The 66,914-nt window shown below is 49.1% G+C and overlaps 1 protein-coding gene across 1 annotated transcript; it reads left to right on the forward strand.

Moving 5' to 3' along the window:
- Window positions 1-5,996: 5,996 nt before the first annotated feature.
- SLC6A17 (solute carrier family 6 member 17) lies at window positions 5,997-58,526 on the forward strand. Its single transcript, XM_053591271.1, has 12 exons — window positions 5,997-6,287; window positions 23,630-24,002; window positions 28,932-29,089; window positions 31,104-31,230; window positions 32,038-32,219; window positions 33,701-33,811; window positions 50,069-50,310; window positions 50,570-50,762; window positions 52,860-53,052; window positions 53,816-53,975; window positions 55,589-55,751; window positions 56,250-58,526. Exons 2-12 carry the CDS (start codon window positions 23,717-23,719, stop codon window positions 56,616-56,618), a joined length of 2,184 nt encoding a protein of 727 aa, XP_053447246.1. The 5' UTR covers window positions 5,997-6,287; window positions 23,630-23,716; the 3' UTR covers window positions 56,619-58,526.
- The last annotated feature ends 8,388 nt before the right edge of the window (window positions 58,527-66,914 follow it).

The following is a 66,914-nucleotide window of genomic DNA, read 5'->3' on the forward strand; positions in this document are numbered from 1 at the left end:
TTGGTGAGATGATGAGGCCAAGTAGGATCTCAATGGAAAATTTATCCCACAATTTATTAAGAATGGTGGCCATGGTCAAGGAAAGGGAATTAGAGAAACAAAAGTGTCATGGATATGGGTTAGCTCTGGAAGAACATGGAGCTCACACTCCAGGTCCCAATTTCCATTTCCCCTGGGAATGCCACTAGCATTTGCCTCTTCCCTCTGATGAAATGCCACATACTCACATTTCAAGATGACTCACCTGAAAGTGAAATGGCTGGCAAGTTGGGGACGGCTGTAGGTTGGAGCTCAGCCAGGGCTAGGAGCTGGGAATCTCAGGTCCTATCCTGTGAGCCTCTCCATGGGTTGCTGGGGCTTCCTCACAGAATGGCAGTTAAATTCTAAGAGCAACCATTCCAAGACAGAGATAATGGTATCTCTCATTTTCTTATGACCTCTGCCCAGAAATAAGACAAAGAGCCCAGATTGAAAGGGAGAGGAATAGACTTCACCTCTTGAAGATAGCATTGTCAAAAATGTTGAGATCACGTTTTAAAACATGCACATGGGGGAAGCCAATAACTGTGCCACTAAGAACAAAGGAGCAGTCATATCTTAGCATCTCTGTGTTTAAGATACTCAGAAACATAAGCACAACTTTGCTGAATTGCAACTTGAGTTGTTTCCATGCGTCCTGGGACAAGCCATGGCCAATATTCCCTCCTACCTCTTCCTACTTAACAGATCTGGAAGCAGTATCTCTTAAGTTTGTGTAGCGAGAGAGAAAACATTAGGAGCATCATTTCTGTGTCTTTCTTTTCAGGAAGGTAGGCTTGGGTAGAAGGGGGAAAACTGGAGAGGAAAAGTTAACCAGTAAAGGCATGTCCTCTCTCAAGGGGGATCAGCATGACATAAATGCATTGGGTTGTTGTGTTGGACGGGTCATGTTCAACAGGGCTGCCTGGTGTGTAAGCTTTGACTAAGCACTTATTGTATGTAAGCCACTGTGCTGGGGATGTGAGCCATGCAGATAGGAATAAGAAAAGGCCCCTTCCCTGTAAGCAGTCACCCTCTAATTTGAGAGAGAAGGCATGGACATATGAAGTTGCCCTATGTTATAAGGCCCTAAAGGTCAAGATTGAGAACAAGGATATTAGACGTAGGTTGGACCTTGCTGTATGACTTGAACACATTATTTTACCATACTAAGCCTTAATTTTCCCGTTAGTAATGTGGGAATACTAATAACACTGACCTCATAATATTATGCTGTATAGTTGCAATGTATTTCTACATGCCATGTAAAAGGAAGACTGTTTTCTAGATGCTCAGACCGAGAGCGGGAGTGCTGGGGAAGACTTCATGGTGGAGGCTTTCCTTCTCTTCTCCATCTTGGCACCTCCCTGAGAGCACTGCATTCAGGGCTTCATCCTCTTTAACTTGCTGCAGATTTCAACACTGTGGGCTGCATTTTCCTCCTTGAAATTCTCCTTTCTGTGATACACACTGTCCGCCCATTTTTTGATTTCTCCTCCCTGTCTTCTTTCCTGATCTTTCTTGCTCCTCCTACCTCTCAGAAGTAAGAACGTCCCAGCAAAATTCTATACTCTTGACCATCTACTACATTCTTCCTCTGGGGAGGGGGTCTTGCCTTTCCCCAGTCTGTGGTGTGACTTCCAAGCCAGAGTCTCCAGCCCTCTTTTCTGGATTTGATACTTCTAACCAGACTTTATTCTTTCAGCAAACATTTTTGGGTCATCTGCTATGTGTTGAAAATAGGCATGGTCTCTGTCCTCAGAAAGCCTTCACATCAACCAAAGAGACTGTCACTAAGCAGCCAGTCAGACCATTACATAATTATAATTGTGACAGGGCTATTGAGGAGAAGAAATGCCCATCTGGGCTCGGACAGTAGCACAGTGGTTACGGTAATGGTGTCAGCCACATACACTGAAGTTGGCGGGTTCAAACCCAGCCTGGACCAGCTAAAACAACAATGACAACTACAACCAAAAAATAGCTGGGCATTGTGGCAGGCACCTGTAGTCCCAGCTACTTGGGAGCCTGAGGCAAGACACTTGCTTAAGCCCAAGAGTTTGAGGTTGCTGTGAGATGGGACGCCACACCACTCTACTGAGGGTAACATAGTGGGACTCTGTCTCAAAATAAATAAATAAGAAATGCCCATCTGGGAGGTTGACTTAATTTTTCTCCATGGTCAGGAGAGACATGAAGGATTGGGTTTGAGGTGCAGTCTGCCAGGTGAATGGGAAGAGGGTGAGGGAAGAGAAGGAGGGGACTGGACGGGCCCTGGCAGGGAGGCTGAGCCTGAATCAAGGAGGAACGGTAGGACAGAGGAGCTGGGAGGAGGCTGGTATGGTTAGTGGGCTTTGTGGAAGACTGCTGGGCGAGAGTTGTGAGATGAGGCTGGAGACAGGGAAGGGCCTTGACAGACATGTTAAAGATGTAGGTACAACTCTGCAAGCTTGAAAAGGGTGCAATTATATTTGTACTTCTGAAAAATCACTCCTGCTACTGTGTGAAGAAAAGGGAGCAACATTGGAGTTGGCATCAGGAAGGGATTATGACAGTCCAGGTGAGCGATTATTATAGTTTGGAGTAGGGTGGTGGCAAAGAGAAGTGACCAGATTCTAGAGGTATTTGGTAGGTAAAATCTCCAGGATTTAGTGATAGATTTTGTGAAAGTCAACCGCAGTCTCAAGGGAGACTGGCTGGCTCAGCTATCCACAGAGCCAGGGAACACTGGAGGACAAAACAGAAGCAAAATGCTGACCGTTTGACAGGGTAGATCTTTGACTGCTGAGTTCATTTCTCCGACGTGTGTGTCAGAGGTAGTTCTGAGGGAGCTGAATGGAAAGGTGGAGTGGGAGGGTGAGTACATGGAGCTCAAAAGACTGTTTAGAAAGGAGATGAAAGTACAAAAGTCATAGGTGTAGAAGATGGTCCAGGAAAAGAGGATGAGCGAGGAAAGAGCAGGGCTCCTAGACGTCCAATATTTAAAGATCAGCAAGGGAAACTGGGCTGGCCAGAGGGGTAGAGGCAGAACCAGGGAGAATAGGGTTCCAGAGGGAGGGAAGAGAATGTCAGTGGGAGGGAGAGGGAATCCAAAACAAGCATTACGGAGAGGTCCGTCAAATGCCATAAGGATTCAGTGATACAGTGGTCATTGGTGACCATTGTGAGAGCCATCTTGGCAGTATGATGAGGGCAGAAATGTGTTAAGAAGGGGGGGGGGCATGAGGAAATGGAGGCAGAGAATGTGGAGAACATGAGGGATGAGAGCCTAGTTATGTTTTCCAAAGAAGATATTTGAACATGCTTAAAATTTGCCAAGAAGAATCCAGTAGAAAGAGAAATGTTGATGAGATAGGAGAGATGGTTGGTGGCTGGGGTTCAGGAAGGTAGGGGACCTTGGGACCCAGGGCACAGGTGAGGGCTGGTCTCAGAGAGCAGGAGAGACCTCTTGACTATATCAGAAGGAAGAAGGAGAAGAGGCCAGGTGCAAATGTACATGCAGATGGGGACAGGTCTAATTTTTCTCAGTGGAAAAAATTGGGGGCTTCCAATTGAAGTAAGGCAGCTCCTGAGAGTGCAGGAAGCTTGGGATGGGGCTAGGAGGAATGTAGGAGGAATGTCTGAGGTGAGTAGAGAAGGTTGGAGTGGTCTTGATCAGAGTGGGGAAGTAAGTTGACCAGAGAGTCATAGGGATGTCATTAGGAAGTGTGAGGAGCCCACTTACGATTGGTGACCATGAAAGCAGAAGGAGAATGATTGGTAATGTGCTTTTCTTAGATAACTTAGCACAGAGAAGCCAGGTATTGAGTTCATTCAAGGTTGGGGTTTCACTGGGTAGATGTGGTAAGAAGGCAGAGAGGCAAGGGCATCTTCTGGTTAGCACCTGGATAGCATATGGACATGTCATTTTCAATATGTCCCAAATCCATTATCTCTTTACCATCCTTCCCAAATCTGTTCCTCTTTCTAAATTCCCTGTGTGGTTAATAACAATACAATCATCTAATAATACCAGTAATAACTGTGATTCATTAAGCAAATGGTATATAAAACGTGATATCAAATATTGAAAGAATCATCTCATGTGATCATCATAACAACCTTATGGGGTATGTATTATTCATTTTACAGATGTGGAAATTGGGCCTTAGAAAGGTTCTATAACTTGCTCAAGGTCTCTAGTAAAATGTAGTCAAGAAGAAAACCTCAGATCTATGAGGCTCTATCTAGGAAACCTGGATCTATGAGGCTCCAAAATCCTTCCCCTTTCCCGTCACGGGTGACACCACCTTCAAGTTCACCATAGTCTCTGATGCTTTCCTCCCTCTCACATCCCACACCACATCAGTTGTCATGTTCTATTTTTCATCTCTGTTGCGTCTCCAGCATCACCAGCAACTTCCCACCATGCCCTTTCTCCCCTGCTCTGCTTCCCCTGGTTGGTTCCACTATTGAGTTATGTAAACTCAATTAAGGCAGGGATTGTTGTCTGTCCTGTTTTCTGCTGGATCTTCAGGGCCTAGAACAGTACAGGTAAACACTAGGCTTGCTAAATAGTTGTTGAGTGAAAGGACAAATTGTCTATTGGGAGCCATTTTTCTGTGGGTGTCTCATGTTTCCATAAGTCTTTTGAGCTGATGGACTTTTTTGTTCTCTACTGTGTTTTGGAGGGTGTTTGCATAGAGAACAGCTTTGGAAGATAGAGACAATATCTCCCACTAGTGGAGGGGAATTTTGTTTGCTGTCCAGTACAACAAAGATATGTCTGGGGCAAATGCTGGGCAGGTTTGCTGCAGCCCATTATGAAAGACTGGGGTTTCCTAAGCTTGGAGTTCCTCAGTGTGTGAACTACAGCTTGTGTAGACCAGTCCCATGTTCCTCTCATAAGACTGGACCTCATACACTGATTAAGGAAACTGATTTGAATGTGAGGCTCTTGTAGCCTGCCATGCCATGAGTAATAAGTCCTGTCTTCTGCCAGCACCCATGAAACTGTGGTGGACTAACTTGTTAGATGGTAAGGGTGTAATTAGAATTCTTCACAATGGCGCTTATTACAACTGAGTGCCAACCTCCATCTCCTATCCTTTCTAGACACCTGCCTCTGATGCCAAAGAACCCTTAGTGCTCCCTAGAGGGAAAATAAATCTTTCCAGACTCTCTGAACAACCCCCCAAGGCCCTGGCAGGATGGCTCCTCCCGCTTCCCCAACTAACCTCAACTCTTATCACCCCACTCCTGTTCCCTCAAGGTATCACCTCCTGCACACCTGTCCACTTTCTTGCATCTATGCCTTTGTCATGCTGTCCTCTCCACAGAAGTCATTCATCCCCTCTCTGTCTGCTCCTTAGGACCAGGATTCTCCAAGAGGCCTGCACAGAGCCCGCTCAGAACTTCCTTCTCCCTTGCTGTCCCCTACTTCTCATCTTGTATGATTCTCCAGGCCTTTTTCTTGTATTATGACCACCTGGGTAAAGCCACTCTGTCCCAGAGATTCCATTCCCTCACCTTTGTGATCCTCTCAGCCTCTGCAGCCCCTGGAATACAGGGGGGGAATAACCACTTGGAGTGGGATTCAGTTCATAAAGGAGGCCGCAAGACATGAGTCTGAAAAAGAGAAAGTGCCTTGACCACTGAGACTCAATTCCCCTCAAGGGCAGAAGCCCTTTTCCAGGGCTCCAGGGTCTGGGTTCCCTGACCAGGGGCCTCAAGAAGCTATGCACCCCGCAGCCCCCTCTCCAGCTCTCCGCCCACCCCTCTGCTTGCGTCGGCCATCTGAGCCTCGCTCACGGCCCCTCGCGTTGACGCGGGCCCGCGCGTGAGTCAAGCCTGCGTCACGGCGCCCCGCCGCCAGGGTGGCCTTTCGGAAAGCGAGGGAACAGTGTGCTCGGCGCTCCGCCCAGCTCCGTTCCGCTCCGCAGAGCCGGCGCGGCCAGGTCGCAGGGAGGACTGCACTTGTCCCATCCTTTCCAGCCCCACGCGCTTCTTCTGCTACGTGACCTGGGTCCTCGGGCCGCTCTCCTGAGCCCCGAGCACCAGGCAGACGGGAGCTGGATTGGCACTGGCGGTGAGGGAGGGAGTGAAAAGCGAGGCGAGTCGCGAGCGGAGTCGCGTGCGCGGGCGCGCAGCTCCGGGCCACGCCAGCCGGCCTGTCGCCGCCAGACTCGGATTGCCCGTGAGAGCGGCTTTGCGCCCGCGACCCCTCGAAGACCACAGCTGCTCAGCCGAAGTGCACCAGCGCAGTCCACGCGACAGCCCACGCGGGACAGGTGAGTTGCTGGCAACGCCCCGCCTGGCCTTACTGAGCCAGCCACCGCAACTTTCCCTGTTCCGGCCCCGCCCCAGCCAAGGAGGCCTGTGGACTCAGGTGCGAGACGACACGGCCCCCGCATCCGCCCGACCCTGCGCTGGCTTCTGGCTCCTCTCGCTGCTCCTACCGCCGTTGCTTGGCGACAGAGCCCCAGGGCCAGCGCTCCTCCGGCGCATCCGGGGTGCCCAGCAGCGCTCGCACGGGTTGGACTTTAGGCTTGAGCTTCTGTGCTTTGGAGGGCCCAAGAACTCCAGAGGTGATTGGGCTGAGCTGCCTAGGCAGGCTTCCGCAGAGAACCCAGAGAAAGCCTCCCTTGCCGGTCCCGCCGCCTGAAGCTGCGCGCCCAGGGCGCAATTCCACAGGGAGGCTCCTGTGTGGCTGGAGACCCCAGCCTCAGCTGCTCGGCCTGAGGACCGTGACCTTGACAGTAACATTGGCAAGAGAAACAGAACGCTCTTGCCCGAGATGAGTATTTAATTCCCAACACGAAGGCTGGTCCTTGCAGGATTCCAAGCTAGCGGGGAGCCCTTCCTCCCTAGAGGGAAGCGCATCTGGGAACAGAATGGCAAAGCTAGGTGACATGCGCAGGGTGTCGATCTGTAGGGGGCGCCGTCCAGGCCGAGAGGCCTCTGCCACATTTACACCTGTGTGCGCGGTGCCCTGAAGCGATGTTCCCACTATTACCGGGAGGGCCGCTCCCGCAGGGGCGCGGCAATCTTGGCAGGATGCCGGATGTTTCCTTTTAAAGCCCAAACAGCCCTGTCAGGGCTCCAGTTCAGAAATCCCTAGGCCACTCACCTTACAGGACCTAGTGGCTGTCAAGTTTGCGGTAAAAAATCGACCCCATTCTTCTTTCTTCTTTTTCAAAAATAGTTTGATGGACCTTTGGATTAGGAAATCTCTAACCAGAGCTACCTTTGGGGCAATTCAGCTGTGAACATAAGGGAGGTGAGGTTGGGTTTAGGAGGCAGGAGAGTCGTGTAGAGAAAGAAGGTTCTTTTGCGGGCACAGTCATTGTAAAAAGAAACTTCCAGGAACTAAGACAATCTCGTAATGGCTCCCAGAAAATTCAACCAAACTTTAATTAAAGCCTAAATGTGAAGGCCTCGCCAGCCATGCTGATCGATGTCTGGAGAACAAGGTCAGCGTACTTTGAGGTTAACAGTGGGGGTTCTTGTGTCTCATGCTATACTTACGTTGTTCCCTTGCTGGATGAAGCTGACCCATCACCTGGGCAGGAAGGGCTCTGAGGTCACACCAAATTGTCTTTGGCGAGTGCTCCATCTGTAGGGACCATCAAAGGCATTAGCTCCTCTGCTGGCTTTTTCTCTTTTTCTCAGAAGCAGCTGTGGCTAAGTAGGTGGTTGAGTTTCGGTGAATCCCTACAGCTCAGCTTGGAGGGTGACTCAGTGCAGGAGGCACATCGTGCCCACCAGCTCTGATTGGAGTGAGTTTGTTTGGCCTGAGTCACACATTGAGTCGTGTGTCAGCTGTTTGCCAGTTGATTGGAGTTTTTAGCAGGACTCGTGAGCAGGAATGGCTTGAGCCCCACGTGTTTGGGGTAGAGGTGGGCAAGTCCTCAGGGGGAGCTAAGCACAGCTTGGGCTCCCTGGATGCTGCCTAAGCATCCTGGAGCTCAGACTCCACAGGGAAGGTGGACAGGGCCAGGTTGGGGGTTATTGATGGGGAGGCTGGGGAAAGGCCCTGTGATTGTGGTCAGCACGGGGCCCAGTGCCCTGTCCTATGCCAGTGAGATGACCTTGGGCAAGTCACTTCTCCTCTGGAGTCTCTGTTTCCTCAGTCGTAAAACAGGGATGCCTACTGATCGTTTCCTCAGGGTATGTTGAGTGCAGTGCTGGTCACGTAGAAGGAGCTCATTACATGCTAGCTCTTTACCCTTTTACTTAAGGGCCTTGGGTAGAGGTGACTCTTTCTCTCCCTGCCCGTAATCTTGTCCTCATGGACAGGACTGTGGAGACAAATGAAAGTACAAGGCTTCCCACGTGATTAGGAAGGATCCATAACTCTGCTTCAAAAAGACGTAATTTCAACTCACGTCATCCCGAGAGATCCCATATAGGGAAGCCCCAGTAAGAGCAGGATTAGTGTTGGGTGGGGCAATCCAGCTGTGCTGGGTCTGCTGGTTGCCCTTGGCCACCTCCAGTTGAGACACCAGCACAGACCTTAACTCCTTGGCTTATGACTATGTCCCAGTCTAAGCTGTGGCACCTGCTGAATGGACTTCTAGGGTCCCTTTTCTTTGATCAGGTCTTGCCATCGCAGCCCCCATTCTATCCACAGTGGAGTTGAAAGCTGTGAGGAACTCTTCAGAAGAGGTGAGGCTGGCCTTCTCTGGAGAAGAAAGTGAGGAATGTGTCTCCTACTTTCCTGAAGGATCCTGGGCCCCTTGCTCCCTCCTTCTATAATATGCCTACACTTGGTACTGAGCTAAGATGTGTGTGCCTTAAGAAGTGAAGGAAATAAGGGGATCCCCTACACAGCAAGGAAGATGCTGACCCAGGGGACTCCGATATGCTACTGAAACTGTGCACACGTGTACATATTGCATTCACCATTCACTCTGGAATAATTTCTCTTCCCATTGGATCTGGAAGCAAATTCCAGGGATGATGGAGACAGATGAGTGGATTCTAGAGAAGCAGGTTCCTTCTGCCTGTGCACCCTCCCTTCCCTCACATTCCTTTCCTGTCCAGGTTTGCTGCAGCAGGAATTTTCATCGTTAATCCCTTTAAAGCTGTTAAGATAAGCAGCAGAATAGTTTAAAGGGAAGATGGATTTAAGCTTTTTTTCCTAGAAGCGGGTCTGAGTTATCACTGGCTCCCAGGCTGGCCTTCAAGAAGTCCTCACAGCCAACCATCTGGAGCATGAGGATGGCGAAAAAACCTGTCATCTCAGTCCTTATGCCAGCCTCCCCTGACTGCTAATGCAGGGTGCTGGAAGTCAGAAGCACAATGCCATGGGTAATCTGATTGTTAGAGCACTGTCCCAACTCAAGTGGGACAAGGCTCTATGGGGGAAAGCTTACTTTGCATGCTGTTAGGGGGGCAAGTACAGTTCTGGATTTTAGCAGTTCACACTGGGTTTAGCACCAAGTGATGATATCCTGTTTTTTACTGAGGCTTTTGTGTTGTGTTAAGAGCTTTATTCCCGGACCATCCTGTTAATCTTTATTATAATCCCAGGAGACAGGCATTGCTATCTGCAGTTTATAGATATAGAATTTTGAGGTTCAGAGGTCAAATAATTTGTTCAAGGTCATAGGTAGTAAGTGATAACCAGAGAATTGGAGCTCAGTCTGTCATCCTTCATGCTTTTAACCACTATGTGATATGTTTCTGTAGTAAGTTCTTAATAAATGTTTGCTGACAGCCTCGGCATTTATCCAGATGAGGTTGTCTAAACTTGTGGGTCCAGTTTTTTAAGGTAGTGCCCTGGGAAAGGGGGAAATGGGCCTGCACCAATGGGAAATTGATAGAAAATGAACATATCCAAATTTCTAGGGTTTGGGGAATATGGTATTTGGTTCCAAGTGGAATGAAATCCGGAAAAAGATCCCGGGCTCTATATTGGTGATTTTTGGTCTTGGCGCCTTTCTCTTCCTGACCTCTCCCTCCCCCAACCTCATCCCTTTAAGTTTACCCAAGTCAGGGGCTGGTGCCTGTGTCAGTGAGGGAAGAGTTCGAGGGGGGTGGGCGTTGCCTTGAGAGTTCCTGTATCTGCAGCATCAAAGATGGCCAGTCACTGATGGGAGCGCTGGCGTGTCAGGTTTCTCTGCTGGCCAGTGTGTGCCTGGGGATTTGTGGCACTTTCTGATGAGGCCCCTTACCCCAGAGCAAAACTGCCAGCACTGCCAGGTTATGTACAGCAGTTACTGGCAGGGGCTGCTTGGAGGGATGCTGCTTGCTTCCTGGTCTTGTCCCATTGTCCCCCCAGCAGCTCTGCCACGTGTGTCCTTGGGTGTTGTGGAAAACCTGGCATCTGATTCCTCCTGCTTCTCTTTCTCTCTCTCTCTCTCTCTCTCTCTCTCTGAGAAATTGCCATCCCCAGAGGAACAGGCCCATGCTGTCTTAGGTTGCTGGCCATCTCCAGACCACCGAGATCTCAGTGGGGAAGTTCCTGTCAGGGTGGGTAACTGCAGTGTAAGCATTTATGCCCCCTCCTCAGCAGACTTTCCAGAAACTCTTGCTTCACAGGCAGCTGTTGTGTGAAGGTTCAGGCCTTCAATACCTCTTTTTTCTCCTCTTCTTCTGTGATTATTTTTTTTAATAGAAACATTGTTCATCTGTGGGCAAATCCAGTTATTTTTTAAAATATGATTAGATTTTCACTGTGTGCAAAAAACTCACATGTGAGAACATAAGCCCATGTGAGATATGAATTACCGGACGATATTATCTGCTCTGTTTGTTCTGTGGCCTCTCAAGAAGTTGGAGAGGGGCACGTGTGGGGCCAGACAAGCAGTGCACTGGCTCTCAGCCCCTAGGGTCATCTCAGTAGCTGCATTTGGTCCACTAAGCTGCCACTCTTCCTCCCAGAGAAGTCACTTAGTGATAACTAGTTGCTTCTTGCTCTAGTCCATCATTTCTATTTACTGTTTTTTTTTAATTTATTTATTTTTATTGTTATATCATAGCTGTGCACATTAGTGCAATCAAGGGGTACAGTGTGCTGGTTTCATATACAATCTGAAATATTCTCATCAAACTGTTCAACGTAGCCTTCATGGCATTTTCTTAGTTACTGTATGTAGACATTTGTATTCTGCCTTTAGTAAGTTTCGCCTGTACCCATTCTAAGATGCACCGTAGATGTGGCCCCACCCATTATCCTCCCTCTCCCCTAACCTCCCCCCTCCCTTCCCCTTCCTTGGCCCTTTCCCCATAGTCTTGTGCTATAGTTGGGATATAGCCTTCATGTGAAAGCTATAATTTAGCTTCATAGTAGAGCTGAGTACATTAGATACTTTTTCTTCCATTCCTGAGATACTTTGCTCTATTTACTGTTTTAATTAGAATTTCTGCTAGATTCACTGATTTACCACCTGTTCTCTTACTTGCAAATTGCATTCATTGGTCCACATCCAAAACCCTACCAGTTACATTTTTCTTTAATTATAAGACTCTGGGACGACTATGATTTTAAATCCCACATCCTGTACACAGGGCAGAAGTGCTGTTTGCTAAACTACCTTGCAAGAGGTATGACAAGTCATCCAATCAGGTGGTTCCCACAGGTGCTGCCAGGTGAGTATTCAGTGAAGACACCATACCTTCCTTCTCTTCCCCAGATCTAAAGGAAGGAGGGTCCTGTGTTTAGTAATCCTAGCTGGTCCAGGATGGCCTGCTGGGCGCTGTCCACGGTCCTGCCACACCTCTGGGGCCATCAGCCTGCTAGCTATTGGGGGACTGCTCAAGAACAGTAGTCCCCCATATTACATTATGTTGTGAACTATGGGGAAGGACCTGGCTGACCTCAGGGGGACATGGGATAGATGGGCTGGTTCCGACATTCCCTTCCTGACTGAGATTTAGGTGCATCTGTTTGCAAGGTAGTACATTGTAGAATCTCCAACCTGTGCCACAGATGGGTATCATGTGGCCCAGAAATAATGACGTTGTCATCCTTTGGAGTAGCCTTGGGTAGCCTAGGGTCTTGGAACCTAACAGTGCCATTCCACTGTTATTTTGTCTGTGAGTCATGACATGTAAAAGATTGGAAAGCACCAGTGGATCAGATGCTGCGTGGGCTGCAGAGTTTAATAGACCACAGACTGAGTGTCCACTCTCCCAGTTCATGGCTGGGTAATCTTGTACATGGTCATTATCGTCTCTTAACCTACGCTTCTTCATCCGGAAAATGAGGATTATATTTTATCTCAAGTCGTTGGGAGGGTAAATAACATAAATAAATGTAGTAGGTCACTTGTGACTTGTTCCCCATAGGAGGGCATTTTTGCCCAGGCCTCCACAAGCTGCTCTGAAACCTGGCAAGGAAAGAGACACAAAACCTTCTTGTTCTCAGGAAAGAGACATCATGTTGGGACTGTAATTAAGGGTTTCTGATCACTATTCCTTCAAGTGCTCTTTAGCTGTCTGTTGGGTAACTTAGGTAATTGGACACCCTTGGTTCCCTCTGTTTCCTCTGGACAAGAGAGAACAGTGGATTTAAGAAAATTCAGGTCAGAGGATTTGGGCAGATGCTGTGAGGGCCCATCTGTCACCACCATGGGCCCCCATGAATGAGGAGAGAAGAGAGTGAGGCTGTCACTCGTTGTTCCTGGCCTTTTATTTTCACATCTGATGTTTCGTAAATTTCTTTTTTTCCAAGTGTGTGTGCTCTGATGGATCCTCCATCTCTCTGGGACTTAATGTGCCTTTCAGCACCCAGGGCCCTCTATTTCCCTCCCTCTTCAAAACCTAAACTTCCTCGTCCAAATAGCCTGCTATGTATCTCCATCACTGCTTACCTGCCCTCCTATTTCCTCATTTGTCCTCCAGGCAGCCAGTAATCCCTTCTAGAGAAGTCAGTTCACATCCCTCCTCTGCTGGAAAACCTCTAGCAGCTTCCTATTAGCCTTGAAAGAACATCCTTCCTCCTTTCCATGGCCTATGAGTCCTGCCTTCCCTGGACAGTAGCTGTCTTCCCACTCTTCCTTGCTCAGGGCACCAAGGGATGTGGACCCTCGCTCTGTTCCTTGTACTCACCATGGCCAGGCTTGGTGGTCTTGCCTCAGAGGCTTTGCCCTCCCTGTTGCCTCTGTCCTGATGCCTTCCCAGGAGGTCCTATGGCTCATCTCTCACTCCCCTCCAGTCTTTGTGACACTTTATCAGAGCATGCCTCCTTAGCCCCCTCCATCTCTTCACACTTTTGATTGTATATTACATATTTATTTGATATATTTATATATACAGTAGATACAGCATACATCTAACTATAAATTATATATTTGTCTGATTTTTTTTTTGGTTTTGTTTTTTGAGACAGAGTCTCACTCTGTTGCCCAGGCTAGAGTGCTGTGGCATCATAGCTCACAGCAACCTCAAACTCTTGGGCTTAAGCTATCCTCTTGCCTTAGCCTCCCCAGTAGCTGGGACTACAGGTGCCTACCACTACATCCAGCTAGTTTTTTCTATTTTTAGTAGAGATAGGGTCTCACTCTTGCTCAGGTTGGTCTCAAACTCTTGAGCTCAAGTAATCCACCTGCCTCAGCTTCCCAGAGTGCTAGGATTACGGGTGTGAGACACCCAGCCCAGCCTCGTATGATTTTTAATTGTCCCTCTGAACTAGAATATAAATTCCACAAGGCAGGGACATTGTTTGCTCTGTTGTCTCCTGTTCTAGAACAGGGCCAGGACTATCATAGTATACAGGAACTATTTGTTGAAAGAAGTAAGAAAAAGGCCTGGTGTGGTGGCTCATGCCAGTAATCCAAGCACTCTGGGAGACCGAGAAAGTTGGATTGCTTGAGCTCAGGATTTGAGACCAGCCTGAGCAAGAGTGAGATCCTGTCTCTACTAAAAATAGAAAAAATTAGCCATGTTTGGTGGTGGATGCCTGTAGTCCCAGGTACTGGGAAGGCCGAGGCAAGAAATCGCTTGAGCCCAAGAGTTTGAGGTTGCTGTGAGCTATGAAGATGCCATGGCACTCTAGCCTGAGCAACAGAGTAAGGGACTCTGTCTCAAAAAAAGGAAGGAAGGAAGGGAGAAAGGGAAGGAGGGAAGGAAGGAAGGAGGAAGGGGGGAGAGAGGTGAAAATAGATAAAGAAATATTTTATTTTATTTTATTTTATTTATTTTTTTTTTATAAGAGGAAGAGCTTTATTCACCGGCAGGGAGCTTACGGCATAGAAGAATTCCAAATGGCTGCACTCCCCGACTGGCTTTCCCTTTTTTTTTTTTTTATTAAATCATAGCTGTGTGCATTGATATGATCATGGGGCATCATTCACTAGCTTCACAGACTGTTTACCAAGTTTCACATATACCCTTGTAAGATGCACCGCTGGTGTAGAAATATTTTAAAATTCCATATTTCAGTACTTCTAGTTTACAGGAGTCACTGGGCTCCATTCCCCCTATAACCCAAGATGCAAGTAAGAAGTCAATCAGAGTACCGAGCCCAGGCATCTGCCACCCCTGCCAACTCCTGTGTCCTTTAGTTCCCAGGTGCTTATTCCACCAGACCCGGGAAATTGTGCCTCAAGTCCTACTTGTGCCCATTTTCCCCATTTCTCACATGAAGGGACAGCTGGAACTGGTTTATGGCATGCTTCTGAGGACCTAGCCTGTGTTACCTCCTTTTATTCTCGTGACAATCCCATGAGATAGTCATCCTCATCTTACCATATCCAGAAGCTGAAGCTAAGAAAGATTATGTACTTTCCCCAAAACTCACAGCTTGTAAATGTCAGAGCAGGACTCAGATTTAGGTTTTCCTGGCTCTAAACCCATGATTTTAGAGCCCAGGATAGCATTGAGTCAGGTCCCAGAGGCAGACTGTTGGTGGAGATCCAAAGGCCTCCACGTGTCCACATTCCCATGGATGAGTAGCTTTATTTCATTGAGTCCAAAATGCACATTTTTGCACATTACCACCTCTTAAAATCAGGACATGACGTGCAATCAAAATGGCTGTGAATTGTGCCAACAGTGACCTAGTTGGGTAAAAAACTTCCATTGACCCTTTCTGGTAATTTCAAGAAAGTCCTGGCATCAAAGGATCTTAAGTTCAATGAAATATAGGTAATTAATACTTTTGAGCCTCCATGTCTTCATTTGTGGAATGGGAGTAATGGTGGCACCTTCTGATATAATTCCTGGAAGAATTAAAGGAGATTAAGTCTGTGTGGTGCTCAGCACAGTGGTTGCTACAAGGTGGCACTCAAGGATCGGGGCCTTTATGCTTTTGTTGTCCTTGCTATTGGTACTACACCCCACTCTGCCTTCAGAAGTTCCCCTAGGAGATCCCTCAGCCCCTGGATTCTAGTAAAGAGAGAATGCGTGGGGGGCATTGCGCTGCTGTTGCTTACAAGCCCACTGAGTGTGCACTGCCCCTCCCCCTACTCCCCCAACATGAAACGGTAAGATGGAGCCAAGAGATCTGTGCGCACTGGCCCCACCCACATTTCCCAGTGCCAGTTCCTCCCGCTCTGGACCATCTGCCCCTGTTCCTGCTCCCTTCCTTCTTAACTGAGAAAACAAAATACAGACTGAAGAAAACAAGCTCAGTAAATGCAACCCCAAGGTGAGGTGGGGCTGCAGAAGCTCCCGTTGTCTCCTTGGCCTGGTTTGTTGTTTGAAACAATCCCACCAGTGCTGTGGCATGCTCTGTGTTAAGACTGTGCCCACCAAAGATTATCTCTCTGCAGTGACAAAGGATCCTTTCTACAAAGTAGGGAGAGGGCAAATACTGGCTCCTTTGAAAGAGGCAAAAGTCACTGAATGATGGCCAGGCGTCTTAGTGTGCCCTGGCTTTCAGATAGTCACTTGGGCAGCCTTGGGGCGTGATATGCTCTTGGTATCGAAAATGGGAAACACTGGCTGGTAGAAAAATACACTAGACTCTAAGAAAGGGGAGTTCAAAAGGCACCATTCATGTGCTCGTTCAGATCATTCCTGTCATATGTATTGAGCTCATAAAATAGTAAGACATCAGGATTTGGCCTTGCAGAAACAAACACGGTGTCAACTGAGATATGGAATGAAAGATCAAAAACAAATGTGGCCAATCTGTGAAACGGAGTGAAGAAATTACCATTCTGCTTACTTGAGTTCTCCATAAGATTTTCTTTCTCTTTCTCCTGTGATCCATGTAGTAACCAGATGCAGCTGGTAGGTAAGTGAGGATCCCTATTTTACAGATGAATAAAAAACAAGTCCTAGGGTCCTCCCCACATGTGCTGCAGAGCTGCACTCAGTAAAGGCCTCCCCAACCCCACCCCCCACCCCCCGCATACAGCCGTGTAGCAGTTTTAAATGTCTGTCTAGTCAGCTCGGTTAGCATTTCACCTCCACCTCTTTGTTTCAAAGGTGAGCAGTGGTTAGGATTTCAACAAGGGAAGCAGGTTGTTCTCAGAGGGTGGGAAGGCAGGGACTCTGGAACATCTGCTAAGTACCTTCTGTGGTCCACCCACAGAAATTTATAGGCTAACCTGTGTGTGCCAGGCACTGGGAGGGCAGGGAACAGTGAAGGGTGGGCAAAGAGCTGAACTCACCTTGGCTCCTGCCTTCAAGGAGCTTCCTGTTTCGAAAAGGGAGGCAGCATGTAGATCACTAGCTGCACCAGGAAGACAAATGGTGGAAGTGTAGCAGAGTACTACAAGGAGCATGCTGAGGAGAGAAAAGGAGGATGCCCATGCTCCCTCAGGGGTCACTACAGGTGTCCCAGAGGCGGGGGTGGTTCAGGAGGTGCAGGGGAGGTGAGGAGTGGTTAGTGCAGATGGGGGGCTTCGGCCTGGGGACACATGGAACTCCAGGGGGTGGAGGGGCCCAAATACCTCAGAAGGGCCACGGGCTGTCTTCAGTAGGCAGTGGGAATGGGTGACATGGAAAGCAGGCTGGCCTGGGGAAGAGTGAATTGAGAACCCGTGTAGCCGGCTAGCCAGAGAGGAGGCCTGAACTGGGGCAGGATGGAAGGAAGAAGACAGACACTTAGAGAGGGTGGGTGACATCCTCCAGAATGGTGTGGGGCTCCGGCCTGTGTGTCCTGGGCGAGAAAGTCCCAGGAGAGCAGCCACCAAGTCAAGGCCAGCCCTGTTAGGAGCAGTTTGCTCCAGGTGGTGGTCAGAGGTTTCAATAAAATAATTATAAATAATTTGGAGAACAATTTGTGTCTCTGATAACAGTTCTGACCTGCTTCAGCTCAGTGGAAGCCCAGAGGCTCTGAGGTAATTAGGAGAACAGTTTGGGTCACTACCGCCTGTCACATGGACACTAGGAAGCTGTCAAGCATCCTCTGGGGGCAGGGGACCTGGCTGTGCTTCCTTTTGAGCACCAGTTATACCTGAGCTGGTCTTGGCTTTGGGGCCTGGGAGTGGAGCACACTTCCCCAGTCTCTTCTTCAGTAGGTTTTTCAAGTGATCTGTTGTGGAAGTTTCTTTTCAAGGGGAGGCTTAGCTATACAGAGCCCTTCCTGGAGCCACGAGACTCATAGATAGTGGGGCTGGGTGGGCAGGGCACTGTGGAGTCCATGAGTTGACTGCCTGCTTCCCCAAAGATGGCAGCGGCTTCTCCTCTTGGCTTCCCTGGGGAGTCTGACTTGGAAAGTTGTCGCGGATCGCCAGTCGATGGGCCTCAGTTCGAGGGTGCTCAGGGTGAACGGCACAGGTTGATTGAAAGGTCGACGCAGGATGGAATGACAAACTGCCACACACCACGAGTGATGAAGAAAGCAGCTGTACTTTACTGAATTTTAAGATTGGTTTTTATACATTTTTGACAAAGCATTACAAATTACAAAAGGTATTTTTACAACTTGCTGAGCTTTACAAGTTAATATCTAACCTTGTAGATGTGAGTATTTGACCATCTCACTTAAACAATATCCTGTCCGCAAGGGGTTCTGTCCGCGAGGGGGAACAAAGGTTGCTGGTTATCAGTTGTGTCTTTCACTTCCCCTTATCTAAGTAAATGCTTTAAAGGTTAGAGTTTTAAAACGTGAAAATTCTTTCTTTATAACTACTAGTATTAGTAATAATTCACAAATTATTTACTTCTAATGTGATTAAAAGATTTCATATATGTGTAAATTATGTAAGTGATTATAGTACTAGGAAATATATGAAATGTAAAGGTATGTGGAAAGTTTTAAGTCGTGGGTGGCTGTGGGTGGTGTAAGTACATATCTAGATGGAGCATCTTGTTTGCTGTTCCTGCATTGTCTCAATGCATTGTCTCAATTCACTGACATTTATGGTGGGAGCGTGCTCCTGCATCGTTCCCCTGGAGACATTGAGTCTCCATCAGCTATGTGTGATTATGGATCAGTAAGTCATTATGTTTATTCTTGGTTTCTTAAAACAATCAGGTAACAATCAGGCATACAACTCAACAAACAGGTTTCAGGGTAAAGGTTTCTTAGGCTTCTATGCCGCACCTCGTGAGTCATTACGTTCATCAAAAAGTATGCTAGGCAACTTCTGCGCTGCTGTCGCATACCAGGGGGGCTGGGGGTATCGCTCCGGGGAGCACAGACCACCTAACCACGTGTCTTACAACGCGGACAGCGCCACCTCACCACGGCTAGATGCCGGGGGTGCGGCAGAAAGTAAATGATTCTGTGTGTCCTTTGAGTTTCCTGGTTCAACCTTCCTGAGTAAGAAACACCCAGGCCCAGGAGGCAGGTGCTCAGAGGGGCTGACTTCAGCGTTCTAGAAGGGCCTATCTCCCCTGGCCCTCTTCTCTGGCTGCTGTGGGGTGAAGAGGCTCCAGGTCGCAGGGTGAGAGCAGTTATCTCCCACTGAGCTATTTGCTGATACTGTGTTTAAAAAACTATTGTGGAGCCATCAGCCCTCTGACAGGAGATATTTTTACCTGTCTGCCTCCTAGCCACACTATTTTTTTCTCCTTTGAAGAAGACTCACAGTTCACTCGCTCAGCCCTGCCTCTCTCACATGATCTATTCTGAGCTGGAAGCAGCATCGGTTGCTAAGTGATGAGCTGGCACCTAGGGCATGCTCCACACTCGAGCCCCTCTGCAATGTGCTTTCAGTAATTGAGGCCTTCCTTTCAGAGTGCCAGGCAACTTCAACTTGCTTCCCAAGAAAACAATCCTACTACCCACCCCAGCTACTACCAGGGGATGATTAGAGTATGGCTGGGCTGGCTGTTAACACATCCCCAACAGTGGCCCAGCAGGCCCTTGGCCAACAAAGAGTGGCAGGAGAACCTGCTGCCCCTGGTGCCTGGAATAGGATGAACCATGAGGGAGGGACTCCTGCTGGGTGTATGCTGAGCCCAAAGCACCAGTTGGCACAGTTGTCAGGAATTGAGAACCAATGGCTTCACCTGATGCAAAGGCAGGGACAGAGAGGAATCACTCCTCACTGAGTCCTTCAATCCCACTGTTTGTCCCAGGCAATGCTTTGGGATCATTGGCTGGGAACACTCTGGCTCTCTAGGCCCTGTGCTGAAAGCTGTCCTTTCACCAGTATCTGGACTCCAGGCTTCAGGGAATTGGGGGTGAGAGAGGAAGGGTTGTTCCAAGTTGCTGCCTCTACCTTCCCTTTAAAAAACTCTTCAGCCTGGAGAATACATCAAAGACAGAGGAGGGAGACCTGAGAGCTGATAGCTGAGTGGCCTGAGCCACGCTTTGTGCCACCCTGGACCTCAGCACCCCATCTGTAACCTGGAGCTGCCAACTCACTTCCCTGGCCCCGGTGTCATTTGAATGAGCATCTGAGAGAGGCACCATCTGTGAGCACCTCCTGGGTGTGGGCTCAGTTCTGAGACCAGTACAGCCCATCGTCCTCACAACACTGTCTCAATGCTGTGAGGTGGGCTCTGTGGGCATCCTCCTTGGACAGACAAGGAAACTCACACTCAGCGAAGTTAGGAAACTTGCCCAGGCCAGCCAATTAACACATAGTGAACCCGGGCCATCTCACTCCTGAGCAGTATCACCTCCCCATACTGTAGAGTATGTAAAAAATGCTTTTGAATGGTTTCAAACTATTACAGTATGAGCTGTATTTTTAGTAATAACAACAATGTTAAACGTTTAATACAAGACCTTTTGTTGACCTTTTGAACTCAAGCTTGGAGTTTCAGGCTCTTTTTTGGCTGCCTTTGACACTGGGGTGGGTGAGGGGTGAGAGTTTTAAGGTGCTACCTTAAGGCTACCCAGCAGCCTGCAGAGGTTGCCAATTCTCACTCAATTCTTTCTCTGCTTCCCACATCCACTCCTGCTGTGAACTCACTTTGGCCCTTCCTGCGAAGAAACAGGGGATTTGTGGGACCAAATGTAAATATGGACACTGTGTAATTTAAAATGCATAAAGGTAAGTATCATGAGGCTTCCAGGCAGCAGCTACTGCTATTCAGATCCTTCCTATGTGCCAAGCTCTGTGCCAGCCAGTCCATATGTAGCCACTCATCAGATTCTCAGAGCTGCCCTCCCTGGAGATGGGGACTGTCATTAAATAGAACCCTTTCCCCCATGAAGAGACTAATGGGTACATAATTAAAGTGCCTTTTCCAAGAGCATACAGCCAGTGTGTGTCCCAAGTCCTCAGTGGCTGCCCTCACTCAGAGCCCTCCCTCCTCTCCCGAGCCCTCTCTCTACCCCACTTCCTTTGGCTACTTGGCTGTTCCTGAAATTCCCAGTGCTCCTTCCTTTTGGGGAGCTTTGTGTCCTCTCTGCTGATGGGCCGCCCTCAAATGACATTCAGAGACACCTTTCCCAACTGCCTTCTGCCCACCCACCCAGCATAAAAGAGACACCTGCCAGCTTGCTTTGTCCCTCCACTGGCCCTTATATGGTACTTCTGTTTCTTTAGTATTGGGCCCCTCCATACAATGTGTAAGTTTCATAGGAGGCCCTTTGCCTGTTTGGCTTCCTGCTGTAGTCCTCGCACCTAGAACAGACCCTGGTATGTGTGAAGCACTCAGGAAATGTATGTCAGCGAGTGAATGAGTGAATAAACCCAGGCCTGTCTGACTTCAAGGCTCATTCCCCCACGCCCATGCCCAGCTGACTTTTCCCTGTGTCCCCCAGTCTTCCCAGATGAGACTCTGGTCAGGATGTCAGGAGAGTCTGAGCACCTCTGAGCACTTCAGTTCCATTCTCTGGGCCTCAATTTCTTTGACTATAAAATGGGAATGCTGAGTAGGGCAATTGCTAGGATCCTTTATGCTTTAATTTCTGAGAGTCTGACTTTGCTGTCACCTGAGCATATGCATTGGGCACAGCTTCCAGTCGTGATTGCAGTTCAGCCCAGTGCCTCAGCTTGCAGGTTTGTACTAGCACTCTGCAAACTCAATGGCATGGCAGGTCCTCAAGTCCCCAGGTCGCCACCCTAGGATGCAGGAGGCTCAGATGCATCAGAGACATCTTGGGAAGGAAGAGGAAGCTTATATTGAGCTGATGCCCTGTGGTTGCTGTGATGCTGCTGTGGTCATCCTTCTCCGGCTTTACCAGAATGTGCTAACTTTGTCCTTGGGTCCTCCTAGTTTAAAATGATGCTGTTTTTTCTCCCAGCCCTTGGTGGGAGCTGCCACTCACTAGGCTATTTATGGAGAGGCCTGGGCTCTAGTTGGTCAGCATCAAGATCAATTCTGCAGACTTACAGGAGTCCCCCTTGGTTTTCTCCACTTGTAGCTTGATGACCAGTAAATCATACCTAATGCATTGCAGATTGTTCTGATTAAATTCCACTGCAGGCAGAGTAGCTGGAGGGAGGCTCTGAGCCAAGGCACCCTAGTGATTGCAGTTCCCAGAGGGCCCCCTACCTTCCCCCCAGCTCTAATCTTCAATAAAAGCTCTTGATATAAGCTGTAGGGGAGGAGAAGATCCTGAACAAGCAGCCATTCCTTTACTTGAACCCACTGGGAATGGGACCTGCTGGGTGGGGGAGGGGGCTCATCTGTCAGCTCAGGCAAGGACACAGGCCCCGCATTTTATAACGCCCTGGGGCTCCCCTTGTACTTGCATAGTGTGAGCAACATGGTAGCCTCGGGGGAGATTGAGGGCTGAAAGTTCCACAGACACACAAGGACCACCCTTGGGCACGCTTCAGGACACAGTGAGTCCTGACAGAGAGCTTCTTGTAGGGAATTCTGTAGGCTCTTATAGTCAGGCTAGTTTTATCCCAGTTACTCAGAAGCCCAAGGCTCTGACTGTTTCTGGAGTGGGAGGGGAAAATCATTAAAGACTCACTATCTCCCTTGAATGAGGAGGGAACAGAGGTGTCACCCATGAATGTGGTCGGAGGCCTGGTCGAGGGAGGGCTAGCTAACTCCACAAACCTGTGTGGACAGTCGTCCCCATCTGCTAGGCTTCCCAGCTTCATTAAGGGGGTAACACCATCTGGCTGGCCAGGTCCCCTTGAAGGTTGGGCCTTTGCTGGAGTCAGCCAGAGTGTCTGGGTCAAGGACAGCAGGAAGGGCAGCCTGTGTGCCATTCAGGTGGAACATGCATAGGAGGAGGACAGACTTCCAGAGACAGCCATTCCCTTAATAAAGGAATGACAGAGTCGGTAACTTAACATCCCTAGAAAGATGCAGGGCAACTGTGAGCAGGGGTGTCCATGTTTAATTTTAAATCCTTCAACCTCTCCTTAATGAGGAAGTGCTTTGAAATGCAACTGAATGTTGGGATTCTTCAAAGGATGCATTTTCTTGGTGCTTTCTTTCTTTCTTTCTTTCTTTTTTTTTTTTTTTGGTGCTTTATTTCTTTAAGAGAAAGCATGAAAGACAAATGAGGGCTGGCGGTGCGGAGGAGGTTTCACCTCCCCGCCTGTGTTGTGCAGACATTATCTGCTGTAAAACTGTCACTGAAGGATGGGAGAATCAGCTCTTGGCTGCAGTGGCCCTCAGATAATGTCAATGCTGAGGGATGACTGAGGATTTGTTGGCAATGAGCAAACGCCTTGCAGGCTCTGGTTCCAGAATCCTTAGCTGAGCCTAGTGAGTCGCTCCTGCCAGGGGATTGAGGGGCCAGAGGCACTGGCATCCAGTGGCCCACAGTTAGGACCCTAGAGGCTATTTTTTTCTTTCAAACATCAACGTCCTTTGAATTGCTTGGAGATCCTGTAAAAATGCAGAGAATGATTCAGTAGCTCTGGCATGGGCCTGAGAGTTTGCATTTCTACTAGTATAAGAACCGACTGCATTTTGAATAAAAAGACCCTCAAGGAGGTAGACACTGGTTTCTCTGGCTCCCACCCAGGGGCTTTGGCTAAATAATATACACGATGGCTAGGTCTTGGTCATAACCTTGGCTACCATGGAAGAAATAGGCTGTGGGTACCTCCAAAGGGTCTTGAACACTCCAGGCTCTGTAATATAAAAGGGAGAAATGTCATCATGGAATCAAGCATAACACTGTGTTTGGTGTGTGATTTTGCCTATTTTGTCTTATTTGGTTTATCTTTTTGAGGATGCTCAGGAAAGGCCTGTGGGAAGCTGAGTCTATGCTCCTCCACCATCACCCCCTGATGGGGAGAGAAGGCACACTCAGTATTTAAGGCTCCTGACCAGTGTAAAAGTGTGTGATGGGAAGTTGATTTGGGTGTGTCCACCTGTTGTGTTCAGCTAATCCTCCCCTACTCCCCTGCATTCGCAGGTCCCTGGATGAGAAGGAGCTGACAGCAGCCGAGTCCCACCTTCTCTGCGTGCTGGGGAGCGGGGCCTCACAACCCAAGTGGCAGGCATGCCTAAGAACAGCAAGGTGACCCAGCGTGAGCACAGCGGTGAGCATGTCACCGAGTCGGTGGCCGACCTTCTGGCCCTCGAGGAGCCCGTGGACTATAAGCAGAGTGTGCTGAATGTGGCCGGGGAGGCAGGTAGCAAGCAGAAGGCTGTGGAGGAGGAACTGGATGCAGAGGACCGGCCAGCCTGGAACAGCAAGCTGCAGTACATCCTGGCCCAGATCGGCTTCTCCGTGGGCCTCGGCAACATCTGGAGGTTCCCCTACCTGTGCCAGAAAAATGGAGGAGGTGAGAGGCGGCCCCACTCACACAGGGGTGCCCTGCAAGTGGGCTGCACTGAGGCAGGGAAAAGAATACCCCTGTGCTGAGGCAGAACAGAGCCCTCGTGGGTGGGAGCTCAGGGTTCCAGAGTGAGACTCCCCAGCACTAACTGCCGTAGCGCTAATCGCTATCGAGCATGCTGGTGAGGAGGTGGGCTCTGGCCCTAGGCTGCCTGGGTTCTGACCCAGCCCTTCGCAGGACCTGCTCAAGTTGCTTGACTTCTAAATGCCACTTCTGCAAAATGGCAATCACATAGCTCCTGCCTCACAGGGTAATTGGGCGGGTTATATGAATCTTCCATGCAGCACACGTAACACATGCCCAATACACTATTACTACACACTTGCCAGGTCTTAGGCACTGTTCTAAGGGCTTAACGAACATTAGGCTTCAGTGCCTGAAACTGCTGATATTTGAGCATTTTGGAACAACCAGAGTACCTCTTTCATACGGTTGAGCCATTGAATCCTCCCAAAACCCTTGTTGAGGAAGGAGTTATTATCATCCTGATTTTAGAGACTGCAAAACTGAGGTACGGACTAGTTAGGTAACTTGTTACACCTGATGATAAAGTCAGGGTTCAAATCGCCCCAGAGCCTGGGCACCTAACCACCGCTCTTCCTGCCTCCCAGGTAGTAGGCCCTTGAGCTGCCCCCTGTGTCTAAATCCCTCTTTAATCCCTGGTATTAAACCACCACTTTCAGAGCCAGGCTGGGGAGAAACCCCCTGACATTGTCTCTCTAGCACCTCTGAGGTAGGGTGGAATTTTCCAAAGGCAGCTTGCTCTGAAACCAGGCAACAACTCACTGAAAATAAACAAAACCTCAATAGGCTGGAAACATTGATGTTTCTAAGCCCAGACTTCTGGTCCTGAGAAAGTCACCCAGCAAAGCCAGCAGAGAGCTCTTGGTGCACCTGAGTCCCTGTGCCCGGGGACTGCATGTTCTAGCCTGCAGGATTTTCAACTTTGCTCTTTCCCCCCCACTCCTTGGGACTCTGACATGTAGCCTCTTCCAAGATGCAGCCCCCTTCAGGGACATTTCTCTTCTTTCCAGGACATATCTTTCCCTGGTTGAAAAGGCCACACCAGGTGTGTGGGGAGCGGGGGGACAGTTTCCCCTTTCCAGTTTCTAGGGAAGGGCAGGGTATGGGAATGCCCAGCTGAGTCTATGTGTTTGAGTTAAGCCAGAGGCTTCTGTCCACCATAATACAGTAAATTCACAACATGGTCTCCTTGCTTGAAAGATCTTTAGTTTTCCCCAATAAGTAAATGTCAATCAGAGCTTTGGTCTGCATAGCATGGTCACTGAGTTTGACATAAGACCAGCCCAAAGCAAAGGTATAAATATAAGTATGTGGTTTCCCCAAGCCCTGTGAGATGTTAAGAAGAGCTCCAAGGCACCCAAAGCAACTTCAGAGGACATGAGCCACTTGGGGACTTCACTGGGAACCTCTACCCTTGTCCTTTCTGGCTTAGATGATCAATTCTGCCTGGACGCTTTTGGCGCTGAATCACAGAGTCCCTTTCTCTGTCACACACACATAGCCACTCACACCCAAACCCAGGGCAGTGTACTTGTTACAGCCTGCCCATTCACGGACATTCACCAGACATAAAGGACCTCCCACAGAAGGAAAGTGTTGTCGACTCTCAGGATTCTGAAATCACCATTTCACATTCCCGCCTTCATCCTTCCATCCTCTGATTCCTGTAATTCCTTTACCTTTAACTGTCCTGAAGTCACCTTAAATTTTTTTTTTTTTTTTGAGACAGAGTCTCACTGTGTCGGCCACAGTAGAGTGCTGTGGTGTCACAGCTCACAGCAACCTCAAACTCTTGAGCTTTAGTGATTCTCTTGCCTCAGCCTCCCAAGTAGCTGGGACTACAGGCACCCGCCACAACACCCAGCTATTTTTTGTTGCAGTTGTCATTGTTATTTAGCTGGCCCAGGCCAGGTTCAAAACCTCCAGCCTCCGTGTATATGGCTGGCACCATAAGCACTGTGCTATGGGTGCCAAGCCCACCTTAAATGTTTTTTAGAAGGAGAAAAAATATCACAGGGAGGAGACAGCTATTTGGTCTCCAAGAGTTGGTCCTCTGTGCTTTTGAACCATGGCTGATGCAATCAAGCTGCTTAATTATGAAGGGAAACTCTGGAGCTCTCCTTAGCTCCACTAGATGCTGACGGTTTCTTTATTCTATATTCTCTTATTTTTCTTTTTTTCCCCTGTTTATGAGAAAGAGGCAAATGTTTATCAAGCACTTACACAGGTAAGTAACTCATTTAATCTTCACCACAGTCCTCCACAGCAGGGTGATATAGGTTTGAAGCTTATGAAAGGGCCATTCTTGTAAGTCAACAATGATAAATATCAGAAACTTCATACCTAATATTTTCATTCTCTTTACACAGATGCTAAAATGGCAGCACGAAGGGACCAGTTTGCTCAAAGTCACACAGTTAGTAAGTGGCAGACCCAGGATTCAAGGCAAGGTCTGACTCCAGAATTTGGAGCTCAGATCCTATTCAATCTATATCTCAAGAGGCTGAGGCCCCGGTGGTCATTTATTTATTTATTTTATTTTAAATTAATTAATTTATTTTTATTGTTAAATCATAGCTGTGTACATTAGTGCAATCAAGGGGTACAATGTGCTGGTTTCATATACAATCTGAAATATTCTCATCAAACTGTTCAACGTAGCCGTCATGCCATTTTCTTAGTCACTGTATGTAGGCATTTGTAGTCTGCCTTTAGTAAGTTTTGCCTGTACCCATTCTAAGATGCGCTGTAGGTGTGGCCCCACCAATTACCCTCCCTTCCAGTGGTCTTTGAAACCTCAGGTGTTGCCAGAATTGAGGCTCAGAGTGTCAACTGAGGCATAAACTCTCAGACACCCAGGGGACCTCAGAGATCCCAGACTTCACTCCCTGTGCCTGTGTTCTGCTAAATTTTCTAATGCCCCGCACTGTGCTCCCAGCTGTTCAGAGGAATGATCTGAGGCTCCAGAAAGCCACTGAAACATCAAAAACATCTACTTGTGTCCCCAGGTTGTATTTTTTCAGGTATAAGAGGGTGCATGTTGTATTTTCTAATGATTTCAACAAAGATTGGTATGAAAGTGTCTCTGATTAACCACAAATTCCGCCTACCTTGACCATAGCCCCTGTGGTAGAGCTAAGTCAGGTCAGTGCCCTGCCGCCTGGTTGAGGTAGACAGAGACAGGGTGGCAGGGGGCTGGTACCCAATCTTTGCCTCCAATCACTCTTTGACAGCACTCACCTGGAGGCTGTCCCTGGTTTTGGGGGGAGAAGAGAAAAGAATCCATAGATGATGCCAACAATTGAAACCCATCTCCTGGTACATCTTGCCCCACCAAAGGATACTGGGGCAAAATACAAAGCCAGCAAGGGTGTAAATCCCTCTGCCTTCCTACTGCAGATCACTTCTCTCTTATTCCATTTTCCTGCACCTGAGTCCAAGAGACTGAGTTAAAGACAGACCCGTGGGCCTAAGTGTGCGGTCCTTCAGGCCTTTCCTCCTTTGAGTACCATGATGGGACCGCTTGCTGTTGACAGTTGAGTGTATGTGTGCAGGTGTATGTCTGATGAATGAGGTGCTGTTGCTTCAGGCTCCGTGGGTTTCCTCCCCTGGAAGGTTTTCCTGATTAGCTCCCTTGGAACCCAGCCCTCCCTCAGCATGCATGTGCTCAGTGGCCCACCTGACTAGCCTGTGGGGTGTGCGTGCCTGTGGGTGTACACATGCATGCTGAAATTGCTATTGGTTATGTGAATCTGAGGGACTTGCTTCCCTGGTGGATGGTGAACTTCCCCAGGATGGTGTCTGTGCCTTCTACAACTCCACCAACCCTGCTGCCCATGCCTGGCACAGAGTAGACCCTAAGTAAATAGCAGATTGTTATCAAGTGCCAGGTTTCATGCCCAGGGGGTTGGGCACACGTTGGGCATCATGCAGGGTATTGTGGTTTGGAGGGGCAGAACAGTATGTCTGGGTAGCTTCTGAAAACTGCTTGCTTGCAAGGCTTGGTCTGGGGGTGCTGGGTAACTGTCAGGGCCTTGGTGACCCAGCCTGGCCTGATATTGTTTGATAGGCAGGGCCTTGCTAACAGGACTAGGTTGTTGGCACAGCTGTCAGCAGGGTGCAGTCGTCTGTGTCTGGATGGGGTGTTAATTCTCCTGCTAAATGCCCTATCACTTGGAATGGAGATCGTGTCTGCAGTGAGGCTTGGACGGTGAGATTAATTTATCACGTGGAATCTTTAGTGAGATCCATTCTATCCTTTATGATCCTCCGGCTACGCTTTCCTGAGCTGCTAATTTCTCTCCTGTTCCTTCCAATTAGCTGTAGATTAATGGTGAAGCTGGTCAGACCCTCTCCCTGGAGAGCTTCCAAGCTTTACTTCCCCGGAGCTGCCCAGTCTGCTGTGTCAGCGTCTGGCTCAGGCGCAGGGAAGGCTCGCCCCGAGAGCCCCCTTTGCTATCTGGAGCTGCTTTTCCGTGGGTGGGAGGGGGTGTGAACAGGTGTCCACAAAGTACCTCATGAGTGAGTGTGTCTGGCTACGTGTGACTTGACAAGTGGATTCCTGAGTGGCAGTGTGGTGTCTGTCTGTCTGTCTCTGAGCCTAGCCTTGTGACTGGAAGATGCTGACAGATATAATGTCTCTCCTGAGTGTTTTCAGGTCTGGGGTGGGGGTGTCAAGGGGTAGAGTGGTAGGTCACATGTGGGTCAGACCATTTTTTGAAGAGCCCTGGGACGAGTGATGATTTGCAGATGATCAGAGATAGGCTGAGACTGGAGCCCACGGCTCCCATGCCTTCCCTTGCCTGGTGGCCATGTGCTAGATGCCTGTGATTCCCTCCCCACTCCCCACAGGTGCCTACCTGGTGCCCTACCTGGTGCTGCTGATCATCATTGGGATCCCACTCTTCTTCCTGGAGTTGGCCGTGGGCCAGAGGATCCGCCGCGGCAGCATCGGTGTGTGGCACTACGTTTGTCCCCACCTGGGTGGCATCGGCTTCTCCAGCTGTATCGTAAGTTGAGGGCTGGGGAAGGCACTAGGGGGAGGCAGGGAAGCTGCTCTTGGGTGTTGGGAAGGAGGTCACCGAGTCCACAGGGTGCGCCAGGAAGGGAATCCTCAACATGAGAATTGCTTCCAGCTGTGTCTCAGGACTATAGTCCATGTATTTCCTGAACTGAGTGTTGACCACACTGCCCAAAACAGCAGTGGCGTGTGTGGTGCTAAGGAGGAAAAGCTAGGACATCTCAGCCGGAGTTCTCTGGGGACACACAGACTGTGCCAGATGCCCCTCTCTGCTTACCAGCCCATTGGCTCCCCACAAAGGAGCACCTTGCTCTTTCTTTGGTCAAAGAATATTTTAATTGGGCAAGTGGGTGGCTCAGGAAAAGGCAGTCCTGGGCTTCAGTGTCCTCTTGTCATTTTGCCAAGACAATGAGCAGAGTTGTAAGACTCAGATAGGAACCTTATGGCCAACCCAGGATGGGTGAGGCTTTGGCGCTGGGAGAGCCCACTGCCCCTGGATGAGGAACTCTACGAGGGCTCCTGGCTCGTCCATGAGGCCACAGCTCTGTGCAGAAATGTATGTGAAGAAACTAAGGGCATAGGCTCTGTGCCTGCAGCTCAAGTGGCTAAGGCTCCAGTCACATACACCAGAGCTGGCAGGTTCGAATCCAACCTGGGCCCGCCAAACAACAATGACGGCTGCAAGCAAAAAATAGCCAGGTGTTGTAGCAGGGGCCTGTAGTCCCAGCTACTTGGGAGGCAGAGGCAAGAGGATCACTTAAACCCAAGAGTTTGAGGTTGCTGTGAGCTGTGATGCCACAGCACTCTACCCAGGGTGACAGCTTGAGGTTCTGTCTCAATAAATAAATAAATAAAAAGAAACTAAGGGCATAGCCCACAGGTACCCACACTCATGCCAAGTTCAATGCTGCGTGCTGTGCTGGGACTGGCCATGTGTATATGCAGGAGTGTATGGTCTCCCTCTTGAACTGAAAGCATCTAAGTAAAAGTAGGTGTCTCTCTGTCTGAATTCCTGCTAAGTTCTGCGGCATGTGTGTCTGCGCCTGCACACAGGTGCTTGGGTGAGATTGGTTGACTGGCAGCCTCACTGACACAGGAGACAGCCAGGCCCCTGGAAGGGGCCTCTCAACATCCAGAGTGGGTGCAGCAAATCCTTGCCTATAAAAATGTTGCTTTCAAAGAAAACCCTCCAAGGGTAAGGGAACTGTGGCTTTCTGATTTCAAGATCATTCTTTTATGAGCCAAGAAAAGCTTCATCTTTCTCTGCTGCACCCCTTTAATAAAATGATTTGTTCTGTTAAGTTTGGATCCAGTAAAAAGACCACCCTTAAGGACCAGGAAGGTCACAAGTTTCCTTAAGACCACAAGTTCCCCACTCCTGCAAATGAGATCTTCCTAGAGACAGGCTGTTAACAGTGCCAAAGAGAGGGTAGAATCCTGGAGAAGGGAGGACTCAGTGGGCCACTAAGAAGAACCCATAAAATCTCAAAGCACAGCGGTCTGGAGCCACTTACTATAGGGACCAAAGCTGTGCCTCCATGGTCCTGGAGGGCATCGCTGTGATTAAGATTCTGAGTCATCAGGAAATGACAGGGAAGTGCTTTGAGTGTCTCAGAAGAATTTCAAACTGGAAAAGCCTAACATTTTAAGAGTTGGCTGCTTAAAGTTGAGAACTTTAATATCTGAAAAATTCCTTTGTGCATTCCCTGAATACCAGGTGAATGGGGGATTAAAAAAGGCCCACAACTGCCCACATCTCATCCCTCCTCTTCCTCCTTTAAGGCTGAGCAGCTCTGTTCTTTGTGGTTTTTTTTTGGCTGGGGCTGGGTTTGAACCTGCCACCTCCGGCATTTGGGACCAGCGCCATACCCGCTGAGCCACAGGCGCCTCCCAGCTCTGTTCTTTGTCATCATTGCTTATGCTGCTGGGCCTTGGCTGGGGTGTGGGGTGGGAGTGCAGTTGCCTGCAGCTTTTGTGATCCCTGCTCCGGCCCTTGTCCATAGGTCTGCCTCTTTGTGGGGCTGTATTATAATGTGATCATCGGGTGGAGCATCTTTTACTTCTTCAAGTCCTTTCAATACCCACTGCCCTGGAGTGAATGTCCTGTCATCAGGAATGGGACCGTGGCAGGCAAGTATGGAGCCCCAGCTGGGGATGCCAGCTAGCCCTGTCCCGGGAAGGGGTCTGTGGGATGCCAGCTAGCCCTGTCCAGGAAGAGGTCTGTAGGATGCCACCTAGCCCTGTCCCAGGAGGAGGTCTGTGAGGCACCTGCTAGCTCTGTCCCAGGAAGGGGTCTATTAGCACACATAGGGGGCTTGGCACACAGAGATGGGACTTCACTGACTTGATACATTATCTTAACATCTCTGATCCTCATTTCCTTTTCCCTGTGTGAAAGGGCATTTTCTTTCTACCTTTTTCTAATGGAGTAAAATAATCAGTGTAGGTCAAACTCTGGAACTTGTGACTTGTCGTTAGTTGTTATGAATTACTCTGTGTTATTCTAACACCATGCCTTCTGGGAACACTTTTAATATGCATGCCAACCCTATGAAGGACCCAGAAGTGACTGTGCCATGTTCACACCACCCATTTAATCAATGATCGGGGATGAGAACCCAGGTCTCCAGCTCCCAGCTCATGACCTTCCCCAAGGTACAATAGACTAGTTCAGCCTAACATTCCCACCTTCCATGGAAGACATGGGCAGGGGTGGCATGGGTGACTTCAGCCAGGTCAGCAGGTCACGAAGCCTCCCAGGCCCATCTGGAGCTCAGGGCCTGCCAGACCATAGCCAATCTGGAACAAACACAGCCCCTCTCAGCTGCCTGCCCTCAGCCACCCCATTCACCCGCTGCTGTCCTGAGTGGGGTCCAGGAGAGGAGGTGGCCCCACACGCCCTGCCACAGAGGCCCTGTGCCTTTGCTGCTATTTCAGTGGTGGAGGCAGAGTGTGAAAAGAGCTCAGCCACCACCTACTTCTGGTACCGAGAGGCCTTAGACATCTCTGATTCCATCTCGGAGAGTGGGGGCCTCAACTGGAAGATGACCCTGTGCCTCCTCGCGGCTTGGAGCATTGTGGGCATGGCTGTCGTCAAAGGCATCCAGTCCTCAGGAAAGGTGAGTGGTGGGGGCACCCAAGACCCAAACGGGGCAGGATCCCATGCAGCGTCCTTCAGGAGGGCATGGGCTTGGGATGGCTCCTGGTGATGACACAGGTCCCCAGAGGAGGGGGGTGGAAGTGTTACTGCTATAGGATTGCTCACTGCAGACAGCCCACGGGAAGTAGGTTACAAGTGAGCTTGCTGGAAAATCATTGTCCTGAGCCCCAGCTACCTCCATGCTCAGGTAACTCAGGCCTGCTCTGCAAACATTAAAAAATTAACCCTAAAAGGCCTAGAAAGAAGAGCCTGCTTGAGGCAATTTTTGATGAAAACCAATAGCTTTCCATGCCTGCAGCTGAAGGGCCCTTTGAGCTGGTGTGTGCTAGGAGTGAAGGGCACCTTGGGGGCCTCAGAAGGCAGCTCCTCAGCAGTCTCTAAGGGGCAGACCAGCCGAGCTCCAACTTCTTCCCAGCAGGCCAGATCCCTTTTAAATAAGGGCTTTTTCTCACTTGTCACATACCAGCGCTCATGGGCTGCCAGGGTAGCAAGGACCTTAGGGAGTCTGTAGGCCAATCTACTCATTTCACAGATGAAGACACTGAGGTCTAGAGGGTGGAAGGCACCTCACCTAACATCACTCAGCCAGTGGGTCTCAGAGTTGGAACTAGAACACTTGCTGACTGAGGCTCCTGGTTCTTTACTGCACTTGATAAGCCAGGAAGCGCCGATCTCTCCCTTCTCGAGGCCAAAATAAGAGCTGATGCCTCATGGCACTTCCAGATACCTTTGGTTCACAACAACCTTATGAATCAGGAATTAACTACGTCCATTTTAGAGGTAAGAAGACAAAGGCACATGGAGGTTAAGCCCATCACCTGGGATCATGTGGTTGCCAAGCGGTAGAGCCAGGATCAAAAGTCAGGCAGTCTGGCTCTGGACATTTCCTTTCTGCCCAAACAGCCCTCTTGCTGTTTCAGTGAAGCAATCTGTGAGCATCTCTTTTATGTGAGGCTCTGGGGCCAGGATAGAGAAATGTGCAAAAAATGCTTATATTGGAAAATAGCACCTGACTTATAGTAACTGGGGGCCAGGTTGGTCTTCACATCTTTTCTGCTTGGGAGTCACATTTGTAACCTCCTGGATGTCATGTGTCAAAGAAGCTCTAAAGACAGGGGTGATCCTTCGGAGGTCCCCTGGGGGCATGCAAAATGGGAAAATAAGGAGTGGAGGGCAAAGGACTCCCCCAATCCCTTGGCAGCCCTGGAAAGGAGAACCACAGCCCAGGCACAGCCATGCCGACTCCAGCTTGTCCTGCTCCTGCTTCTGCCTTGGCTCAGTGCCGGAAGTGCGGGGGGTTTGGCCCCGTGCCCAGGAGTTCCAGGGCTCTGGTTTCTGCCGCCATCAGAGGAGGCTCATGGGCCCCAGCTGTGAGGAAGGAGAGGGATGCCAGCTGCTGGAGGGGCTCTGCCTGATGGTGGGCCCCTGTTCTCTCTGCAGGTGATGTATTTCAGCTCCCTCTTTCCCTACGTGGTGCTGGCCTGCTTCCTGGTCCGGGGCCTGCTACTGAGAGGGGCAGTTGATGGCATCCTACACATGTTCACTCCCAAGGTAAGGGTTTGGGACTCCCACACACCAGGGGACACCAACAGGTCCACTGGGCCTGATTAGCTTCATGCCATTTAATGCACATTGAACACCTGCTATGTGTTAGATGTCATGTCAGGCCCTGAAGGGATGCACAGGAAGGGGGCCTGGGCCCTGCCCTCAAGGTTCCAAGGACAAGGATATCACATCAATTTGGGTGAACTTAGAAAAAGCTTCAGGGAGGAGACAATGTCTGAAATGAGCCTTACGGAGCAGGCAGGATTGCAGTGAACAGCCCTGGGATGTTGTAATCGAAGGGACTGCGTGTGCGAGGGTGTGGAGAATCACTGGGCATGCTTGAGGCAAGGGTGGGAAATCAGGTTTGGCTGGGGCACAAGGGTAGGGAGCTTCATTCATTCATTCATTCCCGGGGGCTTTCACCGGATGACAGCAGGAATCAAGATGCCTAAGAGAAGAGAATTCCTGGGAATCCCACTTTGTACCCGAATCAGAGGAACGAAGTTACTGTCTTACTGAAAAGGGTAGTGATTTTAACTTTACTGAACCCAGTCACACCTCCTCTCGAAGCTCTCAATAGCCCAGGTGGGAGCAAGCAGGACTAGCAGGTTAACTGTTCGTGTTTCACAGAGCCACAGGAGTCCTGAGGATGTACACTCAGGTTCTCTAGTGGCAGTCTATCCCCACCTGTGGCCTTGCCTCTCTACGAGCCTTCAGACCACTGGGTGCAGCTGACATGAGTCAGTCCACGAGGAATAAGAGATTTCCAAAAACAGATTGGTATGCCCTCAAGTTGCCCCACGCCACGTACATTAGTAACCTGCTGGTCGGGCTGAGAAGTCTGCCTTCAAATGCAGCCGACCAGTGAGCAGCCCTCAGAAATCCTGTTAGATGACAGCCACAGACACAGGATCAGAACCCAGCCAGTCCAGCTTGAAGTCCTCAGTGTTCACTGATGCCACCTTGAGCATGTGTGTGTGTGTCCTTACACAGACAGCTCATGCAGATGACATAGGAAGACTCAGCAGGGTTTGAAATCTCCATTCCCTCCTGACTCCCCTTCCCTGCTGCTATGAATAGGCTCCTGATGTTTGGTGGAGGATGGGGTGGTACTGTCCAGGGCACATACGCCTCTGTGGTCACCAGACAGGACATACATTGGCCCTTGGTGTTCTTGGATATAATATCTGAAGTTTCTACATGAACATTTACAAAGGTCCATTTTATGAAGCATTTGGTGAATACCCTGAGGCATGAATGTGAGTCCTGTGCCATGTGGCTGGTTATAGGTTTGTTGTGAACACGTGACATCTGATGGAGAAGAAAAAACGCAAACCTGCTTTCTTTGGGGGCAAATGGCCATGAGAAGAAAGCCAACCGCTTTTATGAATTACTTCAGCTGTACCTAGAATCACGATCAGTCTAAAGTATTCACTTGAATCTTTCAGTTATATTTTACTGAACTTTAACAAGGAAATTACGTGCTCTGGCGATGCTCATAAATGTGCAGAGTCACAAAGGTCACCAGGTGGGTCCTGAATGGTGGTAAGAGTTCCCAGGATGTAACTCCACAAGCAAGTGGAACAGATTCACCAGGATGGGCCACCACTCTCAACATGAAAAATACTGCTCCCCACTGGATTCAGACACTCTTTAAAATGTCTTTTTAATTATGAAATATCCCAGGCATATAAACACATAGCAAATAATATAATAATTATTCTTAAGTAATATTATAGATGCCATTGAAATGCCTTTGATCCCATCTCCTTACTTTCCCAAAGATAACCACTAGACTGAGTTAAACATAAATAATAGAAATTTATTGCTTACAGTTCTGGAGGCTGGGAAGTTCAAGGTCAAGATGCCAGCAGATCTAGTATCTGGTGAGAGCTGTCTGCTTCAAAGATGGACTTTCTCTCTGTGTTTTCACTTGGCCGAAGGGCAAGGAGCTCCCTTGAGCCTCTTTTATAAGGGCACTAATCCTATTCCCAAAGTCCCCACCTCTTAATACCATCTTCCTGGGGATTAGGTCCCAATATATGATTCTGTGGGGTTGCCAACATTCAGAACATAACAACCACTATCCTGAGTTTGAGATTATCCTGCTTATACATTCTTTGAAATTTGTTATACAAGTATATGAATAATGCTATAAATAATGTATAGCATTTATGCATATTTTAAAACATTACATAAATTGAGTCATATTATACATATCTTTCGACAACTTGCTTTATTTTTGCTAAGCACTGTTTTTTGAGATTTACCTATATTGATACATAGCTTAGGGCATCAGTTTTCACTGCTGTATAACAAACAGTATATACTATTCCACTATAGGACTAAACCAAAATTTATTTATTCTTTCTCTAGTTGATGATTATTTAAGTTGTTTCCTGTTTTCACCATGGCTAATAATGCTGCAGCTTCTCTAGGGTAGAACCTCTGTTAGACTGGCCAGTAGACAGAGATGATCGACATAAGGGACTCGGTCTACTATATTGATACGTATAATATCAGACATGTGGTGCATGTTCCAGTCTGTGAAAATTAGGTCTGTGTGAGGAAGTAGTCATTGTAGGGAGGTGGTCAACTATGGAAGTTCTACTGTATATGTTTAGGAGTGAAATGGCTGTCTCAAAGGATATGCATATCTTCAGTTTTTCTGTATGTTAGCCAAAATGCTCTCCAAAGTGGTTACGTCTGTTAACACCCCCACCAGTTCCATGTGAGAGTCCCAGTTGCTTCACATTTGTAGACTTCAATTTTTGCAGATCAAATGGGTGCAAAATGGTTGATGTGCACTGTGAATAACAGGGGGCACTTCTTTCTAAAACTCTTTCCTAGATGTTCAGGAAACCGTGTGAAGCTACTAGCATTTACAGAGGCCAGGGTTTTCATGATCTGAGGCTTTGAAAAATCAAATTCAGAAAGCCCTGGAGGAGTCAAGTCACCAAGAACCAATATGGTGTGGCCCTGGGCCCATCCAACTCTGACTTTCAGTTTTGGATAGAGCCTGTAGGACCCCTTTTGAGACCTTGACTACTGACCATGGGGCAGCTCTTGTCCTTGACCCTGGAGGGATGTTGAACTGGAAGGATGGGCCTGAAGGGCTTCAGAGAATAAGTCCTCCACCAAGGACCCCTTAACTGCCTGTGCCACTGTTCATTTAAGGCAAGTAAGGCCAGTGATGATGGCTGAGGTGAGGTTTCTATTTACAAATCCCTCCAAGTTATCTGCACAAAAGGGTGGGCCCGCTGTCAGACAATCGTCTGACAGCTCTTATGTAGTAAACTAATGTTGCAGCGCTGTGACTGTTTCATTACAGGATGGGGAGATTTGAAAGGCCCTGGGAGCTAATTCACGTTCTTGCCCTAGAGCGATGCTATCAAGTGCACAGGCTGTGCACTGAACCCAGTCACGTAGCTCACAAAGTGACTGACATCTCCAGGGGCTGTGCCATTTGGCAGCATTGGCAGAGCCTAAGGAAGATTTTGGCCAGGGCATCTCAGAACCCATATAGGAGAAGCAAAGGCTCTCCATGGATTATGCTAAATGACCTTTATGGAAAGGTCTTCCCTTCCATAAAGTCTTTTAACATCAGAAATAATCTCAGCTATAGGACCTGGACTTTCGGTCACTGTCTTCAGCAGACAGCTGCTGATATGAGGAATGAATGTGGTCAAGATACCATGATGACCCTCCAGCATCTTTCATACAGCAGTAATTTGTATTAATGGCTAATGAACTTCTTTAATTCCTTGGGCAGCTTTTCTCCTGATTACTTTTTTCCATCTAGTTAAAAATTCAGGTCAGCATGAGGTACCATGCATTTACTCATGTGATTTGCTCAACATAAAGTGATGGATTAGGGTGGTGGCTGCGGCTCGGTTGGTAGGGCACTGGCCCCATGTGCCGAGGGTGGCGGGTTCAGGCCCAGCCCCGGCCAAACTGCAATGGAAAGATAGCCGGGCGTTGTGGCGGGCGCCTGTGGTCCCGGCTGCTCGGGAGGCTGAGGCAGGAGAATCGCTTGAGCCCAGGGGTTGGAGGTTGCTGTGAGCTGTGTGAGGCCACGGCACTCTACTGAGGGCCATAGGGTGAGACTCTGTCTCTTCAAAAAAAAAGAAAAAAAAAAAGTGATGGATTAGGGTGGGTTTTCTAACCATCAAAACTGTCAAGGAAAGTAAAACTGTTCACATCTTTTAGCCCAGCAACTCCACTCCTACAGATATGTTCACACACAACTCCTACCTATCCTACAGATATGTTCACACTCAAGCAAAATGATCAGTGTGCAATATTGATTAGCATTTGTTTTAGTGGCAAAAGTGGCAACCACCCAAGGCCGGGTTTGGTGGCTCACGCCTGTAATTCTAGCACTCTGGGAGGCCGAGGCAGGTGGATTGCCTGAGCTCACAGGTTTGAGACCAGCCTGAGCAAGAGTGAGACCCCCATCTCTAAAAATAGCCAGGCAATGTGGTGGGCACCTGTAATCCCAGCTACTTAGGAGGCTGAGGCAAGAGATATTGTTTGAGCCCAAGAGTTTGAGGTTGCTGTGAGCTATGACGCTATGGCACTCTACTGAGGGTGACAAAGTAAGACTCTCTCAAAAAACAAAAAAAAAAATGGCAACCACCTAAATGCTCATCATTCACTTATTCATTCTTTCAGCAAAGGTTCATTGAATGCCTATTATGTGCTGGGCACTGTTCTGGGCCCTGGGATCTAGCAGTGAACAAAGCAGACAAACCTCCCGGCCTTCAGGAAGTTTATATTCTGGTGGAAGGAGATAGGCATTATGAGATAACACAAGATATGTACCCTTGTAAGATGCACCACAGGTGTATTCCCATCAATCAATGTAGAATATAAACGTCTTAACACAATAACTAAGAAAATGCCAGGAAGACTATGTTAACCAGTAGGATGAAAATGTGTCAAACGGTTTATAAAACCAGTGTATGGTGCCCCATGATGGCATTACTGTACACAGCTATGATTTAATAATAAGAATAATAATAAATAAAAAACAGAAAAAAGATACTACAAGATAAGGAATTGTTCATTGGTGTTGCTAAGGAGAAAATAAAGGGGAGAAAGAAGGATTAGGGCATTTGGGAGAAGAGTTGCCATTTTCTTTTTTTTTTTTTTCGTAGAGACAGAGTCTCACTTTATGTCCCTCAGTAGAGTGCTGTGGCCTCACACAGCTCACAGCAACCTCCAACTCCTGGGCTTAAGCGATTCTCTTGCCTCAGCCTTCCGAGTAACTGGGACTACAGGCGCCCGCCACAACGCCCGGCTATTTTTTTGGTTGCAGTTTGGCCGGGGCTGGGTTTGAACCCGCCACCCTCGGTATGTGGGGCCGGCGCCTTACCTACTGAGCCACAGGCACCGCCCAAGAGTTGCCATTTTCAATAGTGTGGTCCAGTAAGGCCTGGCTGAGAAGTGACATGTAAATGGAGACCTGAAGGAGGTCCGGGCACAGGCTAGTGGGTATTTGGAGGTAGTTCTTTCCATCCAGAGAGAACAATATGGGAAAAGGGCTTGAGACAGGACCTGGCTGGCATATTCAAGGAGGCCAGTGTGGCTGGAATAGAGGGAAGATGGGGTCAGATGTGTGGTGAGAGGCAGTGCAGAGGTAGATTGTGAGAGTCTTAGAGGCTAGGCAAGGAGTTTGACATCTACTCTGAGTGAAATGGGAGCCATTCAGAGATCAGAGGGATGACATGGTCTGACTTCTGTCTTAGATGGACCACTCTAAGCCCCCTACAAGGCTGCCATAGAGAATCTGAGGGGGCAAGGGCCAGACGGGAGACCCACCAGGAGGGTCCTCCAGGTGAGGGGTGGCTGGGGTTTGAGCCCAGGTGATGGCAATGGGAATGGCAAGAGGTGATTCCATTGAAGATGCATGTTGGAGGCAGAGTCCACAGGATTTACCATCAGATTGGATGTAAGATGTGTGTCAAGGCGACTCTGAGGTCTTTCACCTCAGCCACTAGAAGGATGGAGTTGATATTTATGGGGATGGGGGAAGGCAGTGGGAGGAGCAGAGTTAGGGGGAAACATCATGTACTTGTTTGGACACACACTTGCTTAAAAGGTCTACTCGAGATAGTAAGTGGACAGTGGAGATGAGAATCTGGGGGCTGGGGTGGAGATATAAATTTGGGAGTCTGTGGTGACAGACTGGTGTATGATCACATGGAGCCCCAGTGTTCAGAGGGTGGGGAGAGGTGGCTGGTGAGGGAAGGGCAGACAGACAGACATCCCAGGGACAGAGTGAGGAAAATGTCTTGAGAAAGAGGGACTCATCAGCATGGCTGAAGCTGCTGAGAGGTCAGGTGAGAAGGATTCAGAAACAACTGTAGTACTTGGTGACAGGTCACTGGTGACCTGGACAAGGGCTGTTTAGGTGGGGGGGGGGCTGCAAATCAAACAGAAACAGGTTAAAGGGGAAATGGGAAGGAAGAAATTGGAGGCAAGCGATAGAGACCACTTATTTCCCAGGAGTTTTGCTGTAAAGGAGAGCAGAGAAATGAGATGGTAGCTGGAGAGGCCCATGGAAGTCAAGGGTGTTATTTCAGAATTTTGTAAGACGATAAAAACAATCCATCACACACTGCTGGTGGGGACGTGAAATGGTGCAGATGCTTTGGAAAATAGTCTGGTAGTTCTTCAAAAGGTTAAATGGAGTTGTGACCCAGCAACTCCACTCCTAGGCACATACCCAAGAGAACTGAAAACATATGTTCACGGAAAAACTTGCACACGAATAGCAGCATTATCATTGTTAGAGCTGAAAAGTAGAAACAACCCAAATGTCCATCAGAAGAATGATAAACAAAATGTGGTACGTGCACACAATGGGATGTTATCCAGCCGTAAAAAGGAATGAGGTGCAGATACATGCTACGACATGGAACCCCTGGGTGAGCAATAAGCTGAGCAGAAGAAGCAGACACAAAAGGTCACCTATTGTCTGATTCTGGTTGGATGAATTATCCAGAATAGGCGAATCCATAGAGACAGAAAGCGGATTAGTGGTTTCTAAGGGCTCGGCTTCTGGAGTTGTTGGAGACCTGGGGAGTGACTGCTAATGGGTAGGGGCTTTCTTTGGGGGGTGATGGAGAGGTTTTAAAATTGATTGTGGTAATGGTTGTGCACCTCTGTGATATGTTTTGCTGTAAAAGGGAGCAGAGAAATGAGGTGGTAGCTGGGGAGGCCCATGGAGGTCAAGGGTGTTATTTCAGAATTTTGTAAGACGATAAAAATAATCCATCACACACTCCTGGTGCGAATGTGAAATGGTGCAGATGCTTTGGAAAACAGTCTGGTAGTTCTTCAAAGGTTAAATGGAGTTGTGACCCAGCAATGCTTTTGCACAAAAAAGAGGGGGGAATGGCTGCTAGAGGAGAGGCTCCAGTGCCCAGGTGGAGGAGCTGGTCTCAGGGAGGAGCACACTCAATCCCCATAGTAACAGGAGAGAAGGGCCAGTCCCAGCCCGTGGCACTGATGCTGGCAGATGAGACGCTGTGCACAGTTCTCTTCTGAATCCATCAATTTTCTCAGCAAAGTAGGAAGCAAGGTGATCAGCTGAGAGTAAGAATGGAGGGGGTGGGGTGGAGGTCTGAGGAGGAGCGAGTGGGAAGTAAATGTGTACGAGATCTCGGGCATGAGTGGCCAGGAGCAGCGCTCAGGGCCCGCCAGGACTAGGGTAGGGCGTGTGCAGTGAGCTCCACCAGTGTGGCGATTGCCAGCACTTTGGCCACACCAAGATGTTTTCCGTCTGCACCTCTCTGAAGCAGGCTGTTTCCATACATCAGTGAGGTACTTGAGCAAGCGTGTGCTTTATAATGGGCAGTGCTTACTGTGTGCCAAGCTCCGTTAGACACACCTCACTTACACTGACTGGTTTAACCCTCCAGCGAGGTACTCTGATCACACCTTCCCAGATGTGGAAGCCGAAGCACAGAGAGGCTGGATATCTGTAGGGATGAGGCTTGAGTGGCAGGGGCAGAGGGTCAGCTTGCCAGGAGCTCTGGACCACTGTGGGTCCCCAATTCAGCATGCTGAGGAAGTGCTGAGGCTTGGGCCAAGGGTGGTGGCCCTCAGATGTGGAGAGCTCCATGACAATTTTGGTGTGGATGGAAGGAAAATAAGAGAGAAATACACACCACCTTCACGTGTATGTGTGTATGTTCCTGGTACGTGCATAATATATCACTGGAGGGGAACACAGGAAACTGATGTTGTGCTGTGTCTGGAGAAGGAGGGGAACCAGGTATCTGGGATACAGAGTGAACAAAAGGAGAATGCAGGATCAAGGGTGTGCGTTTACTCCTATGAGAGAGGAGTGGGAGCCCCGCAGGTGTCAGGGCCAGGTGTAGAAGCTACTGGCATCATGCAAAAAGCCCAAGTGCCCATCGATCCACGAATGGATTAATAAATTGTGGTACATGTACACCATGGCATATTATGCAGCCTTAAAGAAAGATGGAGACTTTACCTCTTTCATGTTTACATGGATGGAGCTGGAACATATTCTTAGTTAAGTATCTCAAGAATGGAAGAAAAAGTATCCGATGTACTCAGCCCTACTATGAAAATAATTTATGGCTTTCATATGAAAGCTATAACCCAGTTATAACCTAAGAACATGGGGAAGGGGGAGAGGGAGTGGGGAGGATGGGTGGAGGGAGGGCGATTGGTGGGATTACACCTGCGGTGCATCTTACAAGGGTACATGTGAAACTTAGTAAATGTAGAATATAAATGTCTTAACACAATAACTAAGAAAATGCCAGGAAGGCTATGTTAACCAGTGTGATGAAAATGTGTCAGATGGTCTATAAAACCAGTGTATGGTGCCCCATGATTGCATCAATGTACACAGCTATGATTTAATAAAAAAAAAAAAAAAAAAAGAAGCAACTGGCAGAATCTCTCAGCTGGGTGCTGAAGGCGGCCCAGCCTTGTTCCCAGAGCCTGGGCTCTGGAGCCAGACGAGCTGCTTCACACCCCAGCTCCTCACCTGGCTGTTAGTGGACAAGGTCTCTGACTTCCAAGGACTCAGTTTCCTTGACAGCAAGATGGGGTGAGTGGAGGTGCTTCTGTCTTGGGGTTGTCAGGAGTATGCCCAGGACTGCTCCTGGCGAGTGGAGTGTGGATGGTAAGCGTTAGCTATTATTATCCTCGTCCCTTGTGAAGGTGACACTGTTCTTGGGCAGTGGGAATCCGGCGCTCCAGAGCCATCTGGCATCTCATGGCTCTGGCTGGCTCCACGTGGGGGGTTGCACAGCAGTGCTGAGAAGCAAGGATGTGTGCGCTTGTCACACACTAGCCCAGGCGAGGACTCGGCAGCTGTTGGTGGAGTCAGAAGCATCATCATGCCAGTGACTCAAATGCCTTGAAACACCTTGTTCCCCTGTGTGAGGAAGTGACTCAGCCATTGTGCAAAAGAAATGGCAGGAAACTAGTTCAGAAGAGAGCTTGAGGCTTACCTTCCAGAGGGAAAGCCTCCTGCCCCCCATCTCTCCTCTTGTGGACACATCCTGATGCCTGGAAGGGCCGTGGGGTTTCCTGAGTCTGGCCACGGGTTCATCTTCTATTGACACATGTTGGAATCATACCTCCTCACCCAGGGATCTTGCAAAGAGCCCCTTTAGAGTCACTGAACAATAGGCATTCTATACTGCAGGCACCCAGCTCGGTTTACCCCCCAGATTAGCGCAGCATCTACGCTCATCTGCACCAAAAAGAGTGCTCCTCCAGGATGGGGCCAGATGGGAGTGTGCCCAGGCACCCCTCGGCTCACGCCAGCACTTTCCTCCTCAGAGGTCAGGTCTGGCCCTCTCAGATGCCTTCCCAGGCCCCTGCTGATGTTAGATTTGGCTCTGTCAATTGTCTGGCTGATGTGTATGTGGGAGTTCCTTATACCCTCTTCTCTATCTTTGTACATTTTATAATAAATATTCCATAATTTTTAAAAATGGAAGAAAAACAATTTCAGCAAACAAAAATCACATTTTTTAAACATTTTTATTTTTCTTTCATCTTCAACAGGTATTTTATTTTATTTATTTATTTATTTGTTTTTGCAGTTTTTTGGCCGGGGCTGGGTTTGAACCCACTACCTCTGGCATATGAGGCCGGCGCCCTACTCCTTTGAGCCACAGGTGCCACCCCAAAAATCACATTTTTATTTTCATCCAAGATGGTGTCTATGCTATCCTCTGAGAAATCACTCAAGCTACAGGGCCAGCTCTGATGTGCCAATTGGGATTGTGGTGTCCTCGCTGGCATGGCTGCCTCTACACATGAAATTTGGCCACAAACCACGAGTAGGTCCAAAAATTTATCCACATCCTCAGGGAGTGATGCGAACCCTAATGTTGGCATGTATTTGGGTCTCCCAGATGGTCTGGACCTTTTGGTAAAAACTTAAAAAATGACTGACATGGATCAAAAGGAAATAGTTACCAAAAAGAAAGAAGGATGAAAGACAAGAGGAAGAGAAAGGAGGAGATAAGGCCAGCATTAAAATGATCATGATTTATTTATTATTTTTAGAGACAGAAGAGTTTAACTTTGTCACCCTTGGTAGAGTGCTCACAGCTCACAGCAACCTCCAACTCCCGGGCTTGGGTGATTCTCTTGCCTCAGCCTCCTGAGTAGGTGGGACTACAGGCACCTGCCACAATGCCTGGCTATTTATTTATTTATTTATTTATTGTTGTTGCAGTTTGGTTGGGGCCAGGTTTGAACCTGCCACCCTTGGTATATGGGGCCGGTGCCCTACTCACTGAGCCACAGGCACCGCCCCAAATGACCATGTTTTATAAAGTAGAAGACAGCACCTTAGCCCTGAAACACTGGTACAGTTTCAAACCCCTTGTCTGGTCCATTCAGCCTTGCACACAACCTCAAAGAAAAAGACCAGCTTTTGTCCATCTGTCTCTCTTGCTCCCCACTCATTCCTTCTCTTCCACATGCCAGGCACTGTTCCTGCAAACATGACCGGGAGGTGGGCTCCCCACCTAAGCACAGAGTGTTGAAAGGAAGAAACCTGTGATGTGGGTATTGACATGGCTGTGAGTGCCCAAGGACCATGACTAGCTTGGCCAGAGGCAGTCAGAAAAAACTTTAAAGGAGATGACATTTGTGCAGGTTTTGGGAAATAAATAGGAGTTCACCACAAAGTCAGTAGAAGGAAGGGAATTCCAGGAAGAGGGAATAGCCTGGGCAAAGGCAGAAGTGTGAAAGACCATGGTGCCTTTTTTTTTTTTTGAGACAGAGTCTCACTATGTCACCCTGGGTAGAGTGCCGTGGCATCAGAGCTCACAGCAACCTCAAACTCTTGGGCTTAAGCAATTCTCTTGCCTCAGCCTCCCAAGTAGCAACCATGGTTCTTTTGAAGAGTAGTAAGTTAACTGCATGTACAGTATTCAGAACGGAAAAATGGAAAAGATTTTCTAGAAGAAAATGGGGGGCTTGGTGCAGTGGCTGAGGAGGGTAGATCACCTACACTCAGGAGTTCAAGACCAGCTTGAGCAAGAGAAAGACCCTGTCTCTACCAAAATTAGAGAAACTATCTGGGCATAGTGGTGTACACCTATAGTTCCACCTACTCAGGAGGCTGAGGCAGGAGGATCACTTGAGCCCAAGAGTTTGAGGTTGCTCTGAGCTATGATGCCATAACACTCTACCCAGGGTGACAGAGTGAGACTCTGTCTCAAAAAAAAAAACAAAGGACAATGGGAAACCATCAAAGATTTTTCAACATGCAAAGGACATGACCTGAATGAACTATGTTCATCTCAACTGCCCTCCCTTACAAAATCTCGTACTTCTTTGTAGTTGAAACTCAACCAAACTGCAGAGCCATCCCATTCAGTCCTCATTTCTAGGCTGAGAGAAGTTCCCAGGTCCTAGCAGGCTGTGGTAGACCTGTCATGATTTACATCCCTGCACACCAATGAAAGGCAGCCAGTGTGCCATCCAGGCATGTAACCCCTCTGCTAATTTCTGAAGCCTTCTGGGAAGATTATTTTTTTAAACTCCCCCAAGAGAGGCGAGTTGAAAAAAGGAGATGTGTTTGGACTGTGATTATTGCCTTCTCCTTTTCTATGTCTTCGGATTTCTTTTAGGCATAGTATGGGCCTGTGTTTCCTTATCCAAATGCCAAAATCCGAATAGCCCTGAAAACCAAAAATTGGTTTTGTTTCGCTTTTTTGTTCCCTCAGAACTCATTTGAAGACAAAATGACCTGCACAGATGTGAGGCTATTTATAGTCTTTATCAATTCACTTGATGTGAATATTCATGTTCTGCTGCAGAAATACTAATATGTTAGATTGCAGGGTGCTGCCCTGGACCTCACTTGGGTATTATGTACTTAAGTGGCATATGCACCATACTACCTTTCTAAAATAAAACAAATTTTATTTTAGAATATATTATAAAAGCTAGAATTCCAAAACCAATCTGATGCCAGGGCTTTTAGGTAAGGAAACATGGGCCTGTGTTACTGAGAAGATGACATTTCATTTTACTTTAAAAACCAGACATCCTTGATGGTCATAGTGATCAGTTTCCTTTGGGGCGGCACCTGGGGCTCAAGGGAGTAGGGCGCCAGCCCCATATGCTGGAGGTGGCAGGTTCAAAACCAGCCCTGGCCAAAAACTGCAAAAAAAAGAAAAGAAAAGAAAAACCAGATATTCATCTGTGCAAGTGTGGTGGGTCCCCAGCAGCGTGGGACAGCCCCTGCTCAATTTTTCTGATGATCTGGCTTTCCTACAAATTCTATCTCCAGCTCAGCTCTCTCTTTTAAACCCCAAACTCATATGTCTAGCTGACCACTTGACATCTTCTCTTAGATGTCTTATAAACACATTCAACTCAACCTTTCCAGAACTAATGTCTTGATCTTCCCTGTCCAACCCCGCTGACCTGTTCCTCTCCAAGTGTTCCCATCTCCACCTGCTCAGGTCAGCAGGTCAGAAACATGGCCATCACCTAGGCCTCTCTCTGCTTAGCATTCCCCGTCTCTAGTCCCTCCCTATGTCTCCTTGGTTTCTCCTACTAAGCTCTCTCCATGGGCGCCAGCCCACCCCTAAGCAAAGCCACGATCCCCCCCCTCACCTGAGTGTGGAAGGCACTTTCTCCAGCTCTGCTGCATCCCCTCTAGTGGCCCCTATGGCCCTGGACTTGATTGCCGCAAGAAGGAACCAGACAAGAAGCCGATTAGAAGTACAAGCTTGCAGAAGGTGGGCTGACCTTGCTTGAAGGGTAGCCCCAAGCAACCTCCGCAGTAGCCTTTTATTGAGACAGTACAAGGAAGGTGAGGGGAGTGTTACACAATGACGGCGTGCTTAAGGATCGCAAGGAGCACCTGTGGACGAATTGCCCGAGGGTCCGTTCCCCAGCTGCAGATCATCTTGCTCAGAGGTCGTCTGGCTCTTGGTGTCCTCTACACCCCTCATTCCGTGTCCAACTGTGGCCCTCCTTCTTCACACCTCTTGGTGGTTTCTCAAACTAGGTGCTTTCTTCAGGTGAAGACAAGGTTTCATACAGACATTCAATCTCTTTTGCCTGTCCCAGCTTCACCTGTTCACCACTGCCTTGTCCTCTCTGCTTCAGCCACCTAGCCTCTTCCATTCCCCTTTCACAACATTCTCTGTCCCATCTCAAGACCTCTGCCCATGCTGTTCCCTCTTCCCAAATGCTTTTCCCTCCTCTCATAGCCTAGCTTTTATCAGCTTTCAGAGGTCAGTTCAGTGATCCCTTCCTTTGGGGAACCTCCCTGGCCCCCATTCTTACTCAAATCTCCATTCCTTGGGCTCTCCAAGCACTGGATGCTTGACCTTCAGGCCCTTGTCACATTCGCAATTTAGCATCTTTTTGTGGGATCATTTGGCTAATGTCTGTCTCTCTTCCGAGAATGCAAAACTTCACAGGAGTTGAGAAACCACCTGGGTTTTCTCCCTGTGTCTCCCTGTCGCCTGGTGCTGGGCCTGGTCCACAGCAGCAGCTCCAGGATTGATGGATGGGGGGATGTGCATCATAACCACATGGAGCCATGACACCTTCCACTTGCTGAGCATATGCAGGGCTCGGGAGAGGTTCTGCTCATGCGTGCCAGGGGGCTTTCAGACCCTTAATGGCCTAGGTTGGGCTCTCTTGGTGTACTAAAGATGGCTGCACCTATTTTGTGTGGGGTGGGGGACCAACCCCTCCTGGAGTACACACACTCACCAACCAGACAGTCCCCCCAGGTCTCCAGTTGTTCCCAGGCCCTGAAGGTCCGAGGGTTCTACCACCACCCCTGTCTCTCCTTGTCAGCATATGGGCACCTCACTCGGCTTCGTTGTTCTGCCTACCCTCCAAGCTTGCTGACACTTCAGTGGTGGAGTGACCTGCCTAGGATGCTGCTGGGATGGCAGGCAGGTCGGCCCTCCGTCCTGGATGTGAGGGCTGTACTTCTAGAGCTAGACAGACCCTAAAGCCCAATGCCTTATTGTTCAGATGGGCAACAGACTTACCCACAGGCACAGATAAGGGGCAGGTGAGACAAGACCCATGCAGGGATTGTGGCTGCATAAGTTCTCTAACTTGTTCCTTGCCCCTCTAGTCTGTCTCGAGTGAGGCCACTTAGGTCCACTTCTGCAGCACAGGTTGAGCAGAAAGTGCTCTGAAGAGCATAGATGACAGGTGGACTCAGTCAGCAGCTCCTGCCAGGAGGGTGCCATGGCCCAGCATCAGAAGATCTGTGCTTTAGTAAGATCTGTGCTCCAGCTAACCAGCTCAATTGCTTTGAGCAAGTAATTTCATCTTTGGTATCTCAGTTTACCTTTTCAGAATGTAAATATTAATCCCTGCCACCTGCAAAAAAACCAAAAACATCTGTCCTGACTAGGTCAGCATCATTTTGTCAGGATTAAGGGCTACTATATATGAGGCATTACTTATTGCTGTACATTTGATCCTCACAATCACTCTGAGAAGGTGACTTCATTATTATTCCCATTTTTCAGATGAGAAAACTGAGGCTTATAATGCAAGCACTATCACGTGTCTAAAACTTCAAAGCTATTTAAAGATAGATGTCAGGGCTGGGCACAGGGGCTCATGCCTATAATCCTAGCACTCTGGGAGGCCAAGGTGGATGGATCATTGAACTCAGTAGTTCAAGACCAGCCTGAGCAAGAGCAAGACCCCATCTCTACTAAAAATAGAAAAACCAGCAGATATCATCACAGGCACCCATAGTCCCAGCTACTTGGGAGGCTGAGGCAAGTGGATGGCTGGAACCCAAGAGTTTGAGGCTGCTGTGAGCTATTATGATGCCATGGCACTCTACCCAGGGCAACAGAGTGAGACTCTGGCTCAAAAGAAAAAAAAGAAAAGAAAAAGGACTCAGAATTTATTCCTAGGTCTATATGAGACTTTGGTCCCTGCCTCAAGGAACAAATAGTTAAAGGAAAATGGATGGGGAAAGGGCTTTGGAAATTGCCCCACATCCTCCAAATTCTGTTGCGGTTCAGGCCTCTGTTCGGTCTGAGGGCAGATGGAGCCTTGGGCAGTGGCTGTATCTCTCCAGGAAGTATCTGGTTTCTGGGCTTCAAGGTTAATGGGGGTTCTTCTGTGACACGGAGCAGGTAGATGTGTGTAGATGAACCTCAGCCTTCTTTTCCTGGAAAAGGGAGATTAAGTAAGCAAAGGGAGAAGATGATTTTTTTTCCCTTTCCAACCCCCACAGTTTGAGGTGGAGGAGGTGTCAGGGTTCTCAGTCCTCTTGAACTGTTGTGCAGGCTGTTCACTGCACCACCCTATGAGGCAACCATTCACACCATAGTCTAAGTGAATGACACTCCCTAGAGTTGTGCACTATACAACTGTACTTGACAGACCTTGGCAATAGTCCTTAGTATGCTAAATCCATGGTAAATAATGACAGTAGTTAAAATTACCTGAGAACTTACTATGTAAGCACTTAGCATTTATTTTATTTTTACCGATGCCCCCCAAATAATTCTCTGAAGTTGATACTCTTGCTATCTGTGTGGGGAAATTGAGGCTCAGAGAGGTTAGGGGAGTTGTCAAGGTCACGCAGCCACAGCATCTTACCACTATGCCATGCTACCTGTAAACCCTGTTGAAGCTGAGGAAAGTGGTGTGGAAGAATCCTCATTGCCCATGCCCATGATTAAAACCATCATCTCTGTATCTGTTTCTTCCTTCTGCCTCGGTCCTCCCCCATAGCTGGACAAGATGCTGGACCCCCAGGTGTGGCGGGAGGCAGCTACACAGGTCTTCTTCGCCCTGGGGCTGGGCTTTGGTGGCGTCATCGCCTTCTCCAGCTACAACAAGCAGGACAACAACTGCCACTTTGATGCTGCCCTGGTGTCCTTCATCAACTTCTTCACCTCAGTGCTGGCCACCCTCGTGGTGTTTGCTGTGCTGGGCTTCAAGGCCAACATCATGAATGAGAAGTGTGTGGTCGAGTAGGTGGCATCTCCCCTCCTGTCCCTCCTTCTCCCTGTATCCCTTACCCGGGAGTGGGCAAGTGGGCCAGGCATAGAGAAAGGAATGGAGATCGAAGTAGCACTCTCTGTCCCCAGCCCTGGGCCACAGGGACAGGCTGAGAGATAGTTATGTCAATGGCCTTGGGGTCCTGCCTTGGCACCTGAGACGAGCCCCCCAGGACCTTGCCTGCCACCCCAGCCTTGCCTTCTTACCTGGCCCTCTCCCTTTGTGCTGCAGGAATGCTGAAAAAATCCTGGGGTACCTCAATAACAATGTCCTAAGCCGGGACCTCATCCCACCCCACGTCAACTTCTCCCACCTGACCACGAAGGACTACATGGAGATGTACAATGTCATTATGACCGTGAAGGAGGATGGCTTCTCAGCCCTGGGTCTTGACCCCTGCCTTCTGGAGGATGAACTGAACAAGGTGTGGGGATGTATTGCCCTTCCCTGGACAGGCAGGAGCCCAAAGAACAGTGCTGAGTGGCTGGAGCTCGAGTGCAGGCCTCAGAAAGCCGGTGGGAAGTTATTCATGTCCTTAACAGATAAGGTCTTACTATGAGGGGTAGTGCTGAGAGAGAGGAAAGGTATCAGCCAAAGCCGCCCCCCTGGGGTAGACTTGAGTCTAGATGGAGAGACAAAGGTGACACACCTCATAGAAATGACAATAAGTATATGGGCCAACTTTCCCATTTTTTGAATGGGCTCCCTGTGGTCCAAATAAGTGGCATCAAATAAGTGTTGAGATTAGTGTCGGCCCTTTATTGTCTATCTCCTTTGGCCGTCATGACAGCTCTGTAACTTGAGTGTTAATATCATCCGCTATTTATGAGTACCCTGTTTCCCTGAAAATAAGACAGCATCTTATTTTAAGGTGTGCTCCCAAAGATGCGCTAGGTCTTATTTTCAGGGGACGTCTTATCTTTCCTGTAAATAGGTCTTATTTTCGGAGGATGTCTTATTTCGGGGAAACAGGGTAGCTATGAGTAGCCTGTAAGTTGGGGGCTTGATCAAGGTTTCCCAGCTAGTAAGGAGGAGAGCCAGGGTTCAAATCTAGGCAGTCTGGTCAAGGGTCCAGTCTCTGAACCACCCCCTGATGCTCTGTGTCCTCCCCTAGATGTTCCTATCCAATTCCCTCTGCCATGATAACCTTTAGCCCCAGGTGGGGCAGGGAGGCTGCCTCCTCCTTAATGCTTGGGCCCAGGTTTAGACACTTTACTTTGATTTATATTTGCATAGCTGGACACTTCCAAAATGACTGCTCTTCAGCTTTTAACAAGGAAGAGACACACCCACAGTGTCCTGGGGACCTGCTGGCACCAAGTCTCACATGATGCAAAGCCAGCTCCCATCAGCCTGGCCTAACCCTGGCCCTGGGGACGCTTTCCCTGAGCTGATGGCTGAGCTCCATGTTAAAGTCGACTCTACTGGACTGACATGGTCCTAATGCTGAGGGGGCTGCATCCTGCACGCCTGACACCTTCCCAGGTGGTCAGCAGCAAAACCTGGTGCTCCCTGCCCTGGTTTCTTCCCCAGGCAACTGGCAGCATAAAGGACTGCCCCATTTAATATTCCTGGGAACCTTGCCTCCTTCTCCTGGGCATGACCATGAGATCATAGTTTTTCCACACAAAACAACCTCAATAGCATCCCAGTGACAGGAGTGACCCACTCAACCAGGGGTAAGTGTTCTGTCAAAATCACTGAACATTATAGGACAAGTGTAAGTCGGGGGCAGTGTGTAGTCACTTGCCCAGTGAGCAGGGGCTTTCGCTTTAAAGCAGTGACTCTCTACCATGGCTACTATTATAATCACGTGAGGGGCTTTATAAAACTCTGATGCCCAGCTATACCCTCCAGGGGTCCTCAAACTATGGCCTGTGGGCCACATGAGGCGATGTGATTGTATTTGTTCCCGTTTTGTTTTTTTACTTCAAAATAAGATATGTGCAGTGTGCGTAGGAATTTGTTCATAGTTTTTTTTTTAAACTATAGTCCGGCCCTCCAACGGTCTGAGGGACAATGAACTGGCCCCCTATTTAAAAAGTTTGAGGACCTCTGCTAGACCAATAAAATCATTGTCCCTGGGGTGAAACCCTGGCATCTGGTGTGCTTCCCCTGGGGCAGCTGTGGCTGAGAGCACCGAGTTCAGATCTGGAGGTCAGAAGTTCAGAGCTGGGCACAGCCAATGTATCTAGAGCAATCAGGGAGGATGTCCTAGGGGATCAGGGTCTTAAGCTGGGCATGTTTCTAAACATGAGCATCTTCATCTGAGTCACCTGAGGTCCTTGTATGGTCCCCCAGGTGAACTTCTGAGTTTGTGTTTTTATACGTCCCCAGATTCTGATGCCCTCTAAAGTTTGAGACACACTGGCCTAAACCAGCCAGGTTTAGGTTGAAGTGGGGATCCCCAGGAAAGAGGGAATAGTTATTCCGAAAGCTCCAAAGCAGAGGTGAGGAAGCAGGGCTATTTGGGGGTGGGGTGGTGGCCTCACTCACAAGCCCCGTTCTCCACCCCCCTCAGTCAGTGCAGGGCACAGGCCTGGCCTTCATCGCCTTCACCGAGGCCATGACGCACTTCCCTGCCTCCCCGTTCTGGTCCGTCATGTTCTTCCTGATGCTCATCAACCTGGGCCTGGGCAGTATGATCGGCACCATGGCGGGCATCACCACGCCCATCATTGACACCTTCAAGGTGCCCAAGGAGATGTTCACAGGTAACTCTTCCCTGCAGCCCCCACCAGGCCCCATGGGCTGCCCACATGGACAGCAGTCAGGTTCTGGCTGATTTTAGAAAGATTGGGTCCTAACTGGGTCCTTCAGGACCCGTACTCAGAAGCCTCTACCACACACAGCTAGAGCCTGGAAGTGCTGCTCAGTGACAAGCTCTCGTGAGCCAGGAGAAAAAAGCTGTTTGGAAATCTGAGCCAAACTTGAGCCGGAAGATAGGCCTGTTTCTTTGGGTCACTTACCCCTCTCCCCAAGGGCCTGCTGAGTGGTCTCGTGCAGGTGCCCCCTCTCAGCACTGGCCTTGCTCTCTGCTCCACCTGTGTCACTCCCAGTCCCGGGCTGTGTTTCTACTTCCCCTCTGTCCCTGCTGAATTGATCTGACTCCATTCAGGGCTACCTCTCACCTGCATCCTCAGAGCAGAGTATCCTCTTGTTCTCAAATGGGGAAACCAGTGTGGAGAAAAAGATTCTGGGAATAGTCAGTGAATCATTTAAAGTTAAGTAGAGCACCTGCTATGGACCAGGCACTGTGCTAGGGACAGGGGCATGAGAGAAGAAATGAGCCACTATGCCTTCCTCAAGATGCTCCCTGCCTGACAGTGTGGGAGCTCAGAACCTCAGGCTCCGGACCTCTCGTGCAGGGCTGGGCCTGCGGGAGGGTGGGCTGCAGGCCTGCTGGGGGGAGGAGTGCCACAGGGCCCTGCCCACCTTGCATCTTTGCCCCCACACCGGCCTCCTGGCTCTCTCTAGTGGGCTGCTGTGTCTTTGCATTCTTCGTGGGGCTGTTGTTCGTCCAGCGCTCTGGAAACTACTTTGTCACGATGTTTGATGATTACTCGGCTACCCTACCACTCACCGTCATCGTCATCCTCGAGAACATCGCTGTGGCTTGGATCTATGGAACTAAGAAGTAAGGGGGACATGGGGAGAGGTAGGGACAGGAGAAAGGGTCTGTCCTATCATGACTTCCAGGAAAGGCAGGAGATCATAGAGTTAGAATAGCAGAGCTGAAAGTGCCCTTACACAACACTTAGGGAAACTGAGGCACAGATAGAGAGCATGGCTTCCCAAGGCTAATGGTCCAGTGAGAGACAAAGCCAGGCTGAGGACCTGGGAGTCCTGGGTTCAGGTCCTGGCATCATCTTTAAATTACCCTTTCCTGGATACCAACTCTGTTCAGAACTCTGTTAAACTTGTTAGGCACACCCTGGATATATAAGAGGCTCCTGCCCTTAACTTGTAGACTTAAAATGCACGATTTTAAGGTATATGAGATGAGGTATGGTTTTGGCTCCAAGTGCGGGAGGGGGGTGTCACACGAAGTAAAGAGGATTCAGCTATAAGAAAGGATTTGGTCTCATGGCCTACGCCTAAGACAGACCTATACTCACTGTCAGCTCCTGGCCTCATCCCTCATGTAAAGGGATGTAAATTATGTGTCTCCAAAAAGCTCCAGCACTAGGTCCCTCTCATCTACCGTTGACTGTGGTCACAGTGTACTTATCCTTGGCACACACACTAACCTATTGAGTCTGACTGTCCCTGATGCCTGGACCTGGTTATGGCATTGGGGCTGTCTCATGGGAGGGTGCAACAGGGGACAGGCAGTGGTAAAAAAGGAACAGTCCTCTGTTCCACCCATGGTAAGCCAAGCTGGAAGAACTGTTGGAAGGGACCATGACTATTTTTTGTGTCACAGACTCCTTTGGGAGTCTGGTGAAGCCCCCGACCCGTTTTCAGAATATTATTTTAAATGCATAAGATAAAATATATAGGATTATATAGAACACTAATTACATTGAAAAACAGTAAAATAATGTTGAAAATCTGTAGCAATGTGTATGTACTCTATTTTTAATGCATTAAGTTATAATATCTATCTGTATATCTAATAACATTGATAATTTTGAAGTAGTAATGAACATAAATAATGTTTCTAGGGCTCTTCAACAACTGAAATATGATATGAAAATATCTGTGATTTAATTTCTTGGTGGCAAAGTCACAGATATTGTTACTACTACTGTGGTTGCTTGCATTTACAATAGAAATTCCAGATTCCAGATATAGAGGTGAAGATGATTTTTTTGGTATGCCATTCAAGCACATGGCCTGCCAGCTTCCAGGTAAACCTGAGTCAGGGCAACTTGCTACTTTTAAAAGCTAGGGGAGTGCACATCTATATCTTTCCAGCAGGGGGAGTCTCAAGGTAGGCCAGTCCGGGCGTTTTGTAAACACATAAGCCTTTTGGTGGTTTGTTCAACCTACCCAGGGGCATGTTTAATGGCTCTGTCATGTCATGTGGGGCCGGGGGATGATGTGACTGAGTCAGAGGCGGCTAGAGGGAGACGGCCGAGCCTTCCTAGAGGCCAGCTAGGGAATGTGAAGAATAGGAACCGCGGAGGGAGGGGACTGTTCAGTGACGGCTTCCTGGAGGAGGTGTGGGTATGGGAAGAGGGAGGCATGGTCCGGGTGGTGTGGGTGGGGGTGGCAAACTGCTGGGCCCTCTGTTATGCCTGGCAGGTTCATGCAGGAGCTGACAGAGATGCTGGGCTTCCGACCTTATCGCTTCTACTACTACATGTGGAAGTTCGTGTCTCCACTGTGCATGGCCGTGCTCACTACCGCCAGCATCATCCAGCTGGGGGTCACGCCCCCGGGCTACAGTGCCTGGATCAAGGAAGAGGTGAGGGCTGGGGCCCCAAACCTCAGGGACATCACATCTTCCCAGGCCTAATTTAATGCAACAGATAACAGGGATAAATGTTTACAGGGTAGCCACTAGGTGCCAGGCCCTGCCAGGTGCTTTGCATACCTGATCTGTAACCTTTACAACAACCCAAAAAGAGAGGTGGCATTATGACTGTAGCACAAATGGGGAAACTGAGGCTCAGAAAGATTAATGCACTTGGCCAGTCTTTCTAACTTATGTTCTCTCTCATGTCTGTGGAGAGGAATTACCTGCCCATGTTACAGGTGTAGAAAGTGAGACCCCTTAACCAAGGTGACCAGTTAAACTCAAGTGGCAATGCCTGATGACCCCTATCTCTGCTGGTGCCCAGCCAGGATGGTGGGAGGGGAGAGGCATGGAAGATGTGGGTGAGGACAGGTGGCGGACCTGGAGGGCTAGGAGGGGAAGGCCTGTTGTAGCATGGCTGCAGCCCTCACTGCTGCCCATCCCCAGGCTGCCGAGCGCTACCTGTATTTCCCCAACTGGGCCATGGCCATCCTGATCACCCTCATTGCTGTGGCAACCCTGCCCATCCCTGTGGTGTTCATCCTACGGCACTTCCACCTGCTCTCCGACGGCTCCAACACTCTCTCGGTGTCCTACAAGAAGGGCCGCATGATGAAGGACATCTCTAACCTGGAGGAGAATGATGAGACTCGCTTCATCCTCAGCAAGGTTCCCAGTGAGGCACCCTCCCCCATGCCCACTCACCGCTCCTACCTGGGACCTGGCAGCACGTCACCCCTGGAAACCAGTGGCAACCCCAATGGACGCTATGGGAGTGGCTACCTCCTGGCCAGTACCCCTGAGTCGGAGCTGTGACCACTGCCCTGGTCCCACATGCCTCTCCCCTATACCCAACCTGCCCACTTGTCCAGGCCTGGCCTGTTCCTCCACAGTGGCCACTGGGCCCAGGCCAGGCCCTTTGCCCAAGGAGAAAGGGTCTGCCTTGCCTCATTCTCCACTTAAGTTCCAGCAGACCCTGTTCCCTCGGCTTGAACAGGGGCCATAGCAGCTCTGTTCCCCAATCAGGCCCCCAACCCAGCTATCCCTCTGAGAGTCTCTCACCAGATTGCAGCTGCACAATCGGAACACCACAGAGTCCTGATTCCCAGGGCAGGGAGACTCCAAGTGGCCCTGTAGGAGTCACTCAGCCCTCCCTCTCTTCCTGTGACTGCCACCTGCAGTTCTTAGGGCTCAGGGGTTCCCCTGTGCTGCCACGTGGTGGTGGGGAGAGGTATTGGGGCCAGGAATGAGGTGTGAACTTTAGCTCAGTCAACTCCCTGATTGAAGACTGTGGTTGGGGATAGATGTGCCAGGGTTTGGGGCTTAGACTTGGGGGAGAGGCATGCGAGCATCCCCAAGTTTTGTTTCCTGAGTTGGACCTCAAGTTAAGGGAGCTATTCTGCCCTGGGCTCCTGGTGGCATCTTAAGATGTCCTTACCCCTGCCTGGGGTTGTTGGGCTATACTCTTGCATCTTGCCTGGGAGGCAGTGACTGGACCCAGAATGCTTCCCCATCTTGATTAGGGCTTAGCCATCTCCCTGCCCCACCCCGACCCCCACCCCAGATCCTAGAGTGGTAGCCTCTACATCTCTTCTGGAGAGAGAATGGGACAGTGCAAAGAGAGGTTTCCAGAGCACAAATTGATGGTTCCCAGAATAATTTAGATGGTTTGGAGCACAATTGTGAAGCACACACCCACTCTGCTCACCTGCAGCCAAATTTTCTCTCTAGTGGCAGCTTTTCCCCTGGAACAGGGGCCCCTGGGGCTCAGGGGCTCATCCCCAAGAAGCCTCACTCTGGGGGAAAGACAGATAATTTCACTGCCCCTTTGATCCACCACTCACTCCTTGTTGCACAAGCACAGCCTCCCCCTCCCCACAGTGTGCATGTTGTGTGCAAACCCCTTAGAAGCCTTTCCTAAGCCTCCTGGGCCCATGGCAGGCAGCACCAGAGGCAGTGCTGTGGATGTTGAAGGCTGCCAAGGTCAAGGGATAAACTTATCTCCTGAGGCCTGGGCCCTGCAGGAGGCTACAACTGATGGCTGCATCCCCACCCACTCTCCAGGGGTAGACCCTGGAGGAGCAGCTGTCTTCAGAGCACAGCCTGGGAAGATTCAGAAACTAACCTGAGGATAAAGGTCTGTGAGAGATGGCTGGATGGCTGGATGGCTGAATGGGTAGAAAAAAGGAAGACAGGCGGGCAGACTGTCTTTGAAGCTCTTGTGGGCAGGGCAGGAGCCACAACAGTGCTAGTCCTGGACACATTCACGAAGGGTCCCAAAAAAAAACAGAAGAAATAGACTATGCCCTCCTTTACCCCTGAGTTCCTTTGTCTCCACCCACCCTGCCAGCTGGGGAGGCCCAACCCCACTGGGCCATCTCCCTTACTCATCCTCCCCCACACCTCCCATTTCTCCCACAAGTCATTTCCTGAATGTTTAGGGAGAGGGCAAGAGACCCACATCTCCCCACGGAGATGAGCTTTTGGGGCACAACATCCTGCCGTAGGCCCCCTCACCTAACAACACCTCCTACCTGGCCCCATGCCTGATCCTAAGCAGAATTAGCAACAGGAAAAGCAAGGCCCCAGGAGAGACACTCTACTATATATACTCTCCTATATATTCTATTTCTATTGTATATTCAATCTGTACATGTGGGTGTAAATGCTGTTAAATGACAAACCCAATATTATACTGTGGCTGGTGGACTATTTTCATCCTCAGTGCTGTACAGATCTATTTTCATTGTATATTTGATATATTTTTAATTTTGTAGCGTGTGGGTGGGCCAGGCCCCGGCCCGTGAGCCTGCGGGAGGGACTTAGCTGGGCTGTTTGCTGGCTGAGTGTGGGCTCAGTAGTGTCCTCGTAGCCTTTTGCTATAGGCCGGGCCCTGTCCCAGCTGTCTCTGCTGTGTGTTACACCTAGGGCCTGGAGCTTGGGGTGTGTGTTTGTGTGTGTGTCTGTGTGTGTGGTGTGTGCACACATGTGGGTGTGGGTGTATATAGGGTGCTGGCTTGTGACTCCCAGTGGTCACCACCTTCCTGAAGACACGCTGCCCTCCCTCTGCCTCTTCCTCCTCCCGTCAGCTCTGTTGGGCCAGGACTCAGGGCAGGGTCCCTCAGGAAGCCCCCTGCTTGGGGGAAGGAATGCATTGGCTGCTGGTGGCTCATTGCCTTCATACCACTGGGTTTGCCAGAAATAGGAAAGGAGGGTGATGGGGGGAAAAGCCCCCAAATTTACTTTCCAGTCACAGAGCTCTTCTGGAGGAAATGTACTGGATTTCTTAAAATGGTGAGACCCCTAGAGGGCATCTCACAGCACCTCTGTCCTGCACTTGCCCTTGAAACGGTCCTGGTGGTGTTCAGAAAGGAATGCCTGCCCTCCACTGTGCTTCTGACACCTCTGCTCACTCCTCAGGGGAGTCATGGGCAGGTAGGGTCACCTGATAATAGAAGATCCAGCCCAGAAGCCTGGAGGAGCAGACCCCCACATCCCTGCACGCAATCCCCACCCCCACTGGCTTTGGTGCTGTCCATGCAGTGCCTACCAGAAGGCAGAAGGGACACCAGTGCTGTGAGTCACTGAGTTGGGGACAGGGAAGGGGCACTCCTGAAAGAGTGCCCTAGGCCCCTGCCTACTGCCCAGCCCCAATCACCAGCTTCTTGCTCAGGGAGCCTTCCCCCCTCTCCACTGAGGCAACACGAAGCCTGAGGCACAGATGAGTGATGGATGGGTAGGGCACACAAGTTAATGTGCATGAGGTTGGCTTCTGCCCTCCAGCAATAAATGTGTTGCTTCCTAGTGCCAGGAGAAGTCCTCCCCAGTCAGCCTACATAGGCCATGAGGTTGGAGACTGGAAGCCATGGTCCTGGACCCTGCTCAGGCCTGCAGTATTATCAGGCAGGGGGCTGTTCTTCTGCCCTTCCTCACAGCCACCCTTCCCCCAGTACTCGCCACTGTGAAAAGAGACATGAGACTGAACAGATTAGAAACACCTGACTCCTTGAGTATCACCAGGCCCTGAAACACAGAGGCTCTGGGCCCCTCACTGAGGCCCGATAGCTAAGGCTGGAGCAGGAGGGTCCAGGATCCCTTTTCATTGAAAACTCTGCTCCACACAGATCACATACCTTGCTGTCACTGGGTCCTGGCTTAAGTTCAGAACAATTCAAGTCCACGTGTCCCATGGCTCATCAGAGCCCTGGGTCAGGCCCACTCAGCCCAGGAGAGAGGACGAGGCACTGTCACCCCAGAGCCCCTCCTTCCTCTGTCTCCCACCATGGTGTACAATAAAGTGTCCGTTCTTACCAAACCTTTTTGCCTTTCTTACCTGCTTTTTGGATCATAGAGAGGGATGAGGGGAGCCAGGGATACTGAGGGAAGCTTGGGGAGGAAAGTTTGGGCTGGGCTGAGTAGACGGGATAGCTGCGGGGTCATGGCTAGCTGGCTGAGGAGGGTAGGGAGGGACATACCTGCATTTTCCCAGAAATTCTTCTAGGTGTTAATGCACACACTTGTAGGGATCCAGCCATGATCTAATCTATCATCTTTGCAACAAGTCTCTGAGGGAGGTCCTTTATGGTCTGATTAGTCCAGGTGAGGACATCTGATGTGATGATGGTGTTTGCTGTCCTCTTACCGGGCCTGACAGGGAAAACCTATGCCTATCAGCTTGGAAGGTGGGGTGTATGAGGCCCACCTCAAGGAGGTGTGGAGGCCTCGAAAGACATCAGGGTCCAGAGGTCTGAGAATGAGGAGGAAGGATCAGGGACTCGAGGGTGCCAGGAAGATGGGTTCCACCAGAATAAGCTGTGTTCTGAGTTCTGAGAGAACTGCCCCTCACTTCAAGGTAGATATCTCTTGCAAATCCAGTAGAAGGTAAAGATGAATTATGGGATCTGACATCACCTCTTTTCTCAAATTTCAGTCCCAAGTATATATTTATTAAGCACCATAAAGAAAGGAATGAGCTAGTGGTAGGGCAGCTTTTCCTCCTGTCTCATTGTCCAAGATCACAGACACTGGAAGAGGAAATAAATCTGGCTCCTGGGGGACACCTCACCCCCATCCTGCCCAACTCCTGGCTGGAATGATGCAGCGGCACTGCCAAGGTCCCCAAAGGACTCATCCAAGTTCCTCTTGCCACAGAGAGAAAAGTGTTATTCCAGGAGCAGCCACCAGATGGCAGGAAAACCTTTCTCTCCAGGTCTTAACCCACTTCTCCCCCTTATGCCTCTTCATCATTTATTCCTTTATGGGTTAGTTTATTTGTTTAACAAACATTTATTAAGCACCCACTGTGGACTTCCATGCTAGCTATAAATACATAAGAAAATGTATGTCCCTCCCTACCCAATGGACAATGTCCCGGTGCTAGAAGTTATTCAATCCTTTGGTTGAAGGTAATGTTTTTGGCTCAAATGCCAACACTCCTGCCAGGAGGGACACACAGGCTGATCAAGAAGCAGTATAATATGGGGTTTGGTCTGCAGAAGCTCTGGAGTCAGACTTCCTAAGTTCAGGTACAAATGCCAGTGCAGCCTCCTGCTTTCTGGCAGGTCTTAGGCAAGTTACTCGATCCTTCTGAGCTTAAATTTCCTAGTCTGTAAAACAGAGATAATAGATTGAATGAGACAATGCATGTTGGCATGTTGACCCAGTATCTACTGCTGTGCTCCAGGTTACCTCAAATCTTAGTGGCTTAAAACAGCCATCTATTAGATCTCATAGCCTTGTGGGTGAGGAAATCGGAAAGGACTTGCCCAAGCAACCCTTCTGAGAATGAGGGTTGAGCTGGGTGGACAGGAGAGCAACTAAGGTCACCCTGTGATATTCAACTAGCAGATGAGCTAGTCTGGAGGGTCCAAGGCAGCCACTCACATTCATTCAAATGTCTGGCACCTCAGTGGGAATGGCTAGAAGATGGGTTCAGCTGGACCTGTTGGCTACAGCGAGTATCTGCTACTGGGCTCCCCAGCATATCTCCTCTCTGGTGGACAGACTTCTTACCTGATGGTCAGGGAACCCAGAGAGGCCATTTCAAGAGACAAGAGGTAGAAGTTGCCAATTTCCTAGGCTAGACCTAGGAAACAGCACAGCATCACTCAGATTCTGTGGGTCACAGCATCTGTGCAGAATAAAGGGAAAGGTACACAGAGCCCACTTGTTGCTGGAGAGGGGGGCAAAGAATTTGTAGCTACCCGTACAATGAGCCTATTATGGAGTGTTAGGGATTTTGGCCATCAGTGTTAGGATTTTGGCACCTGTATGGAAGGTTCCACCTGAGGGGATATCAGCTTAGAGCAGAGGTTCTCAACCTGTGGGTCACAGCATTAGGAAGGTAGAGAACCACTGCCTTAGAGACACGGAACTGGGACACACATCAGGTACATTCTGATGGGGAGGTGAGGGGCTATGTTTGGACGCTAGGCAGAAGGAGCAGGCAAGGACTAAGAGAGGAGATGCCTTCATCCAGCTCACATTTGCCCTGTTGGCAGGTGACACGAAGTAAATTGAATCCTGGGTCTGTCACCAATCAAATGACCTTGAGCAAGCCATTTGGCCCTAGAAATCTTCATTTTCTAATCCATAAAAAGAGAATGACAATAAAACTTCTTCCTTGAGAGATGTTACGAGAAAAAAGTGAACTCTACCCATAACCACTACTGAAATACAGTTTAAAATTCTTTGTACATGTGACTATAACAGGTGCTCATTAAATAGTACCTGCCTTTCTTCTTGCAACCCTGGGCAAGCCCATGGGGACTGCTTCATTCTGGAGGCCTCACCACCCACTCAATGAGCCATCTCCTAGAGCTATTCATAAAGAACTTTTTGTAAAATCCAAGGAAGCCAAGGAAGGAGAAGAAAGAAGTCACCCTTTCCAGGAAAGGGGGTTCTCAGAGTGTGAGGGTCTCAGTGATGCTATATATTATCCTGTTCCCCCCAAAAGACACCACCAAACACAGCTTCATTCAGCTCCATAGACACTTGGCCCAGGCTGAAGGATTCCATAGACTGCAGGAATGTGGTGGGTTGTTGGGTTTTTTTAAGAAATAAAGAAAAGAAAGTAAGGAAAGAAAGAAAAGAAAAGGAAGGAAAGAAAGGAAGGAAAGAAGGAAGGAAGAACCTCAAATTTATACTTCTCTTGAATCTAGGTAAGCAAATGCCACCTCTGACCAAAAAAGTATAGCAGAAGTGATGCTCTGTGACTGCAAAGGCTAGATTAGGAAAGGCTATGCCAGTTCTTCACGGTGTTCTAAGGATACTGGTTCTGGGGAAAATCAGCTGCCACGTAAGAAGTCTCACTGCCCTGAGACTGCCATGCTGGAGCATCTGGAGGTTTTTATAATAGACACTTAGGTTGACAGCTTCAGCTGAGCTTCCAGCCAACAGTCAGTGTCAACTGCCAGCCACATGAATGCATCATATTGAACACTTGGCCCAGTTGAGCTTCAGATGTTTACAGCCCCAGCTGTCATCTGATTATAGCTGTATGAGGGGCCCTAAGCTAGAACCGTCCAGCTGAGCCCTTCCTAACTTGCTGACCAATAAAATAATGACCAAAATTTAAAATGGCTGTTGGATTTATATCAGTACATATTGGAGATAAGGTATTTCCTGGCAATAGTGACCAGAAAATGAATGTAGTGATTACCGGCCCAACCACTTATATAACAATTAAGGAAAGTGAGGCCCAGAGAGGGTACAAGCTCTAACCACAATTTCCACAACCAAGCAAGGTGAAAACTAGGGCCTAAGTCTGGTTTCTTCACTCTGATCCAGAGCACCCCCTACCATACAGCTTCAATCCTATTCCACCCTCATCCCCCCACTCTGCCTTATTAATGCCATGTCTCAGCGTTGTGATAAGCACCAGGAATATCAAGAGAAGGATCAAGCAGAGGTTCCTGCCTTGCAGAGGCAGTTACAATCTGATTCAGTGTCCCCGCTACCAGCATACTCACTGGTGCCAAGCACACTGCTGCATTCTTCACTGACATTGTGCTGGGTGGGAAGAAACCTGGGAGATGGGAAGACCACTGTCTGTCATTCAACGATAAACCCTTATTAAATTACTCCATGCCAGGCACAGTGCTAGCTGCAGAGCAGAAAAACTTAGTAGGGGCTTGCCCTCTGGTTCCCCAGATACAAGCTGGCTGGATTCTGGGTCTCTCCATTCTGTCTAGGGCTGATCCAAGGAGGGAAGGATTCTGAGTTTTATGACCACCCAAGAGGAGCCTGAGTTTAGTCTGCCTCCCCAGGCTGATAGCTGCTTCCCCTTTCCCCAGGACATTGCTGGAGGGGACTGAGCCCATTAGGACTAATTAGCTACTCTAATTGAATGAACCAATTTTTCTGGAATTTAGCCCAGGTGGGTGGAATATGTACTTTTCTAGATGGAGAAATGCTGAGTTCCAAGGAGTCTTGCCAACTGGGCCCTGAGCTAGGGTGTATGAAGGTGTGGGGGGTGCTCTCTGGGCCCAGGCTGGATCCCCAGCCTAGAAGCCTTAAGCAAGGAGGCCACAAATGGATAGGTCCACCGGTCTTGTGATTCCTGTGAGCATTGTTTTACATGCAGAGGCTACATGGGCCCAACCTCACCCCTATCTTAGTCTCTTAGTTCACTGCTACTGCTTAGGTCTGAAATCCCTCAAGGGGATTGTGCCTGTGAGCTGGCATCTAGATCCCTGCCAGCCCTATGACTCTAATTCCATGGTTTATGAGGCCCTGTGTCCTGTCCACACCTGAATTTCCAGTTTCTTAAGAGCTGGGCAACCAAAGGCCACATTCAGAGTTCTCCAGAGCCCCAAATATAACTTCATCTTGCCTTTAGCCCTCTGCCAGAGCCTTTCTACTGACTGGGTTGCCTTGGGCTGTCCTCTAACACACAGCCCTACTCCACCCCTGCAGCTCCCCACATTTGATTTGGAGCCTGCAAATTTCTGCAGGCTGTGTGGAGTGGGAGGCAGGGTTAAATGAGCTGAGAAGCAGAGAGGAGGCTGCCAGCCTTCCCTTGCCCTTCCTTCTCTTCTTCACCATAAGGGGAAAAGTTCCATCACCTTACACTCCAGTGATGATGTCTGATAAAGCAATATGATTACGCTGGCTGAGAGGATTCTAGCTCCTTGGCTGAACCTGAAGGAGGAGAGGTCAGTTCCTGGCAGGAAGAACTTTCCTACAAGGAGAAAGAGTCAGCACCAGTGGACAGGACCTTGCCTTGGCAGCCATGAGCCTGCTCCCAGGCCTGGAGACCCTCAAAATGAGATGGGTCCAAAGAAGGAAGGTAGAGAAGAGACTGTATGGCACTGGCCACCCCAAAGATGCTGAGGCTACACAAAGCCCCTGATATGGAGGGAGGAAGAGAAATGCATTCAGGGAGTGAGGGTCTTATGGTGGGGGGTGGGGGGGTGCTCTAGAAAAGCTACAGGTGTTCAACAGTCCCATAAGTGCCACTCTGGAATCAATTTTTCCTATTGCTTATTCTTGCTTCTGGTAAAGGAAACCCACGGTGGCTGACACTCCTTGTGAGGAGAGGAAGGTGGGGGAAAGGTAAAAAAGGGGGAAAGAAATTTGGGGAATTAGGAATTTCCAACTGTGGCTGTTTTGCAGACTTATGTCTTTCAGCTACTAAGGTCTTGGAGGAATGGGGAAGGCGAGTCTTATGCTAGGAAAGATATGTGAGGTGCTGGAATAAACTGGAAGCCCAGAATCAGTGACCACTTGCTCATCATCACAGCCCAGAGCTGAGGGTGAGGATGTCCTGGAACCGCAAGGGGGCAGCACCCTCTCATCCACAATAGGCTGTCCCCTCCTCCCCAGGTTCTATGTTTTGGGAAAATGGCATGGCCTCAAACACACAAAACTGAGACAGGCCCCATAATGCCAACTGCAGCATGTAGACCCCCCCAGACTACCTCAGAAAGGCCCAGGTAACAGGTTAGTCCAAAGCTCTAGAATAAATCCTTCAGCTGCCTGTCCCAGGCTGGGCCCCCTGTCTTCATCACCTCATCCTAGGTTTCCTTACCCCCACCCCTCTCTCCCTTCCTTCCCTCCTGGCCTTTTCCCTGGCAGCTTTCTCCCTCTGCCCATCTCCCCAGGTGCCCATCCTCATGCACAAGCATTCCACAGTGGAAGCACCAGTTGGGCAGATTTATTAGGAGCAAGTGGCTCTGTTTTATTCGCTGATATTTCCAGTACCTGAAACAGTTTCTGGCACACAAGTAGGTACTCAGTAAGTATTTATTGAATGAACAGATGAATCAGGTGTGGGATACTGTTTTTCTTTTACCTACTCTACCTCCATGGACCTCCTCCCTTGCTCAGAATGATTGAGTTCAGCCAGCTTGACAAATTAGAAAGGAGGCAAGAGATCCCAAGGGAGTCCGAGGACACAGACCAGACAGGACTTTATTCAGTGCAGCCAATTCTTCAATACCCTATGGTTCTTCATCGCTCCAGATTCTGGCCAGTGCTGGGTCTTCTCTTTCCAGTTACGTCTGTGATATTTCTTTTTGCAGAAACAAACTCAAAGCCTGTTAACTCACGACGTAGACATCAAGTTTAAGGAAAGGGGGCTCCAGCAAATGTGTGTTTCTGACTAAAGGCTAGGATGGTCCTCACCTCCCCTGCACATTAGTACAGATCACCAGAGACATATTTTTATTTAGTTTTCTGACCTCATTAATGATGAGAATTATTTATAAAAATTCCTTGCATTTGCACACAGAGCTTTTAATCTTTTATGAAAGCACACATAGGCCCTTATTTTTCCCCAGTGTAGCTAGGTATTGCCTGATCTGGAAATCAACTGGTGCAAAGTGTCCAAGGCCAGGTGTGTCAGTTGCCTCAAAATTCTGCCTTAAAATCCTCTTTACATCATCCAGACAGACATGGAGGCTGTCTGGAGCTGGGGAAAAAATGGGGATTAAAGATGTAAAAGAGATTCTGGACTTAAAAACAAATGAATCTGGAAACTGCTCTTGGGATAGGGCCAGGATAGTCTGGTTAGTGCCTAATGTTTTGGGTATGGCAGCTTCTCAATCACTTAGCAAAGAGGAAGGCACGGTGGGAGCTATCAAGATGAAAAAGCACAATGGCCTGGAGGAG

Source organism: Nycticebus coucang, chromosome 5 (genome assembly GCF_027406575.1).
Source record: "Nycticebus coucang isolate mNycCou1 chromosome 5, mNycCou1.pri, whole genome shotgun sequence".
Classification (NCBI taxonomy): Eukaryota; Metazoa; Chordata; class Mammalia; order Primates; family Lorisidae; genus Nycticebus; species Nycticebus coucang.

What these genes read in the sequence shown, in the direction of transcription:
- SLC6A17 (XM_053591271.1), top strand. Translation starts at nt 23,717, where the DNA reads ATGCCTAAGAACAGCAAGGTGACCCAGCGTGAGCACAGCGGTGAGCAT. An exon ending in AATGAGAAGTGTGTGGTCGA is followed by an intron (nt 50,311 to 50,569) that starts GTAGGTGGCATC and finishes TTTGTGCTGCAG; the next exon opens with GAATGCTGAAAAAATCCTGG. An exon ending in TGGAGGATGAACTGAACAAG is followed by an intron (nt 50,763 to 52,859) that starts GTGTGGGGATGT and finishes CACCCCCCTCAG; the next exon opens with TCAGTGCAGGGCACAGGCCT.